This window comes from Biomphalaria glabrata, chromosome 10 (genome assembly GCF_947242115.1).
Source record: "Biomphalaria glabrata chromosome 10, xgBioGlab47.1, whole genome shotgun sequence".
In the NCBI taxonomy this organism is placed as follows: Eukaryota; Metazoa; Mollusca; class Gastropoda; family Planorbidae; genus Biomphalaria; species Biomphalaria glabrata.
Genome location: NC_074720.1, coordinates 42,871,255 through 42,943,343, shown reverse-complemented (window position 1 = coordinate 42,943,343; position 72,089 = coordinate 42,871,255). Strand labels below are relative to the sequence as shown.

The following is a 72,089-nucleotide window of genomic DNA, read 5'->3' as shown; positions in this document are numbered from 1 at the left end:
TACTAGCAATGGACTTGAGATGCCACAGAAAGATCTTAGGTATGACATACAAAGACCGCATCACAAACGAAGAGATTATAGACAGGATTAAGTGATTGGACCCCACGATGGCCTGCTAACTACTGTCAAAAAAAGGAAAACTAAAACTCTATGGCCATTGACCATATTACAAGGTTTTCAGGACTTGTCTACAGAGAACAGTACCATGAAAAAAAGAAGAAGAGGCAGACAGAAAAAGACATGGGAAGAAAACATATACGAATGCCCATTGAAAGAGGTTCTATCCAAGGCAAAAGAGAGAGACAAAGGGAGAAAGACGGTCAACAGATTTCTAGTGCCCCAATGGTCCAACAGATTTTTAGTGCCCCAATGGTCTAACAGATTTTTAGTGCCCCCAATGGTCCAACAGATTTTTAGTGCCCCAATGGTCCAACAGATTTTTAGTGCCCCAATGGTCCAACAGATTTTTATTGCCCCGATGGTCCAACAGATTTTTAGTGCCCCAATGATCCAACAGATTTTAAGTGCCCCAATGGTCCAACAGATTTTTATTGCCCCGATGGTCCAACAGATTTTTATTGCCCCGATGGTCAAACAGATTTTTATTGCCCCAATTGTCCAACAGATTTTTAGTGCTCCAATGGTCCAACAGATGTTTAGTGCCCCAATGGTCTAACAGATTTTTAGTGCCCCCAATGGTCCAACAGATTTTTATTGCCCCGATGGTCAAACAGATTTTTATTGCCCCAATTGTCCAACAGATTTTTATTCCCCGATGGTCCAACAGATTCTTAGTGCCCCAATGGTCCAACAGGTTCTTAGTGCCCCAATGGTCCAATAGATTTTTATTGTACCAATGGTCCAACAGATTCTTATTGCCCCAATGATCCAACAGATTTTTAGTGCCCCAATGGTCCAACAAACAAATTCTTATTGCCCCAATGATCCAACAGATTTTTAGTGCCCCAATGGTCCAACAGATTTTTATTGCCCCAATGGTCCAACAGATTTTTAGTGCCCCAATGGTCCAACAGATTTTTAGTGCCCCAATAGTCCAACAGATTTTTATTCCCCGATGGTCCAACAGATTTTTAGTGCCCCAATGGTCCAACAGATTTTTAGTGCCCCAATGGTCCAACAGATTTTTAGTGCCCCAATGGTCCAACAGATTTTTAGTGCCCCAATGGTCCAACAGATTTTTAGTGCCCCAATAGTCCAACAGATTTTTATTCCCCGATGGTCCAACAGATTTTTAGTGCCCCAATAGTCCAACAGATTTTTATTCCCCGATGGTCCAACAGATTTTTAGTGCCCCAATGGTCCAACAGATTTTTATTGCCCCAATGGTCCAACAGATTCTTAGTACCCCAATGATCCAACAGATTTTTAGTGCCCCAATGGTCGTACAGATTTTTAGTGCCCCAATGGTCCAACAGATTCTTATTGCCCCAATGATCCAACAGATTTTTAGTGCCCCAATGGTCCAACAGATTTTTAGTGCCCCAATGGTCCAACAGATTTTTAGTGTCCCAATGGTCCAACAGATTTTTAGTGCACCAATGGTCCAACAGATTTTTAGTGCCCCAATGGTCCAACAGATTTTTAGTGCCCCAATGGTCCAACAGATTTTTAGTGTCCCAATGGTCCAACAGATTTTTAGTGCACCAATGGTCCAACAGATTCTTATTGCCCCAATGATCCAACAGATTTTTAGTGCCCCAATGGTCCAACAGATTTTTAGTGCCCCAATGGTCCAACAGATTTTTAGTGCCCCAATGGTCCAACAGATTTTTAGTGTCCCAATGGTCCAACAGATTTTTAGTGCCCCAATGATCCAACAGATTTTTAGTGCCCCAATGGTCCAACAGATTTTTAGTGCCCCAATGGTCCAACAGATTTTTAGTGCCCCAATGGTCCAACAGATTAAGGGATAGAAGGTGAAAGGGACTATTTAAATTTCAATGTATATCTACGCCAATCTACGGTCTGCAGGCTTTTTCTGTTTGCAACTCACTCCCCATTGATCTCATCCAGACAACATGCTACACCACTTCCAAGAAGAACATTAAGACATAACCTGTTTAAAACTTTTTTAGATTAGTTTGTCATTTTAACTCTCGTGTTTTCAATTTAAGTGTCACTCCTACCTTATTATATAAGGCAGGGGCGACAAATCTCACCAAACTAAAACACTGCTCCTTCTTTCTATATGAAAATATTGTTGCAACAAATTTCAACCAAAAATAATAATAATAAGCCTATTTTGACCGACATAACTGTAGATTTTAATTACCCTGATCAGCTGTTCATTGATTTAAAAAAAAACGCTACTATTATTGACATCCCCGCACCACTGTCTCATAAAAAACTGAAATGGAAAAACAAAGAAAATATGGTAACCTAGGCTCGGAGATAAGGCGTTTATGGAAGTTATCTGAAACAACAACATGCCCCATTGTTATATCAACCGAGGGGTTAATAACAACTGACCTCACAGATACCTTCAAGGCCCTTAACATCCCTAAGAATATTCTCGTTGCCTGTCAGAGGGCGATAATGATACAGACCTGCCACATATTCGGAAAATTATACGGTGGAAACTGATAAAGGGACTACAATGAATTTTGTTTCTCTTTAACGAAACACGACCCTGGCAGTGCCCTAGAATGAATACTCGTTCGTTCTTAAAATAATAATAATAATATTTTTAATTAAAACGACGAACAATCCAGTCATGTTTTTTTCTAACTTAAAATTTTTATTGACCAGCGTTACATCAAGTGGCAAAGTTGTCGAACTTGTCCATGAGCTGGGGAGATAACTCGACTGAGTCAACAGACTTCAATAACACCTACCTGACATCACTGGCCCTCAACTTAGCGGTGACCTACAACACTGGCGACTTCCGGGTGGAGTATTGTTGTACTAACTACTCAATCACGTAGGTAGCACTCCCTTGTCTGGTCAAAGTGACCAATGACTGGCCAAACCAGCCAGCGAGTTTTTGTCTAGTTTATGTTTTTTTCACCCTTTTTATGACACATCACATTTAATAGCAAACTTCTTTATTATGGGCTTATAGTATAGACTAAGACTCGATAACAATATACAAAAGTTGGCCTATTACAACAAGATTCAGTTAGAAATAAAATAAAGCAGAAATATATTGAAAGATAATATAAGATATGTTTACTAGTCTAAGTCTCTACTACGGAAATAGCGATTTATGAATTTCAGTTATTTGTCGATATAGATAAACTCATTCTGCTGGCAGGTTTTTAATACATTTCGAAGTTTCCCTTTTTAAGTAAATTTCTTTTGGCGCCACCAAATTCACTTTGCTTAGGGCCTTCAATTATCCAAGGCCGGGCCTGTTCTTGAAAGCAAGTCATCGTTATACTTAGTTTGATCTGTATTCTTTTCTTAGGAATTACAGACGTTACTTCTGAAGGGAAGATTATTACGTCCTACGTATTTGTTAGCGGGTTGCCTCTCGGTGGTGGATGCCAGTGGGGAGGTGAGCGGGGCGACTGACCCAGGCCTGTGCCTCAGAGAGGCCCCTCGATAAAGAGAAACTTTTGTCGCCGTCAGCCCATCTTACAAATATTCGTGGCCCTGATTTGACACTCGCCCGTGACCAAGGCCGCCTCTGTGGCTGTCGAGGTCGGAACAGTACTGGCCTCGTTTGGTTCCTTATATACAGATTGGTCACGCTTCGTTTACTCTGCCCTCGTCTGCTAAAAGGAGGCGGAAACAGTTTTATATTTCTTTTTGACTGTCCTAGATTTGATGACTTCTGAATTCGACATGGCTGGATAGCCACGGGCCCTTTTATTACGTGGAGACGAGCACATTTTTAAAAATGAGGATTTGATCCTCTGCACCCTTAACTCAAATTTGATAATAATCATAATCTTTCTCGAAAACTAACTTTATAAAAAAAAAACTATTACACCGTAATAAATCTTATCTTATCTTATCTTATATGATACAGACGTTACTTCAAAAAAGAAGATGATTACGTCCTACGCGTCATGCATTTAGTCATGCATATTAACCAATGACTTAAATTCTTAAATTTGAACTTAGTCAAAGTAATTAAGACCTGTTATAAATACAAAACAAAAATACATTAAATAACACCCTAATAAACAAATAGTTCCATGCCTCTTTATTGCTAATCTCATTTAATTCATGGCCTATTGATAGGTCAGGAATGTTTACTGCAAATCCGTTTGATGAAAGTCCAGTAAGGTCAGCAGTTGTCAGACTTCGGCCAAGAGTGACGCTGTCCCCAATGAATATGAAAGATGCTAACAGATACAGAAGTAAGTTAAACTCTTGTGTTCGAATGTTGGATGTCTTGTGGTCGAATCCGAAGCTTGGAATAGATAGCAGACCTTTTAGGTACATTTTCAGCTTCTGTGTGTTCAAAGATGAGCAATATTTCAGCTTCTATGTGTTCAAAGATGAGCAATATTTCAGCTTCTATGTGTTCAAAGATGAGCAATATTTCAGCTTCTATGTGTTCAAAGATGAGCAATATTTCAGCTTCTATGTGTTCAAAGATGAGCAATATTTCAGCTTCTATGTGTTCAAAGATGAGCAATATTTCAGCTTCTATGTGTTCAAAGATGAGCAATATTTCAGCTTCTATGTGTTCAAAGATGAGCAATATTTCAGCTTCTATGTGTTCAAAGATGAGCAATATTTCAGCTTCTATGTGTTCAAAGATGAGCAATATTTCAGCTTCTATGTGTTCAAAGATGAGCAATATTTCAGCTTCTATGTGTTCAAAGATGAGCAATATTTCAGCTTCTATGTGTTCAAAGATGAGCAATATTTCAGCTTCTATGTGTTCAAAGATGAGCAATATTTCAGCTTCTATGTGTTCAAAGATGAGCAATATTTCAGCTTCTATGTGTTCAAAGATGAGCAATATTTCAGCTTCTATGTGTTCAAAGATGAGCAATATTTCAGCTTCTATGTGTTCAAAGATGAGCAATATTTCAGCTTCTATGTGTTCAAAGATGAGCAATATTTCAGCTTCTATGTGTTCAAAGATGAGCAATATTTCAGCTTCTATGTGTTCAAAGATGAGCAATATTTCAGCTTCTGTGTGTTCAAAGATGAGCAATATTTCAGCTTCTGTGTGTTCAAAGATGAGCAATATTTCAGCTTCTGTGTGTTCAAAGATGAGCAATATTTCAGCTTCTGTGTGTTCAAAGATGAGCAATATTTCAGCTTCTGTGTGTTCAAAGATGAGCAATATTTCAGCTTCTGTGTGTTCAAAGATGATCAATATTTCAGCTTCTGTGTGTTCAAAGATGAGCAATATTTCAGCTTCTGTGTGTTCAAAGATGATCAATATTTCAGCTTCTGTGTGTTCAAAGATGAGCAATATTTCAGCTTCTATGTGTTCAAAGATGATCAATATTTCAGCTTCTATGTGTTCAAAGATGAGCAATATTTTAGCTTCTGTGTGTTCAAAGAACAGTTGTAACCCACACAGAAGATACAGGAACAACCAACTGTTTGAAATTCTCAAATATTTGTATCATCAACAGCTTTCTTCAGTAAAGTTTTCCCTTTCAAACTTTGCGACCTATGAGCAGGGGCGTAGCTAGGCGTTTTCCATCGTTTGGGGGCCCGGGAGGGGGGGGCTTGACCTCTTTGGGGTCCCCTTAATTTTTAGTAATATTTAATTTTAAATGTAAAAAACACTCATTTGGGTCCCCCCTCAAGTGGGGTCCCGGGGGATTTTCAAAATTCCCCCCCGCCTCCCCCCACCCTAGCTACGCCACTGTCTTTGAGGTAGATGATGTTAAGTTATTTGTTTCTTTAGCTAACGGTTTAAGTGCAGGGTGTCATGTGTCCAGCACAGCAACCAACCGCCTTTACTTTCCCCAACCAAAGTCAGGTACCCATTAGAGTTGAATGGACTCAGGGGCACCCTAAAAACACCAGTCTTTACCGAGATTTGAACCCAGGATCTTAGGTTCGGAACCCAAGCGCTTAACCACTCAGCCACCGCCGCTCCTTCTTCTTCAGTAAAACTTAGAAGCTAAATGGCAGATCATCCTTTTGCGAAGCAAGGTGATGAGAAGTTAGAGCACTTCTGGTAACTTTCATCTCTAAGTCACAACCGTAACTTCTTTCACGTCTTTGTAAAAAAAAATTGAAATTGATCACTTCATGCAATCTTAGATTTTTAAAATATAATCTAGAAAATTCGAATGTATGACCTCTTCCGTATTTTTTGCTCTGCTTAACCGCCATGTTTGTTTGTTTCAAATAGGTCGAGTGTACACACTGTTCATGGTAGATGTTGCCCCAGCTGTGGAAGCTGGTCAGTCGAACGCGCGATACTTCACCCACTGGCTAGTTACGAACATCAGAAATGGAGATGTCAGTAGTGGCGATGAGCTGTCGGAGTATTTTGGACCTAATCCAATAATACCGTAAGTATTTCAGCATTTTGGACCTAATCCAATAATACCGTAAGTATAGTAATTCAGTATTTTGGACCTAATCAAATAATACCGTAAGTATAGTAATTCAGTATTTTGGACCTATTCAAATAATACCGTAAGTATAGTAATTCAGTATTTTGGACCTATTCAAATAATACCGTAAGTATAGTAATTCAGTATTTTGGACCTAATCCAATAATACCGTAAGTATAGTAATTCAGTATTTTGGACCTATTCAAATAATACCGTAAGTATAGTAATTCAGTATTTTGGATCTATTCAAATAATACCTTAAGTATTTCAGTTCTTTGGACCAAGCAATAAACGAATTGAGCTTTTGAAACCATAAACAAGATAAAAATATTTTATGACATGGCTTTTACCTTTTTACCTTTACCTATCACTTTGTCTGTTGGGCCGTTGGGGCACCAAGCAAGACTCGTCCGACCGTCTTTCTCCATTCCTCCCTCAGTCCTGTCTTTTGCCTTATTTAGAACCTCTTTCAATGACAGGCCTGTCCATTCCTTTATGTTGTCATCCCATCGCTTTCTCTGTCTTTCTCTGTCAGCCTCCTCTTCTTTTTCCTTGTACTGTTCCCTGAAGGAAGGTCTTTGCGAGCCCCGAAGACCTTGTAATATGGCCATAGATTTTGAGCTTGCGTTTTTTTCACTATAGTTAGCAGGTCATCATGGGGTCCGATCGCTGCAGAAACCCTGTCTCTAATCTCTTGGTTTGTGATGCGGTCTTTGAACGTGATACATAGGATCCTTCTTTAGCATCCCAATTCCATTCCTAGGATCCTCCTCTCTAGCTCTGCAGTCAGCGTCCAAGACTCACAACCATATAAAAATGTGGCCATGACCAGGGAGCGCATCAGTCAGATTTTGGTGCCGAGGGCTAAGCCTTTGTCTTGTCATATTATTTTTAAGTTTTGAAAGTGCTGCTGTAGACTGTGCTATTCGGGCCAATAGTTCGGGTTTCGTTCCCTCATCTGAGACAATAGCTCCGAGGTATTTGAAGCTGCTAACACTATTCAGCTTTTCAACTCCAATACTGATGCCTCTTTTAAAGCCCTGTTGGCTATTGGTCATATTTTGTTTTGTTTTTCGGCATTTATTTGAAATCTCAGGAGATACAGAAATACTAAATGTCCCGGCAGTATCCAACATAGACGACTATCCGATTCTTCGCTCGAAAGTAGCATCAGCAGTAAAAGCCCTGAAATAGGGAAAATCGACCGGAGTTGACAACATCCCTGGCGAACTTCTACAGGCGGGAGGAGAAACCATGATAAACGCACTCTATACGATTTGCAACAAGATCTGGCAATCCGGAGAATGGCCCAATCCCTGGACCCAATCACTCATCGTCACCCTTCCAAAGAAAGGCAACTTACAACTCTGTCAAAACTATCGCACCATCAGCCTCATAAGCCATGCCAGCATAGTACAGTTAAAAATCACATTAAACCTTCAAAACCGATAGCAGACAACATCATATCAGAAGAACAAGCGGGTTTTAGACAAGGTCGCAGCACAACAGAACAAATCCTAAGCCTCAGAATACTCTGTGAGAAATATCTCCAACACCAAGAGAATCTTTTCCATGTCTTTATTGATTTCAAGAAAGCTTTCGATCGAGTATGGCACGGAGCACTCTGGGCGACGATGGAAAAGTACAACATTAATAAAAACTTAAAAACGTAACTTAAGTTATCCGAAATTAAAGACATGGCTATATTTCCAACTAGTTATGACAAAAAGGAGTCTTATTCATCCAGATTTTCTTTGATTATCATAACATTTTCATTTCATGTGGGTCTTTATTTAAAAAAAATTTAAATTATAATTGTGAATATGTTTGAAGCCAAAATGTCATTTCAAAGTATCCAGAATCCAGAGAATTTTTACGACTCAAAAATACGAGATAGATAAACTTTTCTGATAGGATGAATCCAGATAAAAGTCACCTTTGACATCGCCTTCACATAGTGACACTTGAAACTGTTGTTATGTAGAAGTGAATGTTTTAGAAGCTACAGACATTTTGAGATCTCTGTAAACAATATTAACTTTATAGGCTATACGTATCTGCTCGAAAGGGAAGTAATCAATGGATTCCTCTAGGACTGCTCATTGTACGAAACTTCACTTACAGACTGGCACAAACCGCCTATATACAGGGGCTGCCCTGGGTAGTTGTGAAGGCCGTTGTCTAGGAGATCGATGGTGAGCAACTCCAAGCCCCAGTTCAGTCCAACACAAGCTCTCTATCTCCGATAGGAAACATTTTCCAACTCTAACAACTATCAACTAACTTTCACAATCTCCAGTCTCCGAGTCTGATCAACTCTCTCAAAGCCAAGGGCGACTACCTCAGTCTCCCGTCGCCAACTAACTTCAAATTTTCTACAACTGATATACGCCTACAAACATTCAAATGCTAGACATGGCCAAGCCGACACCCTACCAGTAATACAAACAAACATGGTTTGTAGTAGCCTACAAACAAGTAAAATATTAAAAAAACAAAGCTTACATTGAGTGAATCGCATCAATCATTTTGAATCAATCATGTAATTGATTTTAATTTTAATTAATTCCTCATTATGTGTGTGTAAATTCTTATGTTTCAGTAATGCTCCACGGACATACATGTTCCTCCTGTTTCATCAACCAGTCGAAAGGCTCAACAATTCAGTCATCGACCACTTTTGTCCGAACGGACGTTGGATGTAAGTTACAATTATTAATGGTTGATCTACGTTAATTCTTTGCACTATAAAATACCGTGACATCTACAAATTGCTTCAGTGCTATTTCAGCTTCTTTGCGCACTAAGATTATAGCAATTTCAGCTTCTATGTGCACAGTTAATACGGTGATCCCAAACGAAATAGAAAAAAATATATAAGCAATGAATAAAAAAAACAATATCTAAATACCTTGTTTTACATGTTTTCGGATGTTCCTTCAGAGTTGAAGATAATTACTTCCTAGTCCAAACCTCCCGCAGGACGACGGGGGATGGGAGCGGGCAGGGTTTGAACCCTGGACCATCGATAAATCTGAACGACAGTCCAGCGCGCAAACCGCACGACCAGGCAGCCAACCTAAATTAGGAGTTAAACTCATATAGCGCAATTTCCGTAGCTTTCGATTATTATTCCAAACATTTATAACGATATTCGCACAAATAGGTAAAGGCCCATTCCTCGTTTCATATACTAAGACAAATTTGTACAAATACTCCTTCTTCCCTAGTGCTATTAGAGCATGGAATGGGTTGCCTGAGCTAGCTAGGAAAAACCAGTGACTTGGCGGAATTAGGGTCATTGGTTAATGTGCATGACTAAATGCATGACGCGTAGGCACTGGCGGATCCAGAACTTTGGAGTGGGGGGGGGGGGCGATTTTTTTCCAAACCCTAACCCTAACGCCCAGTAAACCCTAACCCTATGCATATATATATTCGACAGATGAGAATAAAATAAGACTGTTTCTCAATCTTCGGCGAAAAAAACAGAAAAAAAGTCTTTCTCTTGCAAGCTTGGGGGTCAGGGAGAGCGCTGTAAGCTTCTTAAGTCCAAAAGCGTTTTCTTGCATTTTTCTCTGCAGAAACGCATTCTTCTGACATCTACAGCTCATTATTTATCAGTGGGGTTCGGGGCGAAGCCCTGACGCCAAAAGCGTTTGCTTGCATTTTTCACTGCTTAAACGCATTCTCCTGACATCTACAGCTCATAATTTATCAGTGGGGTTCGGGGCGAAGCCCTGTCGCCAAAAGCGTTTTCTTGCATTTTTCACGGCTGAAACGCATTCTCCTGACATCTGCAGCTCATTATTCATTCTATTATAAAAAGCCTTTTGAATAATGAGAAAAATATTCTAATATGAATTTATAGTCCCTTAATACATTGCAAATACAACTGATTTGTTCTTTGAAAAGATTAGATACCCCACATATTTAGATTAAGGTTTTGAAAATCGCCGCCGAAAAAAATAAAAATTCGATTAATAATATTCAATAAAATTCTAGTATACATTGTGAGTTATAGTCCTAAATTTATTTAACTAGAAAAATATGAGATAGAGTAAAGGTTGGAAAAAGTCGACTAGGAAAAGATTATCTGGCTTTTGAACTCATCTCAACCGTGACTGTTATATTGAAAAATTTCGTTTGAATTATAACTTTTCCAAAGCAAAGTCTTTCTTAAAATAGTTATGATAAATTCAGGTCAAATTACACAAACTCTGTCTGGAAAGGGCAAGGGCGGTAAAATGAAAACTATTAATTCTCGCTCCTTTTTATAATTTCTGCTATTGATTGCATTTTGCATTAAAGAATAGGGGTTGGGCGGGCGACTCGATATAAGAATTTACTTTATAGCATATATAAATTATATTAGTGACAGATTTTTGTAATTTTGTAATTTCTTACTATAATACAAAAAGAAAAAGTATTGATTTGTCCGATGGGGGGAAGGGGATTGCATGTATCGCACTTCCACCTGTTCATATTATATAGATATTCGACTAATTTTGTTCACATACTATGATTTCTCCATATAAGTTAGACCGCCCCCACACTCAAAGGGTTTAGATGGGAAGGGCGGTGGAGGTATTCGCTCTTCCCCTTCCAATCGGCCAACAGGTGAACGAAATTATATAAAGACCGGTTAAAATACCAATAACAAGTTTTAATCATATAGATATTTAATTGATTATGTTAGCAAGCTGTGATTTCTACAAATAAATTGGACCGCCCCCCCACTCGAGTTTATGGTGGTGGGGGGCGGATTGATGCCATCGCCCCCTCCACACCCTACCAAATCGGCCAAAATACTAGAAAGGGGGGGGGCGAAATAATCTAAAAATTGGTTGAAATATAAATAATTAGTATATATTATTAACATAAGTTATAAATTCGCATACAAATTGTGTGAATTCTATACTATAATTCGTCCGCCCCCCTCCTTCGGGGGGGGGGGGGGTCGGCCGAGTGGGGGGGGGGCGATCGCCCCTACCGCCCCCCCCCCTGGATCCGCCAGTGCGCGTAGGACGTAATCATCTTCTTTTTTGAAGTAACGTCTGTATTATATAAGATAAAATAAGATAAGATGTCTTAAACCAATTTGTATCTAAACATTCGTGGATAAATCATAGAAGAGTCTTGCTGTTAGGCAACTAGAGTTCTGCTATGTTTGAGATTTGATCCATGCTTCGCAATTTTTTTCTTTGAGTCCTGTGCGAGGCCCCAACCAATACGAGGCCAAAGGCGGCTGCCTAGTTTGCGTATTCCTAAGGCTGGCCCTGTTCAGATGTTCCTTAAGTTGAAGATAATCTACTTTCTAGTTCACAGGGATGGCAGCGGGCAGGGTGTGAACCTGGCAGATGACAGAACGACACTCCTGCGAGTAAACTGCAAGACCAGGCCGACGTTCTTTGATTGGGTTCACTATTCTCATGATACATTACGATTTTACCTTAACCTTTACCTATCCCTTAGTCTGTTGTGGCACCATGCAAGATTCGTCGACCGTCTTTCTCCATTCCTCTCTGTATTTTGCATTAGTTAGAACCTCTTTTAATGGCAGACCCGTCCATTCTTTTAGGTTGCCCTCCCATCGCTTTCTCTGTCTGCCTCTTCTTCTTTTTCCTGGTACTGTTCCCTGAAGGAAGGTCTCTGTGAGCCGAGAAGATCTTGTAATATGGCCATAGATTTTTATCTTGCATTTTTTTACGATAGTCATCATGGGGTCCGATCGCTGCAATAACTCTGTTACTAATCTCTTGGTTTGTGATGCGGTCTTTGAATGTGATACCTAGGATCCTTCATTAGCATCTCAATTTCCATTGCTAGGATCCTCCTCCCTAGCTCTGCAATCAGCGTCCAAGACTCGAAAGCATATACAAATGTGGCCATGATCAAGGAGCGCATCAGTCAGATCTTTGTGTTTCCATATTATTTTCAGTTTTGAAAGGGCTGCTGTGAACTGTGCAATTCGGGCCAGTAGTTCAGGTTTTGTTCCCTCATCTGAGACACTAGCTCCGAGATATTTGAAGTTGCCAACACTAGCTTTTCGTCTCCAAAGCCCTGCTGTCTATTGGTCATAATTTGTTGTTGTTTTGAGGCATTTATTTGAATACCATATGCTGCGGAAGTCTTGTCAATGCGCATCACCAAGTCAGCTAGTTCTTCTTCTGTCCCTGTTAGGCCGTCAATGTCATCTGCGAAGCGCAAGTTAGTAATTCTTCTTCCTCCAATGCTAACAGTACATTCTTAGCCCTCGAGAGCATCTTCCATTATCCTTTCAAGGAAGAAATTGAAAAAAAGTGTTGGTGAAAGTTGGCAGCCTTGTCTTACTCCAACCGTGGTTTTAAACCAGTCTCCAATATTATTGTTGAAGTACACCACACTGTTGGCATCCTTGTAGAGCAGCGGTTCTCAACCTTTTAAGCTCGGCGACCCCTTTTTACAATCCCTAACTCTGCCGCGACCCCCCCCCCCCCCACACACACACTCAGCAATAGAAGAACAGACAAAATACAATCCATTTTTTCGATGGTCTTTGGCGACCCCAGGCAAATCGTCAATCGACCCCCAAGGGGGTTGCGACCCACAGGTTGAGAACCCCTGTTGTAGAGGATCTGGATAACTTTGGATTACGATAGGAGCACTCAATGAACTCCAAATCATTATTTCTTCCGATCTGGTGTGCTGGTTTTTTTTGTTTTTTTTACGGGCGTCCTTTTGTCTTACTAATTAAGGAGGTAAAAGGGGGACGGTGCTTTGGTTATTAAACTTAAATCTGTGTTAATCTGTAAATGTATAATCCCTTAAACATTCTACATGTACTTGTAGATGTGAATGGAGTTTCTGTAGAGTGTAGCCTCCCTTTGTATTTCATCACTATGTGTTAAATTAATAACACAATAATAACGGCACCACTTTACTAAGCTCATTATCCTTGATGCAGATGCCAAATTCAACTGACGCCAGTGTTACAGGCCTGGAATCTGACTGAACTAGTTGGGGTCACTTGGTTCCGTGCAGTGAATGATGGATTCGCCAAGATGGTAAATGTTTCGAAATTGTATACTTTCTATTATCTGAAGTTGTTTCTATAAAAATTGAGCGCCTTTACATCATCTGCCCTATAGATCGCAAGGTCTGAAAGGGAAACCTTACCTTTTTTTTTCACTATTAGTAAAGTTTCTCTTTCGGGCCTTGCTATCCATGGGTCAGATGATGTTTAGGTCATCTGTTTCTATGGCCATCGGTTAATGAGCAGGCTGGGTGGACTCAGTTCATCGAGATTCGAACCCAAGACCACAGGTTTCGAAGCCAAGTACTTAACCACTCAGTCACTGCATTCCCTAGTTACACTATAGTGGTTTCTTCAAAAGAGGAGATTATTACGCCCTTGCCATATCCATGTGTCAATCTAGTCTCACATGTTAGAGACTTAAACTTAATTTTCCTGGCTGATTCAGGCAACCCCTTCTATGCTTTAATGGCACTAGGTAGAGGGAGCACTTATACGAATTTTTCCTAAGTTCCCTTCTCATACCTAGCTATGGGACAGATGATGTCAATGTCATTTGTCTTTTGTGACCCACAGTAAACAAGGGTGTCATGTGGCCAGCACAACAACAACCAACCGCCTATACTTTTTCAAAAATAATGTCAGGTACCTATTAGAGCTGGGCGGACTCAAAGGCGCCCTAAAGATTTCAAAATAAAAAATTCCCTTCTTCACCAGGATTTGTACCCAGGACCCCTTGGTTTAGAAGCCAAGTGCTTTATCACTCAGCCAACAGGCATCTGGCTTTGTCCTAGCAGTCCAAGCCTATTAGTTGTTTTTTTCTAATTGTGTATTGTGTGTTATGCTTCAATGTTGTATATCATTGCTACTTTAATTTGTATCTTCCATCTTGAAGTATTCATTTAAGTTTAAATTTGAGTTTTTCTAGGTTTTATTTTCCTCTAAGTTTAAACTTAAGTTAATTGTCCTCTAATGGAAATGTTTGCAGAGAACCTACACTGTACTAAAAATGATGTCGATGGAGGAAGTCTGTGCCAATGTCACTGGGTACCCGGGGTCATGTCGTACGAGCAGACCCACCGACCAGACCAGCACCATCAACAACAACAACAGCGCTAGTGCTAACATCAACAACAACGCCTGCACCATTCACACAGCACTCCAGATGATGACAGCAACACTTGCGATGGTCCTGTTGTTAGCTTTGTAGATGTTTGACATTGTTCCTAATGGTGCTGGTAGATCTTTATGTTCATATTGAATCTCAATAGTAATTTCAGTAACACGTCACCTTCACTATGCCTTAGTCTGTTGGGGCATCATGCAAGATCTGTTAACTGTCTTTCTCCATTCCTCTCTATCTTTTGCCTTGGATAGAATCTCTTTCAATGGCAGGCTTGCCCATTCATATAGGTTGTTTTCCTATCGCTTTCTCTATAATCTACTTCTTCCTTAGGACCTTGTAATATGGTCATAACACTAGACCAGGGGTTCTCAATCTGTGGGTCGCAACCCCCTTAAGGGTCGATTGACGATTTGCCAGGGGTCGCCTAAGACCATCGAACATATGGATTGTTTTTGTCTATTCTTCTATTGCTGTGTGGATGGGGGTCGCCAAAGAGTGAGATTGTAAAAAGGGGGTCGTTGAGTTTAAAAGGTTGAGAACCGCTGCACTAGACTGTTTAGAGCCAGGGGTACATTATTATAATTCAGCTTTGGGCAGGAAACACAAGAAGTGAATGGTAATAATGCAGTCCATTATTTTAACCAGAGGAATAATTAAAATTAAAATTGAGTCAAATCTAATTAGTTTCTTTACATTGTACATTATTTTTGTAATGTAATCACTTTTCCTAGAGCCTACATTTTGTTTGTTAACAGCGCTTTATAAATAAATAATTATTAATTTTAATTTTCAATTATTTTTTTTTTATTTATAAACATTTACACCCATTTTATTTCAATATAATTTTTTTTACTTCTTTACCCTCTGGGCACCACTCTGCAGAGACTGCCAATTAAATGTTCACCTTCACATTGCCTTTAGTTCCTTGGACCACCGGTGCGTCACATAAGATCTTTTGATAATTCTCCCTGTCTTTGTCTCCTTCATTTCATGATAGCGTCTTCCCATCATTTCTTCTGTCTTCCCATCTCTCCTTTCTGTTTCCTGTAGAAGCTCTTTACCCACCATGTAGATCTGGGAATATGAAATAACTTTTTAATTTAATTTTTTTTTTTACAATACCTCATGGAGAGTTGAGGAACTTGGACACTGATTCAAAAAATTGCTCTAACAATTTTTCTAGTAATTTAACAGTTGATGTCTATTGCTGAGAAAAAAATTACTAGCTCATTGGCCACATGAGGAAAACTCTAGTTTGACTGTTATCATTTTTCAAGTAGAAAAAAATGAAATAATTTTTTTTTTAATTTGACTATAACAGAGATCTAGATCCAACATCCGTTTTGAAAGGAATAGCGCGTTCTTGAAAGGACTATCACTTTTGTGAATTTTCAAAAGTCAAGCTTTATTGATTCAAGAGTATAATAAATTAATGTCCAGGACAATGTTGTGCATCCTCTTCTAGATCTAGATCTTAATGCTTATAAATTGGAATATATATAAAGTGTACTAGATCTATACATTGGCCTCTGTTTGGTCTATTTCATTGTTTTTTAAATCTAACATTCATGAAATTTCAAGAGAAAAACAAGTACTGTATAAGTTGCATAAAAGAAGTGTTGTCTATTTAAAAAAAAATTGTTCAAATTTGTTTTTCTTGTTACAAAAGAGACATCTTTCAACAGCACTCAGAAATAATGATGAAATTGTGTGCACACCTTTTCCCTTGGTAATGCTTTCATTTCACAAGATTACATTCGGGACTAAAGCTATTGTATGTGTATACTAGATTACATTAGGGACTAAAGCTATTGTAATATGTATACTAGATTACATTAGGGACTAAAGCTATTGGAATATGTACACTAGATTACATTAGGAACTAAAGCTGTTGTAATATGTATACTATACTATTTTACATTTAATGTTGTCCGCAGACTCTTTTTGTTGTCACTGTTCTTAATTTGAATTCAATGTTTTCTATCTCAGGATTTCATTATGTACATTTGACAATGGTGCTGTTTCTTTTGTCAAGTTATTTCTTTTTACTTGTAGATATTATTTATAACTGTAGAAAGTTTTATGCAAATTTAACAGAGTTAAACAAAAAACAATTTTTAAAAAGTCAAGAAAAAGAAATGTAAATTATTATGACTGCATTGCCCTCAATTTCACTACAGTAAGTGCAATTAAAAAAAAGATGTATACACCTCAACTCAAACTTTAAAAGAGATGGCTAATGGTGTGCAGTGTGCAGCTGCCTGTTTGGAAAAACAATGTCTATAGCATCCTTGTTCATTTATTGGCTCTGTTATTGAAGATGTTTACATTAGTGTAACTAATAGAAGCTTATTTTGGATTATATATATATCTTTATATGTACTTATTTTTTTAAGCATTTGATGTGTTCTAGTTGAAGACATAAGAATGTAAATCTCACAGATGTAGTAATGGCTGTACTGTTTAAGAATGAAGACCTACAGATAGATTTACTTTTATGTGGATCTACTGTTAAGGCTAACAGATAGATCTACTGTTAAGTGGATCTACTTTTTAGGCCAACAGATAGATCTACTGTTATGTGGATCTACTTTTTAGGCCAACAGATAGATCTGCTTTTATGTGGATCTATTTCATTAGGCTTTTTAGGCCTATACAGATAGATTTAAAGTTATGTACAGGTACCTACACTGAAGTTACTCATTTTCAATAATAGATGTCTTTCTTGTTCAATGTTCAAATATGAATCAAAAGTTCCAAAAAATTTAGATTTTTTTTTATTATTTTACATTATACTTATAGTAAAGTTTGACTATTGGAAGCCATAATGCTATTTTTATTCCATTAAATGTGATATGGTTGCTATGTTATCTTTTTACTTAATTATGAAATGTCCACAATTTTTTAAATTTAGTTTTGTCATAGCATTATTGTTTTGTTTTTTTTTGTTTTAACTATTATTTGAAAATATTTGTTTTGCATTTTTTTTATGGAATGAAATGGGGTTCATGTTTTTAATAGCACATGAAATATTAATGTGTTTGGTATTAAATAAGTAGTCAGAAGGTGATATTTTCTGAACTTTCACCTCTCCACTACATTCATGAGGTGACTTTTACCTGACCTTCACATCTCCTGAACAGTCATAAGATGATTTATTTTTTGACCATATTATATTGCTCTCTTTCCAGTAGTTAGATCCCACCCAGCTCTAATGGGTACCAGAAATTAGTTGGGGAAAAGGGCCTCGTTAACTGTAGGCCACAGAAACAGATGACCTTTACATCATCTGGTCTATAGACCACAAGGTCTGAAAGGGGAACTTTACTTTTTTTGTACTATTGTTTATCTAATAAAATATATGGAAATGGAAGTAAAGAAATCCCATAAACTTCAAGCCTCTATTCTGTATTTCCTTTCAGATTTTTGCAACTTTTTATTTTAAAAACATGTAAGAAATGTGATTTTGAAAACCAATCCCTGTTCGTTGTAGTCTAACAGGATTATGAACAAGAGGAAGGGAGACAACTTAAGGTCAATTCTCTTTTTTTTTTTTAATGTTTTTCCATCAATGTTTATTCCCCTTATGCAGATATTAAATAGATGTAAATGGAACATACCACTCTTCATAACTTGTATTATGCTTATTAGATGTTTGTATGCATTGATAATAAAACTCTTTAAATGTGCAATTGTTATGAATATATGTAAAGAGTGGTTGAGAGGCTAAGTACACCTACAGTGTATACGGCCTGGATACCTATGAAGGGGGCTCGAGTTTCAACTCCTGACTCTGGAAGAGTTGTCTTTACTGAGCGCCCAAAGGCAGCACGGAGAACCTTCTCATAGATAACCCCCCCCCCCTTACACACACACACTGGTCCACAAATGAGATTGGACCATAGCGGTCTGAGCATGCTACAAGCATGAAAGTAGCGCTATATAAAAGCTATAATAATTTAGGAAAAAAAAACTGGTTCTGATTGGTTTATATAAAATTAATTGTAACACTATTTTAATTTCCCATTTATTTGGTTCCTGGATGTTTCCTCGCTGGTCGTGAGGAATTGTATCCAGGGAAAGGTCTTTGGAACAGAGGATACCCTCAGGGTAGAAGTGACCACTCTGGAGGAGGAAAAAATAAGGGTGACCCTCCACTGGGTATCGCCTGCAATCTCTTAAAATAAAATAGAGGAAGTTTTTCTATTCTTTGCTGAGGAAAGTTCCTAATCGGAGGCCGTGAGATGGGGCAATACAGATAAGTGGGCGGCGTGGTTAAAACCACGAAAAGGTGCCAAGCTGCCTCATTATATCCAACCCAGGTACGAAAAGACCCAAGGACCTACAAGGTTCTGGTCACAACTCCTGGAAGAAGGTTTTAAATTCTCTGTTTAAAGGAAAATAAACTAAAAAATACTAGGTAACATATTAGGACATTTGTATATTATTGAAAAAAGTACTATAATGGTAGTAATTAATATCAAGAGGCCCGAACAAGACTCTGGCCCCAAAACCTTCCTATAGAACAAAAATTATACAGAAAACTGCCTGATCTGGAAACGCAGTTCATCTCAGATCTAGGATTACTGATCTGAGCCCTTCGACATGTAAAATGAGAACGAAGAAGAAGAAGAAAAAGGTAGTCATTATTTCTTTTTGTCAGTTTTGATATACTTTTAACAAATGCTCTGAATAATTAGGTAACACCCACGGCAAAAATATTATTACTATACATCATAGACATGAAGAATCAAGGGCTGATTCTTACAGATTAGATTGAGAGTTTTTGTAAGAGGGTTGCATTGAATCTGTTGGCCTAGCCCTAGTCTAAAATTGGTAGATCTAGTGATAGGCCTATTTGAAGTGTTGATCAAATAAAATTCTAATTGAGTGACCGTGGTGAAATAAATATTAGTGCTTGATATGGTTTATACTATCTTGTGAAATGTTTTTGCTTCATAGTTATGTTATTAGAAAGAATAATACAAGATACAACGATACCACAAAAAAATGTCAAACCATATTGCTGACTATATTTTATGAAGACCATATCTTATATAATACAGACGTTACTTCAAAAAAGAAGATGATTACGTCCTACGCGTCATGCATTTAGTCATGCATGTTAACCAATGACTTAAATTCTGCCAAGTCACTGGTTTTCCTGGCTACCTCAGGCAACCCATTCCATGCTCTAATAGCATTAGGGAAGAAGGAGTATTTGTACACATTTGTCCTAGCACATGGGACGAGGAATGTGCCTTTATCTTTGTGTTTTTCAGAGAATTTTATTAAATTTTGTTTTTGTATTTGAAGATTATGGTTCAGTGTTTTATGTATGGTTGCTATATCGAAAGACCTAGTGTCATTGGAGACATTTTCCTTTCAAACTACAACGACTAGATCAAGATTAATATCAAACCAATACATTAAAAAAAATTTTTTTAAAAAGAAAGAAAATACTTGACTATAATATCTAAAATAACAATGTTTATTGCAAATATGAAATATCGAATGTTAGAAGACATTTTCCATTTTCATAATAAAGTATAATGACTAGATCAAGATTTGTATCAAAACAAGACATTAAAAAAATAGTAGTAAATACGATGCTACACTATTTTATATTACATGACAATTTTATTGCAAATATCGAATCTTGTTTATATTTTTATTACACAAAAAATACATACAATTATATGATACAGGAGATATATGAAAAAAATGTTGAACTGTAAATTATAACATCATGCACATAAATTAGGTCACATGAATTAGGTCTGACCTAAATATAATATTTACAATGACAAAGTGAAATGAACTCTGGTGTAGAGTACAATCAAGACCTTTGTAGAGCTTGAGCTTGAATCCATTTAAAATAATGGTTTAGTTTTAATCATTTTCATATTGATTAGACTGTCTAGTTGTCCATGTCACAATGATTAAAGTTTGGCTGCAGTCTGTCACATTGTTTATACAGTCTTGTTGTAGTCTCTGTCACATTGATTGAACAGTCTAGTTGTGAATTTTATCGTGACAATGACTTAGATACGTTGATAAACCTTTTGTCACAATTGTTTAAAAATTGCACGTTGGGTTGGAGATTACAGATAATGGCCTCGTCTCCCTATATAACAACGTCTCATAAATTTAGCAACAGCAATCATTTTATATATAGTATCAATAATATAAATGCAGATAAACTCAAAAGGATGTAGACTGTACAAGATGGCAAGGAAATTCTTCAAACTTTTGACTGTTTTTTTTTTCAATAAAAGATTATAAGTTAAAATATCAGAGTATATGTTACAATCTTTTTTAATGGGATTCTTAGATAGCAGCATGGATCGCCTCCCTTAACACATTTCGTATGTTTAATTGGGCCTATAAGATATTACTTAAAACAGTGATGCCCAAATTACGGCCAGCGGGCCAGATCCGGCCCGCGACGTGGTTCTATCCGGCTCGCCATGATAATAATGATAATAATCCTAAATATTTTATTTGTAAAGAAAGTGCGGTTGTTTAAAAAAAGGTAAACCTATGAACGGCTATATAAACAAATATGACGACATTCTTGCTTTGAGCCGCGAATAAAAGATTGTTAAACTACGCCTAGAGATTGTAGGATCAATGGGAATATTTACCAAATGGAGACAAGAAAATGAGATGGTGGAAAATAGCTACAATGATAAGTGATATTCACATTTGAAGTAGAGACGTGAATTCATTTTCCGACACCTAAAAACAAAGATCAACTTCAAATATCCATTAAAGAGATCCAATAAAATTGTTTCAGGTCAATTTCGTTTCGTTGTTTTTTTTTTGTACCTTTTCGGTCATGTGGCCCGCGACACGAGTGTCGGAAACGAAAATGGCCCGCCGGTCGAATTAGGTTGGGCATCACTGACTTAAAACGTTAGCACATGAAAATGCCCCAACGTTAGAAAGTGTGATAAGTATTTAACGTCTAGGAACATATGTTGTACGTTGTACTTTACACAGAGCATTCACTCTTGCACTGTCACCTCCATCACATGGTGTTCCCCTCTTCGTATTAAATAGATGTTCGGATGATTTGCTTTCCAAAGGGAAGCAAGCTAACTATGTATATTCTATTTTCCTCCCTTGGACAATGTGACAATCGCACTCACTCTAACACACACACACTAACACACACTGGCACACTCTCAGTTTAGACTTTCATTCAGGAGTGAAAGTGATTTGTGTCCTAGCTCAAACTTTCTACAAGACAGCACGAAGGACTTGAAATCGGAACCATCGTAATAACAGCCCAAAGCCCCTACCACAAAACCAGACGGATAGCATACTATCATTGGAGGGAATATACAGAGGAAACAAAAGAAACACGGGCGCTGTGCGGATGAACTAAGAGAGACAGAGAACTTCATGACATGTAATAGCTTTGAACGTTTCCGATCCTATTCTGAAACGACTACCAATTTGAGAATTAATTAATTAGTATAGTTCCGTGATTACATGTAATAGCTTTGAACGTTTCCGATCCTATTCTGAAACGACTACCAATTTGAGAATTAATTAATTAGTATAGTTCCATGATTACATGTAATAGCTTTGAACGTTTCCGATCCTATTCTGAAACGACTACCAATTTGAGAATTAATTAATTAGTATAGTTCCATGATTACATGTAATAGCTTTGAACGTTTCCGATCCTATTCTGAAACGACTACCAATTTGAGAATTAATTATTTCATGAGTGGATGTGAAAAATCGTTCACCAAGCAGTGAGAAAAGGTTTACACCAGTGATGCCCAAACTAAGGTTTGCGGAAACACCTTCCCACAGTGCGTGAAGAGGCCAAAGAATCTCAGTATCCTTGGACACAAAGATTAATTTTTATGGTGATACGATCTATAACTCACGTGTTGGAAATGTATATGGCCTTAAGATAAAACAATGGATTGCCCCCCACTGGTTTAGTCATAAAAAAATCTATAGTACTTAATTTGAATCACTTTCAAACACAATCCCATAATGCGTTTTTTACATCCCTGTGCTGGAAGTAGATCGTTTTGTTGACGATCTTGTGCGATCTTCATTGCTTGAAGAGTGTGCATCTTTCTTGACCAGTCCGAACAGTCGTAGGAACTCCTTGCGGAACCTTCTACCAGACAGACAGTAGAAGACAAAGTTCAAGGACGAGTTGAATACGATCCCAGTCTTGGCAAAAGCAAAGGCCGATGAGACTTGCGCTCTGTCAGCCTGTGAATAGCAGCACATCATTCATTATTAGTCGAGTTTGAGCTAAAATGTCTGATTTCTAGAAATTAAAATGTTTAAAAAGTCTGTTTCCTTGTCTTGTTTTTCATTCAGACAAAAAAGTTTGTGCAACAGGGCACTTTTGATTAGTTCTTAATTTTGGAATCTTTCTGTAACATCTCAGATATGCTACAGAAAGATCTTAGGTATCAGTTACAAAGACCACATCACAAATGAAGAAGTTAGAGACATGATTAATAAGCGATTGGACCCCATGATGACCTGCTGTCAAAAAAAAAACACACAAACTAAAACTCTATGGTCCTTAGGGCTCGCAAAGACTTTACTTTGGGAAACACCTTGGAACTCTGACAAAGAAAACAGCCCAGCGAATCTTTTTTCTATACAAACTCAATAGCTTTAAACTAAACAAGAAGATCGTTGAGACTTTTTACGGAGCGACTATACAAGATCTGCTAACATACGGAATAACTTGTTGGTAAGACAACGCCTCATCTAAACTGTTGCAACGTCTAGAAAACATCATAAAAAAGCATCAAAAATTACACTCACAACATTACCACATTTAAAGGAACTTTTTGAACAAAAATGCCTAAGAAAAATCGAAAAAATCTTGGACTCTATCACCGCCACTCAGGAAACATGAAAAGGACCAAGATACCTGTGTGTTGTCGCTGAATGAACTCTTTATGTTGTCTGTTGTATTTATGTGTATTTTTCTGTTGTGTTGTCTTTATATGAGAAAAGAGTGCTTGTAATCACAACAAATTATCCGTAAGGATCAATAAAGCAGTCTTAGTCTTAGTCTTAGTACCAGGAAAAAAAGAAGAAAAGGCAGAAAAAGCGAAGGGAAGACAACAGAAAAGAATGGACGAGCTTGAGATTGAAAGAAATTCTGCCCAAAGCCAAAGACAGGAATGGAAAGACTGTCAACAGATCATGTGTGGTGCCTTAACAGATCAACAGACTAAGAGATAGGTAAAGGTGAATTATGAAAACAAGCCTGAAAATAATGTAGATTTGCATTTAAGGCGGATGGCGTGAACCCATAAATAGCTACTTTGTACTCATTGAGTTCATTGGCCTCCTTCAGTCGTGAAACGACTATGGTTCATCTCGAACACTTTTTCTTAAGGCTGTGGAGCCCTATTTTGGAGAGACACTCCGTGGACATATATTGCATGTCAAGGTGGCTTTCGCTTTGGTGGTAGAGGAGCTGGCCATTTCCCGTGTGGCACGCTTTTCTTCAAGAGTGGAGGCTATGTTTTCTCGCTGTCTATAGCTTTCTTGGTCACCGTCTCTCTCCAACTAGTGCGGTCTAGGGCTATGTCTTCCCAATGGTACTCCAGGAGTACAGAGTATATAAATTATTGATTTGCTATGTATTCTAAAAGGTATATGATACATTTGTGCACTTTTTAACACCGTAAACTCAAGTTCTTTTAGCACAAAGTAGTCTTTATTAGCATAAGTGATAGTTCAACAGACGTCCTTGACATTGTATATATTATCTATTTATTTCTAAGGCTCTCGTAATATTCTTTTATCATAACGTTGTTTTTCTTTAGATTACGTCATATCGCCACCCCATTTCTTCACATTGCTTTCTCTTATTTGTTTCTATTTTATTAATTACTTAACCCTTAAAGTGCTGAACCGTTTTACACAATTCTGATGTTTAGAGGCTAAACTGCCACACGCGCTTAAAGGGTTAAACATGGAAACTCGTTATTACGTAATTGTCTTCTTTTCTGACAGAAATTTATAAGGTAAAACAAATAATCTCAAACCCCATCTTAAGAAATCGAAAACTAAACTAAGAGAAGATTACTCTGATTTTCATTTCTCGAGAAACTCTCCAAAAGTTGTCTTACCCATTCTGGTTTCTGCATCTCAAAGCACTGAATGATGCACTGCAATCCAATGAACACGAGAAAGGCGAAGGTCACGGTCAGCAGCAGACGTGTTATCTGGTTCTCAGATTGTCGACATTTTTTCACCGAGTCCCTGGACTTCCTATCCGCAGTTTTCTTGTTGGACTGACCAATCTGAAAGCAATAAAGTTATGCAGTCTGGTTAAAAAATCTATATTAAAACGAACAAATGAGCATCTACAGCAGCGGTTCTCAACCTTTTATGCTCGGCGACCCCTTCTTACAATCCCCCACACTGCCGCGACCCTCCCCCAGACACACACATACATCAATACCAGAAAGGACAAAAACAATCCATATTTTTGATGGTCTTAGGCGACCCCTGGCTAATCGTCAATCGACCCCCAAGGAAGTCGCAGGTTGAGAACCACTGATCTACAGAAAAGAAGATTTGAAACGAAGAGTCCCAGAGCTCAATGATTTCTGTTACGTTTTCAATACAACGAACTGTGTTAGTCCGAAATGTTCATGTGATAATGGAGAGGTTAAAGGGAAACTCCGATGGTTTTTCAAATTTGATTTATTGACATAATTGAATTCTGCGTAAAAGTTGTAATAGTAAACATTTTACCATTTTTTATTTAAATGCTAAGAAACATTTATATTTAATAAATTAGACAGTAAATTCTTGACATCTCCAAAAAAACGGGGTTCTTTGAGATTTTGTTTTTAGGTTAGGCTTACGTCTATTCCATCAACAATACTGAAAAGGAAACTAGATTTAACCAATCGTATCGCTTCATTGTTACAGGCTATTGAGCTTAGTGACGGCCTATTCCAGAGCTATGGTACAGTTCTACATACATGCATAGGTAGATCTAAAGGCATTAGGATAAGCAACTCAAGAAAAAAAATAACATTTTCATCTAAGCCTCTCCCTTTCCCAAGAAGTAAATAGATCGTGTGTCTGACTAATTCGAACAAACTGGTCAGTGTAAGGCTAGTCGAGACTACGTGTAGTCGGTCATGACAAGACAACTAAGCGATAGTGTTTGTTGTGTGTTGAGTGGTCAGGCGAGAAGATACACACTGCCGTGGTTAGTCAAGCATGTTAATCTACTTTTAATACGCATTTTTTCTTTGCTTACAAGATCCTAGATCTAACTGCATAGACAAAGATATATTTCTTTTACGAGAATGTTAACTTTTCTGTATGGTCTCCTGTTATACAATAAGTCAATAGATTAAATTAGTAGGCTAGTGTGACGTCACATAGAAACCCGGTGAATGTCTGACCGTTTTGGATGCGCAGGAAAATTACGTCAGAAAAACATCAATTACTAAGTTATTATTGCAAATTAAAAAAAAAAAAGAATAATATATTCATTATCCGTAAATCAAAACACATATTATATCAAAAATTGTCAAAACCATAGGAGTTTCCCTTTAAATGAGTAATTAATTCCATTCCATTACATTAATCCACTTCTACACTACTCTACTGCTACACAATTACACTACCGCAATATTTCATTACTTTATTCCACTGCTAAATTACCAATCTGCAACATACTTCCATTGCTACATAGTATACCGCGACATTTATACACTGCTATACTGACGCACTATTATACTGCGTTCCTACGGGTTGCATTCGAGTTGAAAGGAGGAGTGCAGCTTTTGACATATTTACACAGACCTAGTCGTGACCTACATATTTTGCAAAAATCAACGCAAACAAAACCATTGTCTGCAAGAGGCCGATTTAAGTTCTCCTTTTGCATGTCTTTGACTATATCATTCATTCCGACGTTTGATGTATTCCGCGACCTTTGTTAGATCTTCTAAATATAGATCGACACCGAAAATCTATATATTTCTGGGAAACTAGAAATAACCTTAAAAAATAGAAAAATGGCTGCTGAATGAGTTTATCTACAAGGATTGTTGACAATGAAGAGTTGTCAAGCTACTTCTTCCGAACAATTCCGGAATGGTTCACTAACCTTTCGTATAATCATAATGTTCATGGTCAAGACTGAGACCCAGGGAATCAGAATCAAGATGATGCAGTGGATCCAAAACTCGTAAAACTGGCCCCCGGCGCCGCCTCCGAACTCTGTCATCCTGAAGGTCTGCTGGGGCTCGGTGCTGCTGTTCGTGGGCGTATCCTCTGGGGTGACGTGAACAAAGGAGGCAAAGTGGGGGAGGTTGATGATAAACGAGTTGATGGTAATAAGAGCCAGCCCGAGATACGCCCTCTTTTCATTACAGTATTTCTGAAACATAAAGTTTACCACCGTTTATAATAATTGATGAACTAGAGACTTAAGAAACAAACTAAAAAATATTAGGAGTTGAATAGTCTAAAGTAGGAAACCTCATAAAATTATGCAAAAATTAAAAAGCTCACAAAATCATTTTAAAAAAATAATAAATTTAGAATTTAAAAAATAGTTAGACGTAGGCATCATAACATCAAATGTAATAAGTGAAAGGTTATTATGTGTGTAGATGTAGCAGTGGAATAACATATCATATTGAATTATTTGTATGCTGTTAAAGGGTGACAGTGACACCTAGATGGTATGAGTTTCGATGCCAGGGACGAAATGACACTTGGAACCTACATAGTTGTTCCAGTTGTCCTTTTGTTTCAGATGCCATTTGAATCCAGATGTCATTTTGTTTCAGATGCCATATGACTCCAGTTGTCATTTTGTTCCAGATGTCATTTTGTTTAAGGTGTCAATGTTTGCCAGAAGTCATTTTGTTTAAGGTGTCAATGTTTGCCAGATGTCATTTTGTTTAAGGTGTCAATGTTTGCCAGATGTCATTTTGTTTAAGGTGTCAATGTTTGCCAGATGTCATTTTGTTTGAGCTTCGAGGTGTCATTTTGTTCAAAGGTTTTGTTTTGTTTCAGGAGTCATTCTGTTCGAGGTGTCATTTTAATCATAGTCAGTGTTTTCCAGATGTCATTTTGTGCCAGGTGTTGTTTTGTTCTAGGTGTCATTATCTTCAAGGTGTCATAGTTTCCTAGAAGTTATTTTGTTCCAGGTTTCAGTCAATTTGTTCCAGGTTTCAGTCATATTGTTTCATTTTGTTCCAGTTTTCAGTCAATTTGTTCCAGGTTTCAGTCATTTTGTTTCATTTTGTTCCAGTTTTCAGTCAATTTGTTTCAGGTTTCAGTCATTTTGTTCCAGTTTTCAGTCAATTTGTTCCAGGTTTCAGTCATTTTGTTTCAGTTTTCAGTCATTTTGTTTCAGTTTTCAGTCATTTTGTTTCAGTTTTCAGTCATTTTGTTCCAGTTTTCAGTCAATTTGTTCCAGGTTTCAGTCATTTTGTTTCATTTTGTTTCAGTTTTCAGTCAATTTGTTCCAGGTTTCAGTCATTTTGTTTCAGTTTTCAGTCAATTTGTTCCAGGTTTCAGTCATTTTGTTTCAGTTTTCAGTCAATTTGTTCCAGGTTTCAGTCATTTTGTTTCAGTTTTCAGTCAATTTGTTCCAGGTTTCAGTCATTTTGTTTCAGTTTTCAGTCATTTTGTTCCAGTTTTCAGTCATTTCGTTTCAGTTTTCAGTCATTTCGTTCCAGTTTTCAGTCATTTTGTTCCAGGTGTCATAATCTTCGAAGTGTCACTGTTTTGGATGACATATTGTTCTGTTTCATGTTTCCAGGTGTCATTGTGTTCCAGGCGTCAGGTCTCGTTACTAATACTAGGCGTCACAATGTACTCTCTGTACTTGTCATTACGATCCAGTAAAGTCCCCGTGAGGCAGCAATTCATTGTTTACTAAAGTAGTATAGAACCGCCATTCTATCATTGGTTTCTTTCACGCTATTTTCTTGATTTCTTTCCGGCTTCCATGATAGCGTCCGCCCACGCTAAGACATGTCAACAAATCAAATAACATGGCATCACGCATGTTTACCTTAGTTCAGTTTGGTCTTGTCTTTTCACTAATGTTGAAACACATGCAAGAACAAGTTGTCTTCCCTGTTTCTGCGTCATTGGTGGGACATTGCCAAACAGTTCACCAACGTTTGTCTTCTCTTTATTTCATAAGCACACTTTCTCTTCTTCTTTTTTTTTTCCCTTTCCACCAAAGCTAATCATTATTACCTCCCTGCTTTCTTGGTCCTTCAAAAATATTCTCGATTATCTCCCTTTATTCACTTCAGTTGACGAGTTGCTTTCCCTTTAGTCCACAACCTTGTGCCAGCCCATTTCCTCACGTGATCATCGTGACGTGTCTTTGATCTAAGTTCTCGGTGACTTTAGCGTACTCTTGACCTACCCTTCTCCTCAACATGCAGATCCAGTATCAACAATGTAAATGACACTTTTAAAAATAAGGATTGCTTCTTAAGTAGATCATTTTGTTAAATTCATTTTGAACTCATAGAAAATTAAAATAATGGAAAAAAAAAGGGGGGGGGGAGGATTTCCATGAATGGAGTTTAACCGGCGTACACTTTACGGATGTATTGATAAGCTATGTATTTTAACAAGATATATATATATATATTGATAAGCTATGTATTTTAACAAGATATATATATATATATTGATAAGCTATGTATTTTAACAAGATATATATATATATATTGATAAGCTATGTATTTTAACAAGATATATATATATATATTGATAAGCTATGTATTTTAACAAGATATATATATATATATTGATAAGCTATGTATTTTAACAAGGTATATATATATATATATATATATACATGCACACGAAAAGCTTATTATATAAGCGTAATGAACCGCTACATTACTGCCATATATTTCAATACCTCACAGTCTATCTTTCCTTATCTCATATCAAACAAAATTAATTATAGAACTGGTTAATTTTGTGATTGATTCATGTATTGTCTTCGACAATAAGTAATTGTGCAAAATTTCAACTTGATCCGAGAATGGGAAATGGGAGAAATATCGTGTATAAGATTCGTAACAGAAAGACAGACATACAAACAGACAGAGTTGGTAAAAGCTTTGTAAAAACTTTTATGTGAAATTTTTAGCATTGCCAAATCCCAAATTCTTAATCTAGTAGAAAAAAAAAAAGAACGGCTGCCTGGTTGTGTGGTAAGCGCTTTGGGCTGTCGCTAAGACGGTCTTGAGCTCGGTCACAGCTCTCTTCCAAGCTCGTGCCGTCTTGCAGCAGATTTGAACTGGGACGCTTCACGTCTGAAGGAACGTCTGGAGACGTTGGCACGGTTTGGAATCAGTTATTTGTTTCATAGAAAGTGAATGTTTTGACTTAGAGACAATGACGCGACTTGTAAAAACAACAACAGGATTTTAGGAAGAATAGCGAAACGTAAGCAGAATACTTCTGAAGGCTTTAGAGAGAGGCAGTTTTTTTTATTAACGTAGAGAGCTTGACGATATTCGACGCCTCCCTTCGTTATTAATAAACGTCTTGTTTGACATTCACTATCAGCGTCGTCTATCTTATATTGTTGACCTTTCGCCTGTGTTACTGGATTTCTTTTTTTTTGAGAGTTGCCTCCGTTTGGTCTATCTGCATAAGACACAGCGCGGAAGCACCTAACAAAGGAAGCATTGTATTCGACTTATCGTGATCTTTCAATATATAAGAGTCTAGTCCTTGACATTGTTGTTGACCCATTTATTTAAAAATCTCCCTCAAACTTCTTTTGTTCTCCTTTCATTACGTCATTCATTAAGTCCCATGAGTTCGCCTTCACATTACTCCATATCGATTGCTCTTCTTTTTTTCCCTTTCAAACTGGATTTTATCGCGAAAAGAATGTAAAGAGGATCTTGAGAATCAAAATGTAAACAAAAGGTCAGATTACTGTGATTACCTCAAGAATTAAAATGTCCTAGAGCTGAACGATTTATCTCCCTTAAGAAAACAAACTCCTTGCAGTGAAATAAAATATTGACTTAAAAAACTTAAACCAGGTCCACGACATGCATTGACTAGACTTCGTGGAAGGTTTAAAGACACACATACAGTGACACACACACAACACACATCGACGCACTGCACAGACTTTACAAATGGTAAGCTACAGAGAAACACATTTCATATTGCAGGGAACAAATAGTTATAGTTAATTTAATTATTCAAGTAAGGGCCTTCTTTGGATCACAAATGTTGTGTCCCGAGACTTTCTTTGGGAGCTCTCAAGCTGTCTCTTTTACGAGAAAATCTGCTGCCAACTTTCCAGTGATGGAAACATTGTGTCCGAGTTTATAACGCTTCCGGTGGCACGAAGACAGTAGCAGACGACAAAAATGAACACCCGCGTACAACGGCTTTGCCTGTATTTGAAGTGGCGAAATGTGCAGGTCGAAACTTAGTGTTCGAGGTCAAATGAAATACTGCACTCATCCTTAATCTTTGGAATCGAAGACAATGTCTTATTTACAGGGCCGATCCGGGAAAAGACAGGCGGGGCATCTGCAATTTATTTATTGATAGTAAAGTTTTGAAAGTCTCGATGGAAAAAGATGTTTCTTTTATTCGGAAAATAATCGTCGCCCCCTGGCCTCTAGACCTCAGAATCCGCCCCTGTTTATTTATTTATAATGAGAAGACATTGTTTATAACGTGAATACATCTTATTGTAGGACGTAATCATCTTCTTTTTTTAAGTAACGTCTGTATTATATAAGATAAGATATTGAACTGGCAGGGGAGATAAATTGTCTCACGAAAAGGGGGAGAGAAGAACACAATTTTAAAGAATGTAAACAGGCGATCGTTTCCCCTTGCAAGTAATTATCATTCCTACCCATTGTCATTGTGGGAGACAACTGGGGCGGTGGTTCAAGGCGCCACAAACACGGATGTAACTTATTTTTCACAGAAGATAAAAATTATAATCGTACACTGGAATGTTCCTATAGAAATTTCCCAAACTACGAGTCTATGAAATTATCATAAACAGATTCGTATCTATATATAGCTAGCCTTTGGGATGCATCTGCTATGAGGAATATGCAAGCATTTATTAGCTATGTATATGCATTTAGAAAGCGTATCAGAGGTCGCCTTTTGGGGGTGGCGAACAGGGGCGATTGACCAAGGCCCAAAGCCTGGTAGGGCCCCACGATATGCAGATTCTGTTCTCAACATTAACCAATCATACAAATAATAGTAGATTCTGTTGTCAACATTAACTAGTCATACAAATAAAGTACTAATGTACTGTACAAATACGCTATAGAGTGAAATAGAAATTTCTATTAAACTGTTGTTGTAAACACATATTTTCAAAATGCAAACTATTTATACTTTTAAGTATTTGTCACATAATAGCAAAACAAACGTATTCTTCAATATATGTGTCAATACGCTGCTTAGTTGGGGTAAAAACCAGTATACATAATAGCATTGTCCTCGATTCTGGAGATTAAGCTGGAGTGCAGTGTTTCACATAGTTACGCAAACCCATTTGCGACCTGCATATTTTTCCACAACATGATGTAGACAAAGCCGTTGTCTGCATTGGATCTACGTTTCAATTAGTCGACTGCTCTTGTTGCCCACCGCAAGGACTATAAAAATCAACTCAGGGGCCATTTTGCACTCACTAGCATAAAGATTGAGAATCATAATTCATTCTGTTTCACATTTACTGTATCATGCTTATTTTACTAATGGCAAGCTAAAAAGGCTAGTTGCGTAGTTGCATGAATTATCTTTTAAGAACAAGTATAGTGAGTTTCAATATAGAGTTAGAGTTCCTCTTTAAGACCATGCCGTCTATAGGCAGATGATGTAAAGGTCATCTGTTTCCGTGGCTTACGAGAGTGTCATGTGGCCAGTATAACCACCAACCACCTTTACTTTTCCTCAACTAATATATACCTATTAGAGCTGGTGGACTCGGAGGCGTCCTAAAGAGCCCAAAATTAGAAAATTCACAGTTGTCACCAGGATTTGAACTCAGAACTTTCTGGCTCGGAAGCCAAGCGCTTTACCACTCAGCCACCTCGTCTCTTGAGTTTGGATATACCGTTTTTTTTTAAATATAAAAACGAAATTATGTGACACATAGATAATTAATTGAACGAATCCATACCTTTGAACTGGTGATCCAGCATACCATGATGTATCTATCCACAGTGAGCCCCACCGTTATCCACACGCTGAGGACCACTGCGAAAAACAGCGTGGGGTACCCGATGTAGGAGAAAAAGATCCCATAGGAGAGGGAATAGATGATGTTTGGGCTCCAGGCCTGGGCAGAGTCACAGACTAGAAACATCAGCAACACAAGAATGTCTGCTAAAGCCTGGGGACGAACAAAAGCAACATCTTTGACGTTTCCATTTCTGACATCGAAAACATTCTGGCCAATGTTTAAATGCTTGATTGCTAACTCAAACAAAAATCTGGGTTCAATGCTGAGCTGGGCAGGGGGAATTTTTTAAATACTTGATTGCTAGCTCAAACAAAAATCTGGGTTCAATGCTGAGCTAGACAGATAGAATTTTTTAAATACTTGATTGCTAACTCAAACAAAAATCTGGGTTCAATGCTGAGCTAGACAGATAGAATATTTTAAATACTTGATTGCTAGCTCAAACAAAAATCTGGGTTCAATGCTGAGCTAGACAGATAGAATATTTTAAATACTTGATTGCTAGCTCAAACAAAAATCTGGGTTCAATGCTGAGCTAGACAGATAGAATATTTTAAATACTTGATTGCTAGCTCAAACAAAAATCTGGGTTCAATGCTGAGCTAGACATGGGGAATAGTTTAAATGCTTGATTGCTAGCTCAAACAAAAATCTGGGTTCAATGCTGAGCTAGACATGGGGAATAGTTTAAATGCTTGATTGCTAGCTCAAACAAAAATCTGGGTTCAATGCTGAGCTAGACAGGGGGAATAGTTTAAATCAGTGATGCTCAACCTAATTCGACCTGCGGGCCATTTTAACTTTCGAAACGCGTGTCGCGGGCCACATCAACAAAAAAGTACGAAAAATGAAATCAAAATTCACCTGAAACTATTTGAAATTATTATGTCTGGTATTTACATTTATTAATGGGATAGTTAAAGTCTATAATTGTTTAAGCGTTTCATTTCTCTACATAAAAATGAGCAACATTTTAACTACCTTTACCACCAACTTATTTTCTTGTCTCTTTTCGGAAAATATTCTCATCGGTCCTCCAATCTCTAGGCGTAGTTGAACCAATCTTTAAGACGCGGCTCAAACCAAGAAGGCCTTCATATTTGTTTACCAATGCCGCTGTACATGTTGTTGTTGTTTTTTGTTTGAAACAGCCAGACTGTTGTGACACGGTTACTATGCGTGGTCAACCGTGACACACGGTCAAGTGTTGGGTATCGGAGAGTTAGGGGACTATCGGGTAGTGACGAGTGTGTTGAAACTATTCAGAAGGAAGTCATCTAGTGGAGTTGGTTATCTGTAGATAATGTTCGCTTTGTCAATCTGTTAGGTTTGAATGCTGCACAACAAAAGACAGTTTATACTTCAAAAGGAACTTGTTTCTTCACAACTGGCGACTCCGACGAGATTTCTTTACAAAACAAATATGTTGGCTTATTATCATGTTACACAAAAAAAAAAGATCCATTCCCTTTTCCTGGTAGATTCTACATTCAGAATTCCATTTCATAAACTCATAATCGCACACTCGTTAAAGGTCATGTATTAATCCATCACAGAAAAGTGAGGGCCCTAACGAAGGTAAAAATACATATACAACTATTTTAAGGGGGGAAGATTATCTACTTTTTGTGCCGACGTTTCGGCGGGCCGAATAGAACCATATCGCGGGCCGGTTCTGGCCCGCGGGCCGTACTTTGGGCATCACTGGTTTAAATGCTTGATTGCTAGCTCAAACAAAAATCTGGGTTCAATGCTGAGCTGGGCAGGGTGGAATAGTTTAATCACAATTAAATAGCATTTAGTAGATATAATGATACAATTTCTTAAGTCTAGTCAACAGGACCTCATTATCAATCAATGAATATGGAAGTTTTATTTCCTTTTTAAATTTATTTCCTAGTTTTAATTCATTTAGTTCTGTTGTTTTTTTTTAGCAAGTGTACGATTAATCTCGTTTTTAACTAATTCCGAGCTTAAAGACGAATAAACTTCAACTAGAAGCTGAATTCTGAATTAAACTTTTGAAATAAAGGAACCTAAACTAGGGGCTGAATTGAACTTTTGAAATATGGGAACCGATCATAATGGCAAGAGACTAGAATTTCAAAACAAACAAACAAAAATCAGGTTCTTTATTTTTCTCATATAGATCAGGATCGAAACCCAGGACTCTAGGCTAAAACATCGCACTCTTATACTACTCATAAGTAGTTTACACACAATTCCTTTACTTTTTCTGTTTTTAAATTTGTAAGGAATCTCTTTTTGAAGTAGTTTAAAAAAGGAAAGAATATTTATTTATTTTTGAAAAACATTTTAAGTAAAAGATTTTTAAAACATTTGAAAAAAAAACCTTGTTTTTAGGCACGTCGCATTAAATTGAAAAATATTTTAACTCTTTCTCTCCGTTTTTTTTTTACACGATTTAAAGGAATTCTTCATTTTGCTCATGACTGTTTCACTCCCCTTTTATGATTAAGCTTCAATAGATTTGTTGTTTGTTATCAGAAAATGTTGTATTTGGTATAGAATTAAAGGGAAAGCAATCTCTTTTTATATAACACAAAGTCAAGTTTATAAAATTGAACATTATTTTAATTAAATGCGGTCAAATCAACGATTGTATCGTCGATTAGGAGAGAAAGAGTTAAAGAAAATAGACGTTAAACTCATGGAGGCTTGTCGGAAGGAGACCTAATTATCTTATCTTTTGAAGGGACGTCTCTAGTTTATAAGATAGGAAGATAATTAATTAATATAATTTAAAAAAAATCAAAACCTACTTTATGATCTTATAAAATAAGATCGTATCGGTTCTGTTCTGAGATCTTATTAGATCGAATCGAATCCGATTTGATTTAACTCTTTCTCTCCAAACTAACCATGTCAACGTTGATTTAGCCCACATTGAACTAAATTAATTTTTGGATTTATAAACTTTAATTTGTGCTGTGTAAAAAGAGCATGCATTCTCCTAGAATTCGATACCAAATAAAAACATTTTCTGTTATCAAACACAAAAGTTATTGAAGTTTAATCCTAACAGGATAGTGAAATACAAATGAGCAAAATGTATAATTCTATCGGAACGAGGACAATAATTACGGAGAGAAAGAGTTAATCGAAACGTCGTTGAAACAAAAATGGTCAGTATGGGAGTCGAACCAACATTTGCGTCATTAGCTTGGCCCTCCATCAACTTCGCTGCTAGTTTCGGGAATTTCCAGACTACCAACTTTTTTTTCCACCCACCCACCCACCCATGAACAGATTGTAAGCATAGACATAGATAAATATAGACTGGAAACAGGAAGTAACTTCATGTAACTTGAAAACATGTATATCTATTGTTGTCGGATTTCCGAATTCTGAAATGTTGCATGATCTTCAGTCTTAGAGATTAAATAAAACTACACTGCTGTATAATAAAGTACACAAACTTGCAAGACACAAATGTTCGTTTCGTAGAACTCTTTTATCGGCCAGTCTATATTTATTTATGTCTATGATTGTAAGCTAATAGTAGGAAGTAAAAAAGTGAAAATTGTGAATTAAGTTTGTACCATAGACATAAATAAATATAGACTGGCCGATTAAAGAGTTTTATGAAACGAAAATTTGTGACTTGCAATTTTGTGTACTTTATTATACAGCATTTATGAGCAGTATAAAAGTTAAGTATTCATATCTATTTCAGCCACACACCTATATATATTGTAAATAAGGAGGCAGTGTAGTTTTGTTTAATCTCTAAGAATGAAGATCATGCAATTTTTCAGAATTCGGAAATCCGAGTACAATAGATATACATGTTTTCAAGTTACATGAAGTTATTTCCTTCGGCCAGTCTATATTTAGTTATGTCTATGGTTTGTACAAATGAATAATAGATTTCCAATGGTAAAATTCGTTTATTAAAAATGAATAATAGATGTCCAATGGTAAATTTATTTATTACACAGACAAGACAATTTTTTTTCACATGTCAGCCAAATGCAGAGAGGGGGGGGGGAGAGAGGAAGCCCACACTGACCTGTCCAGTTAAGTAGCGGGCAGTTGAACTTTTCATGCTTGGGCGACACCAGACGGCGACGGAGAACAAGTTCCCAATAAATCCCAGGATGCAGAGGATGGGCCCCACGATGGCGCTCATGATGTAGTGTAGCTGGAGCGCCATAGTCATGTCCGGCCCGGCTACAGCCGTGGAGTTCATTAAGCCGGACGAGAGGTGGGAGGCAGTGTCAGGCCCACTGGTTGTCCACAGGAGCGAAGTCGTGTTCATTGTGTTGACCTTTCAACTCTTGACCTCGTGAACTTTGTTCTAGTTGAGGTGAATAAAGGCGTAAAAAGAGCAATGTCTATTAGATGGACAGTATAAAAAAAATATTTAAAAAAAAATTATTGACACTACCTAAAACCGCGGTTCTCAACCTTTTATGCTCGGCGGCCCCTTTTTACCCCCCCCCCACTCTGTTGCGACCCCTTCTACACACAAACATGCAGCAATAGAAGAATAGACAATAACAATCCATATTTTCGATGGTCTTAGGCCACCCCTGATAAATCGTCAAACGACCCCCAAGGGGGTCGCGACCCACAGGTTGAGAACCCCTGACCTAAAAAAAGAAGGACATTTTTCAATGAACCATATGAAATAACAAATTTAATAAAATATTATTTCTTTTTATAGTTTCAAACAAAGGGAAACAACCGAAAATTTCAGTCTATAAATAATTTTACTTATAATCTCATAGAGTCCAGGCAAGGTCTGGATTTTAACCCACAGAAAAAAACATTGTTTTTTTTTTCAAGTTCTTATACATGTGTTAAATAGTGTGTGTGTGTGTGTGTGTGTTTCTTTGTGTGTTTCTATGGTGACGGTGGGAAGAGGTTATCCATGCAGTGTGAATGATGCAAGATAAAAGGCTGTGTCGTCAGCTGTCTTAGGTAGAACAGACGACTTCAGATCGCTAGAGTGAAAAGACATGTTTTTGTAGTGAGTTAGATTTTGTTCAAAATACCATTTTTATATTATTGCTAAAGTCTATTACCACATTTATTTCATTTTATCTCTGTAATAAAATGTATAGCCAGTATCACTCATATAGGAGTCATCATCGGTTTTATAAGTTAAGATGCAATACACCTACCGCAGTTTAGCTGCACACCAATAGTTCGGTTCTACGAGTCAACGACCGCCAAGAACCGTACGTAAAACATTTAATACACAAATATATTAATTAAAGAGACACTCCTATGGACGTGTTGATTTAATTGTTTTGAATATAATTGTAAATAATTAAACTCATTCTTGATAAAAAGACAATATAATTGTAATGTAAAAGAATATACTTTTAAAATTATAATACATTTGTCAGTAAGAGTAATGAAAAAAAAGTAATTTAAAAAAAACGGTCAAAAAAGTGATTTAAAAAAAAAGTACATTTATAAAGTAATTTTAAAATTCTAATTTACAAAAAAAAAGTTCTAATGTATCCATTGCAGTAAAGAAGCTTAAGGGAAACATACGTCCAGATAACCATCCGCATCTCCACTACCTCAAAAAAAAAGATCCAACCAGGCACACTGAAAGAGGAAAGAGACCCCCCTCAACTCAAGAAAACATTAAGAAACTGGAACAGACACAAAATAGAGCAGTGAGATTCATAACAAACGAATATTCACATTTAACCAGAGTAACACCTTTAGCAAAATCACTAAATTTAGAAAGCCTTCAGGACAGAAGGCTCAAAAGTTAAGTAGCAATTATACATAAAACACTGAACCATAATCTTCAAATACAAAAACAAAATTTAATAAAATACTCCGAAAGACACAAAGATAAAGGCACATACCTCGTCCCATATGCTATGACAAATTTGTACAAATACTCCTTCTTTCCTAGTGCTATTAGAGCATGGAATGGGTTGCCTGAGCTAGACAGGAAAACCAGTGACTTGGCAGAACTTAAGTCATTGGTTAATATCCATGACTAAATGCATGACGCGTAGGACGTAATCATCTTCTTTTTTGAAGTAACGTCTGTATTATATAAGATAAGAAGAAAATTTCTTCCAGAAGATTCACTATTGTGAATAATCTAAGTTATTTTTGTTTTTAAATAATATTTTGGTTACTTACAGAATTTGTTTTTCACAAAGATGAACAAAAGGAAATACGCTGTAGATCTACAGAAAACAAACCACACCTTTTTTTTAGAATTGCTAGAAATTGGATAAGCTAATCCACTGTCACAAACTACAATTTCAAGTGTAGAGCGAGATTTTAAAGTTTTGTAGAAAGTTTGGTATGAATGAAATCTGCGTCATTCAAAACTGTAACCTGTTGAGTTTGATTGGTCACTTACGTAGGTCTATATTTAGCCAAAATCTAAACGGGAGCACTTGACCTATACTTCACGACTTGGGGTGCAGTTGTAAAACGAAGTTTTAGTCAATTTAAAACTTCAAATCTCCCAGTGTTGTAATAATAGGCCTAGTAATTAGGTCAGTTTAGTCGCAGAAGTGAGATTTTAATTTCAGCTTTCAACTCAAATATTTACTCAGAAATGTAACTTCCATAAAAGCATGTTCCATACACCAGGACATTATAAAGTTTTATATATAGAACATAGTTATGTAGTTAACATTAAAAGAACCATTTTTTTTTTGTTTTTTTCAAAACTATTGTATAGATATAAATAAATTGCTCTCTGATATTTATGAAAAATAACAGTGACAGGAAACTGAGCTAAATTGTGGTAATGTTTAGACCCCCCAAAAATATTAAACTGGTGTAAAGTAAAATCCCCCCTTGAGACTATGCGATCTATGGGTCAAATAATGTAAAGGTTCTGTTTCTGTGGCCAACAGTAAAAGAGGGTATCACGTGGCCAGCACAACGACCAGCCGTCTTTTCCTCAACTAAGGTTAATACGTACTAGAGCTCAGAGGCGCCCTAAAGATCCCGAAAGTAAAAAAAAATTCTAGTCTTCGTCAGGGTTCGAACCCGCGACCCCCGGTTCGGAAGCCGACGCTTTACCACTCAGCCACTTGAATGTGCAAGACATCAACTAAAAAAAAAAGTTCGTATGACAAATGCTTGGAAGATTGCAAGGATGCTGATATCGAAATACACAAATCTAGCTGGGAAATACCCAGGTACAAACTATTGAACTGGAAAGTACTTCTGCTAAGAGTGGGTTAGGTGGCAGATGTGGTTACACAACCGGAAGTGTTGAGAGAGGCTGATGGGAAAGAAGTGCATCCTGAAGTACAGGATACTATCACATGGTTACGTCATTACATCTCTCCCTCTCTTACCCCACCCCATTAATTCACACACTAAATCTTCAGGATAGTCAAAAGAAAATTGAACATTAATGGTTAAAATAGGCCAGGCTTTTTTCGGACAGGGGTCATGTAAAATTGTGTGAAATTGTGTAAAATTGTGTGAAATTGTGTAAAATTGTGTGAAATTGTGTAAAATTGTGTAAAATTATGTAAAATTGTTACACGCGTGAGAAGGATAGCATCAATAGAAACATTTCTCGATTCGAATGACACAAAAGTCTCTGAGGCTTCATTCTGGACTATTGGCAGAAGTTTGTAAAAGGCGGATAATTCCCGCGGGGCGTAGGTTGGGCATCACTGGCGTACAATGTTCCGAGGATTCCAGCTCCCGTACCCTCAACATGGTGCCTCTGTGGAAACGTCTAGTAGTGGAGATTGACGAATAACGGGTTTCCGTTGGGTTACTCTGGCTGAGATTTTTTTTTTTTTTGCAAAGCTTTTATCAACTCTCTCTGTCTGGCCAAAAGTTTGTACACGTTATTTCTCCCAAACCCAATCTCGGATCTAGCTACAATTGTGCGCAATTATTTCTTTTACCTGACAACACAAGAATCAAATTTAAAAAAACAACTATTATTGGTAATAAATTAATTTCTTTGTTATCTCAAGTAAGGGAAAGAAATAGTACTTGACTGAAGTGTTGATACAAGCTGAATTAGTCCCCTTTATAAATTGTCGTCTGAGGCTTATTGCGAATTTAATAACATGACTCATCCAAACTAATTGATACACTTAACCCTTAAAGCGCGTTTGGTAGTTTAGCCTCTAAACATCGGAATTGTGTATGCACTCATTGTAAAACAGTTCAGCACTTTAAGGGTTAATATAAGCTTTGTTTTTACAATCTCTTCCCGGGTATAGATGGCACAGAGACCTGACAACCCAGTCAAACTAGTCCGTCACACCGTTCCACAAGGGGGGTCATCATAGATAGAGCAATAGGAGTGACGGTCCTTGAACAGAATTTGGCAACTACAGTATATGACTGTCAAGAAATTCTCTGTGGTTAGCGATCCCTTCGGCCGCTTACAGTCAGTGGGTGTTAGTTAGATGAACTCAGAGAGTTAGATTTTGTATAAATATCATTTCATATTGTTATTACTAAATTTATATCTCGAGTTGAATCTGTGTATATTGTTAATAAAAATGTATTAAGTTTAAAAATAAGTTTATTCAAGTTATTTAAAGTTCTACATTTCAGATTGAATACGCCCTACATCGGTTTAGTAAGTTTAGTAGTACTAGCTTCCGGGAACTATATTTCAACGACAGACCATTAACACTAGAGGCTCCTGTGACGCCGTCCTACTTTAAGCTCGCATTCGGCGTGCGGTCGTCTCCAATGCGGGATAAGTGTCCGACCCAGCGCCGCTGTTGGGTTGTAAGTACTGTTTCTATACTGTCCACACCAGCCTCTAGCAGAACATGGCTAGGTGTAATGCAGTCCTGCCAGCTCATACCCACTAATCAAATCATAATACTACACCAATACTCTCCATCCTAAAACGATCACATGCAAAAGAGACTTCCGTTGCATAAGATAGCATCAAATCACACAAATACTCTCTGACCCAAAACGTGGACAGGACAAGTGGAGCCTAACATATACCCGTCACATTCAACAACACCGAAGCAAATTTTTAAAATTATTCTAGATCAGTGTTTCTCAAACTGAGTTCCGCTGAACCATAAGCTCCGCGAGGCCCGAATAGGCGTTCCATGAACTTTGGAATAATATCTAGTAGGCCACCACGTGAATTAATCTCTATAATAAAAATTAAGCAAAGTGTTTCGCCAAATTACTCAGAAAATGCGAAGTGTTCCGTTAAGAAAAAAAGTGCGGGAAACCCTGCTCTAGATCCTTGGTCACATACCAATGCATAATTTTCTTTGATTGTATTAGTGTTTCTGTACCTCTTTTTCCTGTTATGCCCTAATCGCGTGTATATAGATTAACCCATTGTTACTTAAACCTCATTAACTCTTTCACCGATAAAATGTATTATCCAAGGCGCGTAAGAACCGGGCGCCAGTTACCTAAACACGTACAGCCCCCAGCTCCCAAAGGGAAGGTGTCAATAGCACAGAGCGTGGTTGTTTAGATTAAATCATAATTTGATTTTGTTTACAATGTCTAAAACTTAAGTATTTTGTTGTTGTTGGTTTTTTTAGCATGTTGTTCCAGTAACGGGACTTCAATCAACCTTGACATATGTCACGGCATGTTACACATGGCATGATGGTAATGCACCACTTGAGTTTTAAGCACCACACTCCACTACGTTCAAATACGTGCTAATAGAGACACAAATAGTAGAGACTTGTAAACGTAATATATTGAAATCAATGTTAATGCACACCAATCAATGTTAATGCACACCAATCAATGTTAATGTACACCAATCAATGTTAATGTACACAGATCAATGTTAATGTACACAAATCAATGTTAATGTTCACACATCAATGTTAATGTACACCAATCAATGTTAATGTACACACATCAATGTTAATGTACACAAATCAATGTTTATGTACACAAATCAATGTTAATGTACACCAATCAATGTTAATGTACACAAATGAATGTTAATGTACACAAATCAATGTTAATGTACACACAAATCAATGTTAATGTACACACATCAATGTTAATGTACACCAATCAATGTTAATGTACACAAATGAATGTTAATGTACACAAATCAATGTTAATGTACACAAATCAATGTTAATGTACACCAATCAATGTTAATGTACACAAATCAATGTTAATGTTCGCAAATCAATGTTAATGTACACCAATCAATGTTAATGTACACAAATCAATGTTAATGTACACAAATCAATGTTAATGTACACAAATCAATGTTAATGCACACACATCAATGTTAATGCACACACATCAATGTTAATGTACACACATCAATGTTAATGCACACAAATCAATGTTAATGCACACAAATCAATTTTAATGCACACAAATCAATGTTAATGCACACAACTTTCATAGCATTTATTTTTGGGCAGTTATTAGATTAAATTGATTCGTGAAGTATTCGTTTTGGGTTAGTATTTTTTTTTTAAATGCAACAAAGCTGGGTATTTTTCTTCTTAGCTCCATGGTTGTTTTTTTTAATTGTAGCAGTTCATTTTTTTTTCCTAGGCATCAATTACCGCCATTACAAACTACCTGCATTTACAACCAATTGATTCTTATTAAGGAACGTCCGAGTGTTACGTAACGCCAAAAATCTTTTTAACCCCTACCCGCCTTGTCAAAGTCGTAACAAAACTCTATACCCCCCCCCCCTCGCCCGTAGAGTACAAGAAAATTCTAATTTTACAAAAGACTTATTTATTTAATTATCATTTTCCCAAATGACATTTTGTATCATATTGTTACGTATTCCTGAATCTTCTGGCTAAATGTACTAGTAGGCACACACTAAAAAAACACTGCAAAGAACTTGACAACTTTCAGCTTCATATAACTTTATTCACTATAAACTCTAACAATTCGACACTGTAACATGTAGCGTAGAAGACTGTACAATATCTGGTAGTTTATAGTTAGCTATACTTCGTTGCAATTCATCTCTTCTCAACTTGCATCGAGCCGTAGTCCACTCTACTCAGCTGTTCCGAGTCGTATTCAAGTCTACCGAATCAGAGCCGTACACGTCTTACATCGACTGTATCGACTAACGGCTCAAGTCCACTGTAGTTCGCTGTATAGACTTTAACGACAGTAGTCCACTCCAGTTAACTCTACCCTAATTAACTTGCATCGAGTCGTACACATCTCTCTTCTACTGTCTCGCACAGTAGACAACAGTAACGACGACTCTACCGACGAATGACTTTTGACATTAACTCTCTGGTTTATATAGAGTCCCTAATCGCTCCTCCAATATTGTAAAAACACTGCTAGTACCTTCTGGAACATCACGCGTAAATTCCAGCGAACACTCACTGCTGTGTCATCTCGCCGGGGTCACACGCAGTGACCTGTACCTGTCACTGTTCATTTCTAACAATATCTATACAAAATTTCAAAGACCGCATCACGAACCAAGAGTTTAGAGACAGTGTTACTGCAGCGATTGGACCCCATGATGACCTACTTACTGCAGCGATTGGACCCATGATGACCTGCTTACTGCAGCGATTGGACCCATGATGACCTGCTTACTGCAGCGATTGGACCCCCATGATGACCTACTTACTGCAACGATTGGACCCATGATGACCTACTTACTGCAACGATTGGACCCCATGATGACCTACTTACTGCAGCGATTGGACCACATGGTGACCTACTTACTGCAGCGATTGGACCCCATGATGACCTACTTACTGCAGCGATTGGACCCCATGATGAGCTACTTACTGCAGTGATTGGACCCCATGATGAGCTACTTTCTGCAGTGATTGGACCCCATGATGACCTGCTAACTATCGTAAAAAAAAAAACGCAAGCTAAAAATCTATGGCCATATTACAAGATCTTCGGGGCTCGCACAGACCTTCCTTCAGGCAAAAAGAAGAGGCAGACAGAGAAAGCGATAGGAAGACAACATAAAAGAATGGACGGGCCTGACATTGAAAGAGGCTCTTACTAGAGCGAAAGACACAGAGGAATGGAGAAAGACGGTGGACGAATCTTGCATGGTGCCCCAACGGTCCAACAGACTAAGGGAAAAGGTAAATGTAAATGAAAAAGTTATAGGAAAAAGTATCGACTTCTATCGGCGCTGTGTATTCAGTTTGTTTCCCACCAATACTGTACATATTCATTGGGCGGCCGCCGGACCCAGCCCGTGGGAAAACCTTTAATATATACACACACAACAACGGAGTGTGGAGTATAGTCATAGTGGTATAGCGGCAGTATAGACCTTCCACGCAAGTGGGACGACCACTGTTCCTGTTACTTCATTTGAATATTTTTGTTACGTAACAAATCTTCAGACCTCCCCCTCTACTAGTTACAAATCATATCCCCCTCTCCCTTAGTCTAAACTAATTGATACAATTAGACTTAATATAAGCTTTGTTTTGTTTCGTTTAATAGTATTTTTATGTTTTTCTTGTAATATCAGCATTTTAAAATTTCCACAAAACTTCACAAAACTGCAATTCGTTCGCGCATTATGTCGTCAAATCATAACGCATGTTAATTTGACCTTATGACGAGGTGGATACTAAACAAGCCTTAATTGCACCTGGTCTGACAAATCTTGGACTTTGCGTAATCAGCAGCATGCCGCTAATAAAGGCTGTCTGCTGTCTGGCTGACAAAGGGAGAGAACGCTTGTTATTTGATCGCTCGTTAGCTGATTGGGCCCCTTTCAATGGCGTAGCGGGAAGGGGCGGTAAGAGCGGGTCTATTTCCTGTGGTATTTTAAAGGGAGGGGGGGGGCACTACCTTGCGTTATTTATTTTAAAATGATTAACTAATTGGTAATGGAAGTAAAGTGGACAATATTGCAGGCTGATTCTCTTCTTATTTCCACCAGATTTAAATGTTTCTACTTTCATCTTCATCTACATTTACATTTAAAGCGAATAATTTCCCGAGATCTAGGTTGTGAGAGCGCCTTGACAGAGCACGCAACCAAGGTTCTCCACTCCGTTCAGTCACATGTCGAGATATATCTTTAGCTTTTCATGCTTTCTTCAGGCGCCCCTGTCTGCGTATTACCCTGGAATATCTGTCTGTGTATTTTCCTGACACCCCTATCTGTGTTTTTCCTACACTTCTATCTGTGTATTTTCCTGACATCCCTGTCTGCCTATTTTCCTGATATCCATGCTGTGTATTTTCCTGACATCCATGTCTGTGAATTATCCTGACACCCCAATCTGTGTATTTTCCTCACACCCGAATTTGTGTATTTTCCTGGCATCCCTGTCTGTGTATTTTCCTGACATCCCTGACTGTGTATTTTCCTGACACCTCTAACTGTGTATTTTCCTGACACACCTGTTTGTGTGTTTTCCTGATACTCCTTTTTGCTTGTTTCCATGACACCCATGTCTGCTGTTTCTATGACACCCCTGTCTGCTGTTTCCATGACAACCCAGTCTGTTTGTTTCCATGACACCTCTGTCTGCTGTTTCCATGATACCCCTGTCTGCTTGTTTCCATGACACCACTGTCTGCTGTTTCCATGACATCCCATTCTGCTTGTTGCCAGGACACCCCTATCAGCGCGTTTCCTTTACCGTATCTTAAATATTAACGCAGGCCACTAATTCGTCTCACTTGCCATTATATACATAAAAAATACACAGATATTTATACATTTACCCACACACACAAAAATTACCACCCATTCAATTGAATAGGCAAGGAAACTATAATAATACTTTCAGGATCATTCATATTCAAGTGGCTGGCAAGAATAGACTACAAAGTGATCACACTTTGTCATCAGTTTACAAAACTGAAATGATCTTGTTTCTTGTTGAACAGCACTCAGAGAACCCTGCACTCCATGGATTGATTCAACGCTTTGGTTTTGTCAAGTTTTTCCCTAAAAAATTACGGTTTGTGTTTTCTTTAGTACATGGACCACAAGTTTGGATTTCACTCCCCATTGAGTTCAGACATTGAGCTCAGACAAATAGTTGTGGGCTAATCTAATCTGACTTCGACCATGTATCAATTATTACTTAACATTAGCCACAGAACATTACAAATTGAATATAGTTGATAACAACATTCAGTTCTATAAAATGTTACTTTATTAACCACTGGGAAATCAGTCCAGTCTTCCTAAAACGTCGCTATATCTAATTACTATTCAACTACTATTCAAAACACAGCCTACTTCTAACGTAACGCCATGTTGGTCTCCCGTTCGCCTAAGTCTACTACGTCATTAGTCTTGTCTTACTACGTCATTACTTATACCGTCGCTAAAACTATACACAATATATTTATCTGACAAAACTAACCTACTCTCTAAACTAGTATATTGCAAAATCACATGCTTCACTACATTCAAGAAGAACACTAAGACTTATCCGTTCATCATCAGACTCAGGGGCGGACTGGGTGTCAAAATAAGTCAAGGCATGTCTATACTCTCCAGCCCACAAATTGTAAATCATATGTTGGACATTCAATTCAAGGCCTACCTGTCCTCTAAGTCTTTATGTCAAGTTTCATTATATATCGATAACTGTACATATGTATACAGTGAACTCTATATCTTTATAAGAAATATAGGCCTTATGTTGCTTTTTAATCGCTAAGTGTGTAGGCCCTAAAAGGATGAAGTCTATTAGTAGCGCTGTCTATGATGTAGGCTGTTACATTATCTCTGAAAATGCCTGTAAAAGATTTTTTTTAACACGACGCCCAAAGGGCCACTATATATGAGATTATTATGAAACCTTTAACACTACAATACGTGTCACAGTTGCTTCCAGGCGGCTCTTGCGGTGGCCCTAACGGCCCATTTTGATACCGACCCACCGGGCAATTGCCCGAATGCCCATATAGCCTGTCCGCCTCTGATCAGATCGTACGTCAAGGCCAGGTGCTGAAAGATTAGCTTCACCAACTAAATCAAAGTGATCGAAACAGGCAGATTCTGACAAAGCTTGTCATCCTGTCATCGTGTGCTCAATTGACTCACCGACGTTCAGGTTAAGTCATTAATAGTTTTAGTACTAGTGACTCGGACCTGTATTGTGGTGACAAAGCCTTCTGATTCATGGTATAGGTGTCCAGCCTTTAGCCACACTAAGGACGCAGCCTCGTCTCACCATGTAACAAAGTCACAAACTTTCCGTAATTTTTCTTCCCGTTTATTATTGTTATTAACTATTATTAGTAGTAATATGTTAGAAACGAACGAGTATCCATTCTCTGGCGCTGCCAGGGTCGAGTTTCGTTAAAGGGAAACAAAATTCATCGTAGACCTTTTATCAGTTTCCACTGAGGAATTTTCTGGTCATGTGTAAGGTCTGCAGCAGCTCCGCCCTATGACAGGCAACGAGAATGTTCCTAGGAATGTTAAGAGCCTTGAAGGTATCTGTGAGGTCAGTTGTCATTATCCCCTCGGTTGATATAACAATTGAGTATATTGTTATTTTAGATAACTTCCATGATACTCAATGCATATACATCGTCTTATAAAAGTCTGAAGAAACAGTTTGCGAATTTCATTTTAAAAAGAAAAAGATTTCGCTATCTGGAGATCAACATTAGTCATTACATCTAGTTAGAGCACATTGCAGACTTCGCTTTCTGGAGACCAACATCAGTTACTTCATCTAATTAGAGCACATTGCAGACTTCGCTTTCTGGAGACCAACATCAGTTACTACATCTAATTAGAGCACATTGCAGACTTCGCTTTCTGGAGACCAACATCAGTTACTACATCTAATTAGAGCACATTGCAGACTTCGCTTTCTGGAGACCAACATCAGTTACTACATCTAATTAGAGCACATTACATACTTCGCTTTCTGGAAACCAACAATTGTCGTCACATCTAGATAGAGCACATTGCAGACTTCGCTTTCTGGAGACCAACATCAGTTACTACATCTAATTAGAGCACATTGCGATCGCGAAATCTGAACATCATTAGTGCTTATAGGTTTTAGAATTCAAAACGAGATAGACGGACAGATAGCACAAAACTATTAGCGGCTTTTCACAACGGGGCCGCTAAAAATAAATGTGAAAACATCACCAACTATAAAGATATAATCGTGGAGTGGCCAGATTGTTTAGACAAAGAGGTTAAGTGCTAATTACATGGCAGGGTATCCTACTTGACCAGGTGCCAGGAAGGTCAGTAAATTTTAGTTCGCAATAAAAATTACCGGACTTAAATACAACTTCCTGGATGAAGTGTAATTAGATGTAATGGATAAACACCACTCCCGGACGTTGTGTAAATAATACAACCGGAAGCTAATCTAAAACCCTGACCTAAATATCAGTAAAGAGACAAGTCCTAACGTGAGTAGAAACCTTCACGTGACCAGTACGGGACTATTCGTCTAAATCTCTAAACGTTAAGAGAAATGTGAAGCTAATTACCGAAACAATTAACAATGAATACTCAGTGGCGTAGCAACTATGGGACGATTTGGGAGGGGGGGGGGGCTATTGCGCTCGCGTTCATTATCAAAAGGGGTCCACATGAAAAGAAAGAAAATATGTTGAATGTAAGAATTTAAATAACAGAAATTTAAATGTAATAACTTTTAAAAAAATGTTTGCAACCTATTGTGTATTAGTGTACGTACAGTTGTTCTTTCTGTTTAGCGCAGCGGTTCTCAACCTTTTAAGCTCGGCGACCCCTTTTTTACAATTCCCCACTCTGCCGCGACCGCCCCCCCCCCCCCGACACACACATACAGCAATAGAAGAGTAGACAATAACAATCCATATTTTTGATGGTCTTAAGCGACCCCTGGCAAATGGTCAATTGACCCCCAAGAAGGTCTCGACCCACAGGCTGAGAACCCCTGGTTTAGCGAGAGAGAAAAAAAAAGGCCCAATGCTTAGATGCGCATGTCTTTGACTTCGCACTCTGAAGCCATGAAATCACAGTTTTGATAACAATATCATATTGTTGTGACTCTACGGTACGCACTCAACGAAAAGGCAAGAGGTAACAATAAACTAGGTATTTATTTACTTATGGATGGTTTTGAGGTCATACGATGAGAATGTATGGGCATTGGCATCGTATTGGTTTCAAAATCAACCACCGCTGAAATCCGCTATCGGAATAATTTAAATAGGCACTCGCTGAACCTCCAAGAAAACATTTAAAATCTATATTTCATTTAGTATGGGGATCCAACCCAGGACTTGTGTGACAGGCTCGAGCTAAATTTGAGATGGCATAAACACGGCTTGGTGTTTTTAACCGAATTGATGTTGGAAATCAAGTGCCAGTGCTTCTTGTGACTGAATTAGAGACAGTATTATAAGCGCACATTCTTAGAAGAACGGGATAAAACGCTATTATTAATTAATATCTATTCGTTTTAAGACACATTAGGAAGTAATATGTAAGCATGTCGTTTAAATATTGGACTATTAGTGTTAAGTTAAATTTTAATTTAGGTGATGGCCAGAGACTGTAGATGTATACGACGTAACCACTGCATGCTACACAAGTAAATATCACTCCAGTACTGCGAGGACTATAGGACGTAACCACTGCCTGCACACTTCATAGATAGCACAAAAAACGTTCTCTCGAGTCAAGACAGCCTAGACCTCCATGACTTTAGCCGGATCCACAACAGTCCTTCTTCCTATTTAAACATGTCTTCTACTCCTAGTGTTTAGTAGTGCTCAGGTGCGCACCACCAGTGTGGCGCGGGAGCACAGTTACAACCATATCTATTGATAAAATAGAATATTGATGCCTACATATACATAAAGGCTGGACACAATGGCTGGGCATAAAATTATATTAAGGTTGCGGGGGCTGAGGGGGTTAAGTGCTTGGCTTTCGAACCAACATCCTCTGTTCAAATCTCGGTGAAGACTGAGATTTTGAATTTCGGGTTAGGGCGCACCTAAGTTCTAATGGGTACCTGACTTGAGTAGGGAAAAGCAAAGGCGTTTGGTCCTGGTGATGGCCACATGACACCCATTCTGCCCTATAGATCGCAAGGCCTTAAAAGGGGAACATTACTTTATAGAATTATAATGCAACCGTCTCAGATGGTGACATATATAGTGCAGCGTAATTTGATATTGAGAGCAAGGGGAGACAACTATTCATCTTTAAATAAGGGACACAAACTCTTTAAAGAATTTATCGCAGATGTTAAGTGGTAAATATCACAGGCTTAAAAGTAACAGTTTCATTTATTTTCTTTTTCTTTTTCGCTCCAAAGAATATGAAAATTTTATACACATTTCAAATATTGTATTTATATCATTTATTTCTCCTTAACATTTGTTAACCTTTTATGGCGTAGACTATAAAAAATTATAATAATATTGTTCTAGACATGACAATAGCAACTTCATATTATACGATTTATCGGTACCCACAAAGGTGTCGCATCTGGAAGAGAAAATCAGTGGTACCGTTGCAAGGGTGAGCGATTGGATGGTTGAGAATAAACTCAAGATGAACGAAGACAAGACAGAAATAATTAAGATTGACACTCGGAACAACGTCTCAAAAGTTGAAAACACAGATTCTTTCTTTATCACGAACTGCCATGTTCCTTATGTCCATGTAGTGCGGAATCTTGGAGTTTTCTTCGACTCAACACTATCTTTCGACCCACACATAAGTCAGCTCTGCAAGGGTCTTTATCTGCAGCTGCGTAGATTAGGCCAGATCCGACCATATTTAACAACGGAGTCAACACGCTAGCCGTGGCATTCATACTCTCCGCCTTGACTACTGCAACGCCGTGCTAGCAGGTATACCCGATGACAAAATAGCTAAGCTGCAAAGTATTTAGAGCAATGTCACACGAATAGTCCTTAGAAAAACAAGACAAGATTCTGCTACTACGCTCTTGCGCATGCTCTATTGGCTTCCCGTGAAAGCGAGAATCGATTACAAGGTCGCCAAAATTTGTCATCAGTGTATATATAACGAGATGCCCTTGTACCTTAGCGAACTGATTACTTCATATGTCCCCCAGAGAGTCTTGCGCTCAATGGACTCAACGCTTTTAGTGGTGCCACGTTTCTCCCTCAAAAGCTACGGTCTGCGGGCTTTTTCAGGGCACGGACCAAAGGTTTGGAACTCACTCCCCATTGATCTCAGACAGACAACATGCTACACCACATTTAAGAAGAACATTAAGACCTATCTGTTTAAAACATTTTTAGATTAATTGTAATTCCAGTTGTCGTGTTTGTGTTTGTAATGTTATTACAGCGCCTTGAGCCTACATTTTGTTTGTTAACAGCGCTTTATAAATAAAATTATTATTATTTATAAATGACTTTAAAATACAAAAAAAAAAACTTTATGCGTCTCAGCTGTAAGGGCCACCCACCGTTAAAAGGGCTAGCAGAAATATTTCAGTTCATTGACTTCACTTTACATTTATGTTACAAAAACTTAGATAAACTTTTTTTCACTGTTACACTGACAGTAAAAATTGTCATCCTTTAATTAAACCGACACGCAGCGTCTTTCGTGTGTGTGGAAGAGAGGCTTGGCGCATTAGTCTGTAGTAGAACTTCTTTCCCTTGTCACTGGTCGTCTGCACATTTATATCAGCACAAACCTTTTGCTACACACACGCTAACCGCCGACGATGATTGCAGCACACAGGGTGCTAAGACACAGTCATTAACATAAATTATGACGTGTTGGCTCTGCTTACACCTGCCACGTGACCTTTTTTTTTGTTCGCCTTGACACTACTACGTACTCTTCGTGAAAAATATCCGTTTGTCTAATCCCCGTGTTTTGTTTTTTCAAAGCTTATATCTTATCTTATCTTATCTTATATAATACAGACGTTACTTCAAAAAAGAAGACGATTACGTCCTACGCGTCATGCATTTAGTCATGCATATCAACCAATGACTTAAATTCTGCCAAGTCACTGGTTTTCCTGGCTAGCTCAGGCGACCCATTCCATGCTCTAATAGCACTAGGGAAGAAGGAGTATTTGTACAAATTTGTCCTAGCATATGGGACGAGGAATGTGCCTTTATCTTTGTGTCTTTCAGAGTATGTTATTAAATTTTGTTTTTGTATTTGAAGATTATGGTTCAGTGTTTTGTGTATAATTGCTACTTTACTTTTGAGTCTTCTGTCCTGAAAGCTTTCTAAATTTAGTGATTTTACTAAAGGTGTTACTCTAGTCAAATGTGAATATTCGTTTGTTATGAATCTCACTGCTCTATTTTGTGTCTGTTCCAGTTTCTTAATGTTTTCTGGAGTTGAGGGGTCCCAAACGGAGGATGCATATTCTATTATTGGCCTAACCAAGGTTAAATAACATTTTAGTTTTATGTTCTTAGTTGATTTATAGAAATTTCTTTTAATAAACTCTGATGATTTGTTTGATTTTTTTATAGTTTCATCAATATATTTACTCACTCTGTCTGTCATACCCCCCACCCCCCCCATTTGCCCAAACTGGTTCCAGATTAGCGATAGAATCTAGCGCATCGAGAAAGCTAAAAGCATGACATAGCGCTAAACAAAACAATTGGTAAAAATGTTTCTAATCTTGTTGTTGGTCTAGATTACTCTAGATCTATTACAAATTTAATTACTTGACTGGTCCAAACTACTTAATACAATGACACTTCTTTGAAGCTTTGTTTTATTTTTTTAAGTATTTTTATTGTTTATTTTATTTTCTATGTTTTTATTGGTTATGCTTTTATTGGTTATATTTTTATTGTTCTTGATTTTACACAGTGTAACAAAGCAGCTATTCAGATTTCCAGTGTCTGTATTGCAGTACTAATGATAATATGAAAAACTACTTATTAATTGTTGTTTTAAATTATGTCTGACTTAAATGCATACTAAATAGATTTTTTCTCCTCTTTAAAAAATAATAGTAAACATTTTTTGAGTGTACATATAGTACTTAGTATAACAAAACTTACATAACGTTACAATACAAATATATATAAAAAAAAATTGACAAAAAAATCTAAACATAGGATATCGGTTTGTTAAAGTATGTTACAATGTCGTCTCCCCTGATAAAGAGCCTCACTTGTTTGTTACTATTAATAGTGAATAGTTGTAAAAGTGATGTATTTTTATGAAAAAACTGCTTGCATAAGTGATTTTAAAAAAATTCGAACACTCATCTGGGGGGGGGGGGCACCCTCAAGTGGGGGGCCGGGGAAATTTTCAAATTCTTCCCCGCATCCCCTACCATAGCTACGCTACTTGTCTTGAGTGCTGTCACCAGTGAAAGAGAAAAATGGCGCGGATTGAAATTCTTTTAGTAACGGTATTTTGCAAAAAAGGTCATTGCCCAAAAGGTTTATTATGTCGTTTTGAACCTGTCATGCCTTGCATTCCGGGTCATTTTCAATATTCATATAAATTTTAAATAAAGCCTGGTGCGAGGCTTTTGTATAAATATAATGGTGCTAACTTTCTTTAAAAATGATTGTAAAATGTTTTACATGTTTCGGATGTTCCTTCAGAGTTGAAGATAGTTTACTTCCTAGTCCAAACCTCCCGCAGGACGACGGGGGATGGGAGCGGGCAGGATTTGAACCCTCGACCATCGATAAATCCGAACGACAGTCCAGCGAGCAAACCGCACGACCAGGCATCATTGGAACTATGCACCAAGTTTCAACTAAATACTAAGCATTGGTCAGAGTATGACACTATTCCATGGTCAATATAGTCATCTCTCTATCTTCTAGATCTTTGTTATAAGCCTACTCGCCTAATCAGTTTTATTTGTTTACTAGTTTGGTATTTTTAATTTATTCATTCTAGTTTTGTTAGGTACAATAAATAATTTGTTTTAAGTATCAAATTCATCAAAGAATGCGTTACGAAGAAATAGCGTTAACAATTTTTAAGAGTACCATATTATTTTAATATTGCATTATTGTTTCTTTTAATTAACTATTTCGTAAAGATTACATTGCACACACAAAAAAAAGTAGGAAAAAAAACGAATTGTATGGTCTCATAACAATCCGTTTTGTCATTATTTTCCTTACAGAATACAAACTAAGTAACTATAAAATACGAACTTTTCTTGTTTTTAATGAAGGAAAAAAAGAAACAGATTGAGCTTTGAGAAATTTGAATAATTAGCTGCAATGTCGACATTGCAAATCATCACAATCCTTATAGACGTGATAGTCCTAGTCGCCCCTTCTTTTTTTTTTTTTTGTTTATTTAACCAAATCTCTGTCTCTGTTTCCCAATTCCTGTAATGCTATCAATGGTTTATGAACATGCAGGGAAATAAAAAGGTGGGGGGGGGGGGGGGGGGGGAGGGGGGACGATCTGACAACAGTTGTCACAACAAACGCCAGTCACCATTACTATGAACCTGATCCTTGCATTAAAGCAGGGGTTCTCAACCTGTGGTTCGCGACCCCATTGGGGGTCGATTGGCGATTTGCCAGGGGTCGCCTAAGACCCTCGAAAAAATGGATTGTTATTATCTACTCTTCTATTGCTGTGTGTGTGCGGGGGGGGGGGGTCGTGCCAGATTGGGGAATTGTAAAAAGGGTTCGCCGAGACTAAAAGGTTGAGAACCGCTGCATTAAAGCAACCGAAGGCGCGGGACATATATAGCTTCTCCTTCGTGGTCGAAGATGAGCACATTTCTCATTTCCTATGGACTTGAAGATGGCTGTGAAGTCCAATCCTCGCTTTAAAAAGCCGGCCGCATGTGTGGCATGGGTGGGTTAGGTCAGTTGCAGATAGGCCTGCTTCTTTCTCTCAGCTTTTTGTTGGTTCGGCGCTCTTTCGCCCTGGCCACTCTTCTTGCTTCAAATCTTGAGACTCCGAGACTCACAGCATCACGCCATGAGGAGCGATCGAGAGCCACAAGGACATACACTCCAGATGAAAACAAGAGTTAATGTGTTGCAGTTAATGTGTTGAAGTTAATGTGTTGAAGTTAATGTCTTGAAGTTAATGTCTTGAAGTTAATGTGTTGAAGTTAATGTCTTGAAGTTAATGTCTTGAAGTTAATGTCTTGAAGTTAATGTGTTGAAGTTAATGTCTTGAAGTTAATGTCTTGAAGTTAATGTCTTGAAGTTAATGCAAAGTTTCGTGTTTCGTTTACAATATTTTGAGGGATCTTTTTAGATCCTAGTTTTTAATCGGTTTTTACAAAAGTGCAATTTTTTTAAACTCATCTCCACAAACCATATTACACATTCCTACCCCCCCCCCCCCCCAAAAAAAAAAATCCCACTCAGACACTCACTCTTTTAATAGTCCCTAAGTTATATTCACTATGACAATCATTGCCCAAAAAGGTTTATTATCTCGTTTTGAACCTGTCAGGCCTTGCATTCCTGTTAATTTTCAATATTCATATAAATTTTAAATAAAGCATGGTGCGAGGTTTTTTGTATAATTATAATGGTGCTAACTTTCTTTACGAACTATGCACCAAGTTTCAACCAAATACTAAGCATTGGTCAGAGTATGACACTATTCCATGATCAATATAGTTATCTCTCTATCTTCTAGATCTTTGTTATAAGCCTATTCGCATAATCAGTTTTTTTTTTAGCGGCCCCCGAAAGGGGAAAAGACGCTATTAGTTTTGTGCGAAATGTCTGTCCGTCTGTCCGTCCGTCCCGTTTAGATCTCGTAAACTAGAAGAAATATTGAAAATCCAAATTATACGTTTTTAATTTAGGCAAAATGTCTACTTGTAGGTGTTGTTCTAAAATTGCACTACTACACATTATCATTAATTAAGATCTTGCGATCTATAGGGCAGATGATGCTAAGGTCGTCTGCTTCTTTGCCTAGTGGTTAAACGAGCAGGGTGTCATGTGGCCAGCACAACGACCGACCGCCTTCACTTTCCCCCCAACTAAAGTCAGGCACCCATTAGAGTTGGTTGGCCCTAGGGGCACCCTAAAAATCACTAAATTCAAAATCCCAGGTCTTCATCAAGATTCGAACCCAGGACTCCAGGTTCGGAAGCCAAGCAATAACCACTTAGCTACCGTACCCCCCCCTCCCAATATTATTAACTATTTATATCTGAAACTGTATTAGTTATCTACCCCCCCCCACCCCCACGCGTTCAAAGGGATGTCCCTGTTCTGATAATCCCACTAATCTAAGGATTATCCCTAACTTTCATTCTGACAATTGTCTGGATCTGGAGGAGAATTTTAGATTTAGATCTAGATCTATGTAGAAATAAACATAGATTTATAAAAAAAAAAAAAAAAAAAAAAACTGGGACGAAAAAAAAAAGTTACGCACCATAAACGTATTTTTTTAAAGTCCTTAAAGAGGTAGGAAATGTAATGTTATAATTTAGACATTCAAATGTCGGCTTCAAAAAACATATTGAGTCGAAATTGTGAATTTAAAAACAAACAAAAATCGTTTTTGTTAAATTTAACGCTACGATTTTGATCGCGAAAATGGCCTAGTTGTTCTAGGTGCCATTTCTAGGTGCTATTTCTAGGTACCAGTTCTAGGTGCCAGTTAAGTAATAACAAGTTAAATATTCGTGATTTATCGTCGAAACAGCAAGTAGGAAAACTTGTGATAGTCAGTGAGTCATCAGGGCCAAGGATTTTATATTTTAGAAGATAGTGTAGAATAAACTATACATTTAAGTACTCTATAAAGATTTTGTCAAAACCTATTCTGTAAACATATTATGTCATATAACTGAAAAGTGAAATAATATTAAATTTTTACACGGCATATATAGAAAAAGCCTACCTGGCGACAGATTTTTTCCCCACTCACTGTCACTTGGAATGATGTGTAGTTTCTAATAAATGTATTACATTGTTACATAACTAAATGCCATCCCAAGTCATAAGTACTATACTTAGAGTGGTCCAAGTTAGTGAAGTGCTTGATCTACTTCCATAGAGACAAGAGTTAATGATCAGAACGCGAGGTAACATTTATTTTCATTAGTTCTACCTCCTGTGTTTTTATTTTTCCAACGGCCTGACACCTCTCTCTTTTTTACTCCCTCTCTGCTGACAAGTTCAGTCATGTGACCAAGACCGCTGTGACCCTTAATAAAAAGGATTGAGTTTTTTTTTTTTAATCTTTCGTAAACAAACGAAAGTAATCAGGTCAAAGGTCAGAAGAAGAATAGTATTTGTTTCTGAGGAGAAAAAAAAAAAAGGGGGGGGGGGTGTTAGATGCTTCACAATTTACGTTGACAAAAAAAAAAGGTCTTTGTGATAGGGCTTCTAGTGTTTTCCCAGAAAGTAGGTGGTTTAAGTCCTCAACTGAACTGGGACAATGCTGACCATTATTTTATTAAACTAGATAACGTAACTGAACTCAACTTCGATACAATATGGCTTTTCTTATTTATAAGATAAGCCAAGGAGGATATCATCATCATCATTCCTTTGGGTTCCTTGTGGAACATAGGGCCTCGACAAAAACATGTCACTCTCCACGGTTTTTTAAATGTCTTCCCAGCTCTTCCCGGTCCTCTCGGCTTCTTTTAGTACACTGCGTCGCCATGTTCTTTTTGGTCTTCCTCTGCGTCTTGTTCCCTGGAGGATATAGTTCATAATTAAATCTCTGGACACATCTACAATGGGACGCCGGAGATAGTGTCATATAATAATGATTTAAATTTTCCAAAGCTTATAAAAAAGTCACTCTGTCTCATGGTAGAAAGTTTGCACACGCTTTTTCACCCACACCCTATTTCATGTCAAGCTGAAATATTTTGCACAGTTATTTCTTTTACATGACACAGCAAGAATCAATTTTTAAAAATTAAACCAATTAGTCCATAAACTGTTGGTAAATTATTCTCTTATCTCATGAGACGCTACTTTAACTCTTTCTCTCCTAATTGACGATGCCAACGTTGATTTGACCCCCATTAAACTTTATGTATTTTTTGGATTTATAAACTTTAATTTGTATTGTGTAAAAAGAGCATGATTTCTCCTACAGTTTAATATCAAATACAATATTTTCTGATAGCAAACAAAAAAGTTATTGAAGTTTAATCTGAATAAGATAGTGAAAAACAAATGAGGAAAATGAATAATACTATCGAAACAAGAAAAATAATTACGGAGAGAAAGAGTTAAAACAAGATGATGATTACGTCCTGCTCGTGTTCCTAGGTCATGCCTGTTAATCAATGACTCTAAATTCCTGGCTGATCCAGGCAACCCATCCCATGCTCTAATAGCACTAGGGAAGAAGGAGCATTTGTACAAATGTATCCTAACAAACAAGGGAAAGAAATTGTACTCGACTGATATGGTGGCATAAGTTGAATTAGCCCCCTTTATACTTTGTAGATCGCGCTTTAAAGTTTGAAGCTAACAATAGATAACTATAAAACATTCTATGTTCATAAGCGATTTGCTGGCAGAGTGGTTAGTGAATTGGCTTGAGGAGGTTTTAGCCCTCGAGTTCCAATACAGTACATCCATTTTTTTTCAAATATACTTTTAAAAAGCGATCACACCCCCTTCTTTCTCCACATACCCCTTTCCAACTGGTCAAGACAAATGATTGGATCATAGCGCAACGAGAAAGCTAAAAGCATAAAATTACGCTAAACAAAAACAATTGGTAAAAATATTTCTCATCGCCCAGATTTATTCTTCTTAGTCTAGATTGACTCTAGACAGTGGCGTAGCAAGGTACCCGTGGGCCCGGGTTCAAGAACATCTTGGTGGGCCCCCTCTCCAGCCAATAAGACAAATTTAGTGTGTGACAAAAATGAGTAATCTAAATGCAAAGACATTCCAATGTAAAGATCGTACCTTTTATAAAAAAAAAATAAGCTATTCGAATGGATGGTTTTTAAGGTCATACTATGTGAATGAGTGGGCATTGCATCGTATTGGTTTCAAAATCAACCACCGCTAGAAAAGAAAAAAACAAAGAAACAAACAAACTTAGAATGGATGGTTTTGAGTTCATACGATGTGAATGTGCGGGCATTGCACCGTATTGGTTTCAAAATCAACCACCGCTAGAAAACAAAGAAACAATCAAACTTCGAATGGATGGTTTTGAGGTCATACGATGAGAATGTATGGGCATTGGCATCGTATTGGTTTCAAAATCAACCACCACAAGAAAACAAAGAAACAAACAAACTTCGAATGGATGGTTTTGAGTTCATACGATGTGAATGTGCGGGCATTGCACCGTATTGGTTTCAAAATCAACCACCGCTAGAAAACAAAGAAACAATCAAACTTCGAATGGATGGTTTTGAGGTCATACGATGAGAATGTATGGGCATTGGCATCGTATTGGTTTCAAAATCAACCACCGCTGGAATCCGCTATCGGAATAATTTAAATAGGCACTCGCTGAACCTCCAAGAAAACATTTAACATCTATATTTCATTTAGTATGGGGATCCAAACCAGGACTTGTGTGACAGGCTCGAGCTAAATGGGAGATGGCATAAACACGGCTTGGTGTTGGACCGAATTGATGTTTGAAATCAAGTGCCAGTGTTTCTTGTGACTGAATTAGAGACAGTATTATAAGCGCACATTCTTAGAAGAACGGGATAAAACGATATTATTAATTAATATCTATTCGTTTTAAGACACATTAGGAAGTAATGTGTAAGCATGTAGTTTACATATTGGACTATTAGTGTTAAGTTAAATTTTAATTTAGGTGATGGCCAGAGACTGTAGATGTATACGACGTAACCACTGCCTGCTACACAAGTAAATATCACACCATTACTGCGATGACTATAGGACGTAACCACTGCCTGCTACACAAGTAAATATCACACCATTACTGCCATGACTATAAGCGTAACCACTGCCTGCTACACAAGTAAATATCACTCCAGTATTGCGAGGACTATAGGACGTAGCCACTGCCTGCTACACAAGTAAATATCACTCCAGTGCTGCGATGACTATAGGACGTAACCACTGCCTGCTACACAAGTAAATATCACACCAGTACTGCGAGGACTATAGGACGTAACCACTGCCTGCTACACAAGTTAATATCACTCCAGTACTGCGAGGACTATAGGACGTAACCACTGCCTGCTACACAAGTAAATATCACACCAGTACTGCGAGGACTATAGGACGTAACCACTGTAAATATCACACTAGTACTCCGGGTTCAAGAACATCTTGATGGGCTCCTCTCCAGCCAATAAGACAAATTTAGTGTGTGACAAAAAAATGAGTAGACTAAATGTAAAGACATCCCAATGTAAAGATCGTTCCTTTTTCTTAAAAAAAGTAATTATGTCATAACGTTTGATTCAGTTAGGACTGCAAATAAGTAATAATGTCTTAAAAGTCAATGTTTTTACAACTTCTTAACAGAGTTAAACGACTTAAAAGTGTTTCAAATGAACAAACAAATGTTCTTCCTAAGTTCTAATGTGGGCTCCAACTGGCCTTGAGGCATGGGCCCAAGCGTAATGAGCTCCTTCGCGCCATGGCTGCTACGCCACAGCTGTGGGCCCCTATTGCTTGTGGGCCCTGGTTCATTGAACCCCTTCGCGCCATGGATGCTACGCCACTGACTCTAGATCTATTGCAAGACTAATGGTAGTTACATGCGGGCTAATTGATATACCAACGCTTAGTATAAGTTTGTTTTTTTTTTGTTTTTTTTTTTTGGTTTATCGTAACTTGCCTAACTTAAACATATTTTCATCAACTTTTAAGGAACTTCCTCTTTCATCGAGTGATATTTGTACTCGCTATCATTATAGAACTGCTTGTTGTTTATCTTTAATGATTTATTGTTTTTTTGGGTTCCAACATTAAGGGAGATAATGTTGTAAACTTGAGGGAGGCAACTCAAGCATTGATGTGGCAGAGGTGCAGTGATCTGCCCATTGCTGGGGAAAGGTTGGGCGGTAAAATTGGCGAGTGCTGGGCTGCCCAAAACTCTCGCCTCTGACAGGATCCAAAGGGAGGGAGCGTCATCGTTATTTGAGGTCATGAGGCCGTTTGTAGTTGATTCTAAATAAAACCAAAACTATGGCTGTCGGTCTTGAGTTCGGTTCCGCTAAATCGTTGACACATCAGCAGCACACCAGCACACGACACACCAACACACGACATACCAACGCACGCGAAGAGTCCAGCTGTATCTCTACCAGTACCCTCTACCAATTAGGGCCGGCCTTATGAATTGCGGGGCCCCATTTAATGTATCCTTTCGAGGCCCCTATAACAGCTAATGCTATTAATTAGATCATTATATCAACATCAAGCAACTCATATGCAACAGACGTCAGTGGGTTAATTAAAGTTACATCAATCGTACCATACACTAAATGTATTAACCCTTAATGTCCTACATCTTTACAGGCCTGTGACAAGAGCCATGACTGATAGTAATATGCTAAATGTAAATTGAGGGACCCTTGCCAGACGCGGGGCTTAATTCGGAGCACTCGGTCAAATCGGCCGGCCCTGTTGCTGATAACTCGCCGTACAGAGCCAACACCACAAACTCTAGTCAGGGCCGGTCGTAGGCCACTGCAACCAATGCGGCCGCAGTGGGCCCCGCACTTTCATAGGCCCCGCGCGATGCGAATTCTAGATGTAAATTATTAAATGAAACCATTTTAATATATTATTAAAGGGTTCCTGGAATTCTCCTGAAATTATAAAATATAAGAAAAAAGTCATTCAATATGGAAAACGCCAATCCTACTCGCGATTTAAAAAACCCGCATTGTCAGCTTTCATTTATTAAAAATGTAATAATAAGCCAAATTTGAACCAAAGCAATAACTTCAAATACTTAATTTACTTCAATAGTCACTGTCATACAAATCTAAATCTATCTCAAGCTCTTAGAAAGAAAAAAAAGCGATATTTTGCTAGTTGAAAGTAAATCTAAAAGACAGATCTGAATGTTTATCTGCTTTTTGTTGGAAAACTACCATCTACTGTAGATGACTCGTAAAGTTAATTTGACAGTGATTTTGTACCTAGTAAAGTATAAATAAAATACAAAGACGAATTTATTTTCTAATACAAAATCTTAATTTTCACTTATTATCCTTATCACAACCCAAACTAGGCCCCGCGCAATCCGTTTCGCATAGGGCCCCGCAACCTGTAGGACCGGCCCTGCCCACTAGCGGATCCAGAACTTTGGAGTGGGGGGGGCGATTTTTTTCCAAACCCTAACCCTAACGCCCAGTAAACCTTAACTCTACGCATAAACGTGCATACAGCGCGCGCGCGCACGCACGCACACACACACACGCACGCACACATACACACACACGCACGCACACACACACACATATATATATATATATATATAAATATGAGAATAAAAAAAGCAGCATTTCTCAACCTTCGGCGAAAAACAAAACAACTGGGGCAGCGCTATAAGGTTCTCTGGTGAAGTTCGGGGCGAAGCCCCGACGCCATAAGCGTTTTCTTGCTTTTTTTCACTGCAGAAACGCATTCTCCTGACAAGTACAGCTCATTATTCATCAATGGAGTTCGGGGCGAAGCCCCGACGCCATAAGCGTTTTCTTGCTTTTTTGACTGCAGATACGCATTCTCCTGACAAGTACAGCTCATTCTTCACAATGTAGTTCGGGGCGAAGCCCCGACGCCAAAAGCGTTTTCTTGCTTTTTTCAATGCAGAAACGCATTCTCCTGACAAGTACAGCTCATTATTCATCAATGGAGTTCGGGGCGAAGCCCCGACGCCAAAAGCGTTTTCTTGCATTCTTCATTGCAGAAACGCATTCTCCTGACATCTACAACTCATTACCCATAAACGAAGTTCGGGGCGAAGCCCCGACGCCAAAAGCGTTTTCTTGCATTCTTCTCTGCAGAAACGCATTCTCCTGACATCTACAACTCATTACCCATAAATGGAGTTCGGGGCGAAGCCCCGACGCCAAAAGCGTTTTCTTGCATTCTTCTCTGCAGAAACGGATTCTCCTGACATCTACAACTCATTACCCATAAATGGAGTTCGGGGCGAAGCCCCGACGCCAAAAGCGTTTTCTTGCATTCTTCTCTGCAGAAACGCATTCTCCTGACATCTACAACTCATTACTCATAAATGGAGTTCGGGACGAAGCCCCGACGCCAAAAGGGTTTTCTTGCATTCTTCACTGCAGAAACGCATTCTCCTGACCTGAAGCTCATTATTCATACTATTAAAAAACGACCTTTCGAATAATGTTGTACTTGAAAAATATTCTAATTTGAATTTATAGGCCCATAATACATTGCAAATAAAACCGATTTGTTCCTTGAAAAGATAGGATACCCCACGTATTTAGATTTTTGCTTTGAGGATCGCCGCCGAAAAAAAACTTATTCGATTAATAGTATTCAAGAAAACTCTAGTATAAATTGTGAGTAATAGTCCCAAATTTATTTAGCTAGAAAAATATCAGATTGAGTAAAGGTTGGGAAAAGGTGACTATGAAAACGTTGTTTGAGTTTAGAACTCATCTCAATCATGACTCTTATACTGAAAAATTTCGTTTGAATTCTAACTTTTCCAATGCAAAGTCTTTCTTAAAATACTTATGATAACTTCATGTGAAATTACAAAAACTCTGTCTGGAAATGGGAGGGGCGGTAGAGTGAAAATGATTAATCCTCGCTCCTTTACTCATTTCTGCTAAAGATTGCATTTGGCATTAAAGAATAGGTATGGGGCGACTCGATATAAGAATTTAATTTATAGTATATATAAATTATATTAGTGACAAATTTTTTTAATTTTGTAATTTCTTAACTATAATACAAAAAGAAAAAGTATTGATTTGTCCGATGGGGGAAATGCGATTGCATGTATCGCCCCTCCCATCTGGTACAACCCTTTTTCATTTAAATTTACTAATGATACAATTTGAGATTAGAGTATGGTACGACATATTTACAATGGGTCACATATCAATACGTAGTTTATATTATATAGATATTCAACTAATTTTATTCACAAACTATGATTCCCCACAAAAATAGGACCGCCCCCCCAGCACTCAGAGGGCTAGAGTGGGGAGGGCAGTACATGCAATCGCCCCCCCTCACCCCACCGAATCGGCCAAAATACCAGAAAGGGAGCGACATAATATAAAATGTATATATTAATTCAACTAATTTTGTTCACAAACTATGATTTCTCCATAAAAACGGACCGCCCCCCCACTCAAAGGGTTTAGGTGGGAAGGACAGAAGAGGTATTCGTCCCCCCCCCCCCCACCAATCGGCAAACAGGGAACGACATAATATAAAGATCGGTTAAAATATCAATAACAAGTTACGAGCATTTAGATATTTAATTGATTTTGTTAGCAGGCTGTGATTTCTACCAATAAATTGGACCGCCCCCCCCACTCGAAAGTGTAGTGGGGGGGGGGCGGGATTGATACCATCGCCCCCTCCCGACCCCACCAAATCGGCCAACATACTAGAGGGAGGGGGGCGAAATAATCTAAAAATAGGTTGAAATATAAATAATTAGTATATATTTTTAACATAAGTAATAAATTCGTATACAAATTGTGTGAATCCTGTACTAAAGTTCGTCCGCCCCCCCCCTTCGGGGGGGGGGGGGGGTCGGCCGAGTGGGGGGGGGCGATCGCCCCTACCGCCCCCCCCCTGGATCCGCCAGTGGCCCTGCCTCTAGTGTTCCTCCAGGTTCACGGCGACAGCAAACATCCCAGTTATGACGGAGGATGCCTCTTTCTTGTTCCAGAACGCGAGACTTCTTGTCACTGGTGCGGAATGGAATATCTCTCGTTTTCATCTCATTGAGTTCCGTTCCTGTTTTAAACGCCTCTCTGGTGCGTACCAAAAGTGCCCGTGCAGGGGCGGAGTAACAACAACAGGCAGAATTGTATGTTGCCAGGAACCCTGGCTGTGACCTACGTATTTTGCGTAAGTAACCCAGATAAATGCGATATGTCAGTGAGTCAAATCTTAAAAAAAAAAAGTGCTAAATGTTTCGGATGTGCCTTCATATTTAAAGATTAAATCCTAGCTCAAAACCCTCGTCAGGACAGCGGTGAAAGGCAGCGGCTAGGGTTCGAACCCGGGACCGTTAAGACCATCGATTGGTAGTCCAAAGCGCATACCACACGACCATGCAGCCTTCTTTTCATCATAGCCTTTCTTAGGCGATTTTAGTTTTTATCTGAAGCTCAAAATGTCTACATACTATCATTTTGGTTATATTGAACTAAATAAAAAAACAAGGTTACAAAGACAGTTTGTGTGAAAACACAAACTCAAAATCGGCCCACGAAGTGGTCCACCTAGGTAAAAAAGCAGGTTTCAATATTTTCAGAAAGAACATCCGAATGAAATTCTAGCCAATGCAAATGACAGAAAAAAATGGAGAAAGAAGGTTGACAGATCTTGTGTGGTGACCCATTGGTCCAGCAGACCAAGGGATAGGTGAAAGTGAAGGAGAAGTTGAATGTGAACCTGGCCTAACTAATGTCATATAATGTTTATCTTATTGTTCTGTAAAGGGTAAATCTATTATTCGAAGTCTCAAGGAAAACAATCAACATTTTCATTATACTGTTATGACATGATTAGGAATTAGTTATTTGTTTCGGGAATAAGGAGAAAGTTTTACTTAGCAACAAGTGACGTGACAGATCTTTAAAAAACAAGAACGCTCTAAGTGACGCTAAAAGAAGACGCTTCGTATAGAGCAGTAGAATAGATATACGGATTTACGGACATAGCTGACATCGGACGATCCCTTCTTGATTATTAAATATATTTGTAGAACAACATCAGCGTCGACTACATATTTGATTGTTTCGGCCTTTCGCCGGTGTTACTGAAGTAGTTTGAGTTCAGTGTTACTTCCAGTCAGACGTAGATCTACACTAGATATATTTCCAAGAATCAACACCGCGCGGAAGCCTTAACAATACAAATAATTTCTCCTCTTCCTTTCTTATTATTGTCCATTGCCCCATTAGGACGCAGATCATGCGATAATATGAAAAACTACTTATTGCTGTTTTAAATCATGTTATACTTATATGCATACTAAATGAATCTTTTCTCTTTAAAAATTAAAGTAGGCCTAAGCATTTGCTTTGTAATGAAGTAAATAGTATGACAGAACTTACTTAACTTAGAAATACAAAATTCTAAAACCGTTTGCATAAATGGGTTAAAAATATGGTAAATGGTCAATCTCCTAAATAGCCTTCCACGTTTGTTACTATTAATAGTGAATAGTTGTAAATATGGTGTTGGTTTTTTTTTTTTTTGGAAAAAACTACTTGTATAGTTGATTGTAACTAAGAATTAAATTTTTCGCTTTCAGATTTCGGATTTTCAATATCTTTTCTAGTTTACGAGATCTAAACGTGACGGACGGACAGGCAGACCACACAAAACTAATAGCGTCTATTCCCCTTTCGGGGTCCGCTAAAAAGTAGATGATCACTTTATTGCCTTAATACCTATGAATAACTACGAATCGAGTCAGACGCTGTTAAAATCTGAACATGATATATTTGCTCTCAGATCATCGATAACGGAAAAAGGGGGGGGGGGGTCTGTGAACAAATGAATACCCTACATGCACTGATCGTATAACAATACGGCTAATCATACCGAAAGCCCAAGGTCTAGCTCCATTAACACCAACCGATGTTTTAATGAACACTGCTACCTTGTTAAACAGGCATTCATCAATGTATATTGTGCCTATATTGTGCGTATGGCATTCTTTACCCTGAAAGATATTTCAAGATACCATAGTCGTAATCTAGTGCATTAATAATTTAATATGGATGTTAGCGTCTATCTGTAGTCAATCCTTTAGGTCTGTATTTAAATGTCTATGTGTCACAGCCTCGTTTGTGACATGTTATGACTTAAGAGTCATCTATCAAAATCGTGCTTTAAGCACAAGGGAAATATCTCGCTGAGAGAAAGCGCAACATTAAAGAGACTTGTATTTTAGTCATAAGAAGCGAAGGGCGTATATTTCTAGTAGATTTATTTTGTTATCAGTACTGTTGTCAGACGCGGTGGCTCAGTGGTTAAACGCTTAGCTTCCGAACCTGAGTTCTGGGTTCGAATCTCAATGAAGATTGCGATTTCGAATTTAAGGCATCCTGAGTCCAGCCAATTCTAATGGGTACCTAACTTAAGCTGGGGAAAGTAAAGGCGGTTGGTCGTTGTGCTGGCCACATGACGCCCTTCTTGTTGACGGTTGGCCAAAGAAAGATGACCTTAACATCATCTGCCCTATAGCACGCATGGTCTGAAAGGGGAAATTTATTGTTCACACTATGAAAATGGAGTACTATTCTTGATGCCAAGTTTATGTACTTTGTATTTCTTCTAGCGTGTGACTGGAATAAATTATCAAGTCATTTGTTAACAAGTAATAGTCTGAACAATAATCTTCAAATACAAAAACAAAATCTATTAAAATACTCAGAAAGACACAATGATAAAAGCACATTCCTCGTTCCATATGCTAGGACAAATGTGTACAAATGCTCTTTCCTCCCTAGCGCTATTAGAGCATGGAATGGGTTGCCTGAGCCAGCCAGGAAAACCAGTGACTTGGCAGAATTTAAGTCATTGGTTAATATGCATGACTGAATGCATGACGCGTAGGACGTAATCATCTTCTTTTTTGAAGTAACGTCTGTATTATATACGCCTACGTATACGCATTGCGTATTCTATATTCCGGATAGACCAAAAAGCAGGACTATAACAATATATATATATATATATAGATTGGCCTCCTTCAGTCGTAGAACGACTATGGTTCATCTCGAACACTTTTTCATATGTCTGTGGAGCCCTATTTTGGAGAGACACTCCCGTCCACATATATTGCAGGTCAAGGTGTCTTTCGCGTTGGTATTTTCAACAATGTCAAGGACGCCAATTATAATATATACAAAAAAAAAAACGAATTGAGCTACAATCTCAACAGCAGCAGTTGATCTACGTATAAACTCTCCATTATTGATAGTTAGTGGCCCATTCATTTTTATAACAATTTTAAAATCATCCAGTGAAATGCTTCCTTTAGATTGAAATTACTTTGTGCTACAAACGAAATAGCTTTACAAATGTGATTATACCTTTACCTTTACCTATTCCTTAGTCTGTTGGACCGTTGGGGCACCATGCAAGATTTGTCGACCGTCTTTCTCCATTCCTCCCCTTTTTTTTTTCCTTGTTTAGAACCTCTCTCAATGGCAGGCCCGTCCATTCTTTAATGTTGTCCTCCCATCGCTTTTTCTGTCTGCCTCTTCTTCTTTTTCCTGGCACTGTTCCCTGAAGGAAGGTCTTTGCGAGCCCCGTAGATCTTGTAATGTGGCCATAGGTTTTAAGCTTTCGTCTTTTTTCACAATAGTTAGCAGGTCGTCATGGGCTCCGATCGCTACAGTAACCCTGTCTCTGATCTCTTGGTTTGTGATGCGGTCTTTGAATGTGATGCCAAGGATCCTTCTGTAGCATGTGATTATGCTGGGCTGATAAACTACTATATATAGGCCTAGCTTAAAAAAAAAAGTAGGTTATTCTATTTTTTGCATACCGGATATACCCAAAAGAAGCTAGCTATTTATAGGTCTAGTTTTCCGCGATAAATGAAAATCTAATAATAATTTAAGTGCACTTGTTAGCATTGTTAAATTAAATAAAAAATCAAAAGGTTATCTTTAGCATGAAAATCTGGAGTCAAAATGAGCTCAATGTTTATGCATGTGGTCTTGATCGCGTTCACGGAATGCCACAAGGTCGACTTCCACAAGACATGCTGTATGGTGGTCAAATAGAAGGCAGGAGAGCCGCTGGTCGTCCACGTTATAGGCTATTGGTGTATGCAAACGCGACATGAAGCTCTTCAAAATCGACTTTTAACAGTTGGGGAAGGGGCAAGAGGCATTGGGGATAGATCCACATGGCGAGCATCCACAATAAAAAAAGGAAGAGATTGCAGATGCCACGTAGACCAGAAGTAGAAAGAAGGAAGAAATTGCAACGGAGCTGTCAGGACTGAGTTCTGGTCAGCCTGGGTCTCCTGTTTACTGTAGAGGAGAAGGGGGGCAATTCAGGTGGTTGACTTCAAAACTGTTTTTGCTTTTGGATTGTTTTACTTGGTGAGATGTTTTTGTTTAATATAATGTAACTCATAATAAGGCAGTGTGGTTTTGTTCCTAGTCCAGGACAGTTGGACTTTTGGATATAGATGGAGTCGAAGTGTAGACTCTAATTATTTTTCTGTGTTGTCATTATTCAGTCTATGGAATATTAAGCTGTTATATTTTTAATTGATACTGGATATTTCAAATGTCTGAACTGATTCTGTATTATAGTACAGATAATGTAATAAACATGTTATATGTCTGTGAATTGGCATTCTGAATCTTTGTTCTGTCGTTGTATGTGTCGTTATGGTATTGCCCAGGACTTGGGTACATTTAGTAATCAGCATTGGTGTACACATACGTATATTGAAGAGGAAAGGAGTCTTGACAGGCGCCTGGTGATTACATATGCCCAACCTGTGACCGCAGCTGTGTATCAAGGATTGGCCTCTTTAGTCACACAAGAAGTTTGCAAAGGGGAAAAAAAATCGTCTCTCGAGACGTGAAATGCCAGATTGATCTTGTCCTTTATCTAGATCGTTTATATTGAACGCTAGGTGTAAAAATAATCTACATCACAAGAATAAAAAAAAAGTATGTACTATTCATATTTTATGATCAATTCACGCATCTATCCAGACCAGACCTATCAATGGGCATTGAAGCTGTAGGCTATTAACAGAACAAATATTGTTTGTAGAGGTGAGTAGATTAATCACTAATTATGTAAGTGTTTTATCCTAGAGGTATCAGCAACAAGTATTGGCTGAAAGTATATGTCTACAACATTGACTTATATATATTATATCTAGACTGGAAATCGGAAACAAGTTCTTATCAGCGATTGATCGATTCACAGACCTATATATATATAGATTTTTATGTACGTAACTCGTTTTCAAGCTGGAAGTTGCCTCTATCAATCTTTTCTGTCTTAGAAAAGTAATGATCTTTAGTTTTCAAAGTTTAGAAATAGTGTAAAATCATTTCTCGAATTCTCTTTAGAATGGGGCATGGGCTATTAATCACAGAACTATATATTCACGCAAATATATGAAACAAAGACATTTCCTGTTAGTTTCCATTGAGATGATGTTTCAAAAATCCTAGATCGAAATAATTCATGTCTGTTGATTTTAATCATCTTATGTACATTTAAATAGATTGATTACCTAGATCTTTCTAGATTATGTATCAAACAATTTCAAGTAATGAAATCAACACTCCATGATTGTTCAGCAAGTAATGAAATCAATACTACGCCATGATTGTTCAGTTAGTCATGAAACCAATATCAGAGGAAGCTGATCACCCACAATATACGATAAAGCCACACTGTGGCTTGGCTCAAACAGACAACTATTTTGTTAGTTGAGATGTAATGTGACAAACATGTCAGAAATTTAGATGGCGCGAAGGGCAAAGAAAAAAAGGTTACCCTCCCCTATTTGGGGGGTTTTCAGGTAAAAATTAATCCCTTTGCAGTGATGAAATTATATTATAGTAATCTTATTATATAACGGAAATCATATCATAATGAATCTTACCACATCCGCTTTCCTACCTTGCGAACTATAGGGCAGATGATGTAAATGTCATCTGTTTCTGAGTAACGAGGGTGGCATGTGGCCAGCACAACGACCAACCACCTTTACATTTCCCCAAATAATTTCCGGTACCCCATTAGAGGTGGGTGGATTCAAATGCGCCCAAAGATACCGAAATTACAAATATAAAAAAAAATCACCAGGATTCGAACCCGGGACCCCAGTTCGGAAGCTAAGCGCTTTGCCGCTCAGCCACCGCACCTCCTATATAACAGTAATCTTATCATATTATAGTAATCTTATCATATTACAGTAATCTTATCATATTACAGTAATCTTATCATATTACAGTAATCTTAACAATTTTCAGCTTGATCCGAGAATAGGAATGTGGGGGGGGGGGGGGGGGGGGAGCGTAAAAAACGTATTTAGGTGGCTAATTCCATTATACAGCCTCATCTCTCTAGCATTTATTTTCCCTT

The 72,089-nt window shown here is 37.9% G+C and overlaps 3 protein-coding genes across 4 annotated transcripts in view; 2 read left to right on the top strand and 1 right to left on the bottom strand.

Annotated features, from left to right (window-relative positions):
- The window catches only part of LOC106056806 (uncharacterized), a 25,599-nt gene extending 19,103 nt beyond the window's left edge, over positions 1–6,496 (top strand). Inside the window, exons 7-9 of the mRNA XM_056045180.1 lie at positions 2,770–2,941; positions 4,210–4,328; positions 6,299–6,496. Of these exons, the coding sequence (XP_055901155.1) occupies positions 2,770–2,941; positions 4,210–4,328; positions 6,299–6,465 (458 nt within the window). The 3' untranslated portion in view covers positions 6,466–6,496. The remainder of the gene's footprint in view (positions 1–2,769; positions 2,942–4,209; positions 4,329–6,298) is intronic.
- A 159-nt stretch (positions 6,497–6,655) lies between these two features.
- Positions 6,656–15,480, top strand: LOC129928837 (uncharacterized). Its single transcript, XM_056045196.1, has 4 exons — positions 6,656–6,676; positions 9,109–9,207; positions 13,453–13,552; positions 14,510–15,480. Exons 2-4 carry the CDS (start codon positions 9,128–9,130, stop codon positions 14,729–14,731), a joined length of 402 nt encoding a protein of 133 aa, XP_055901171.1. The 5' UTR covers positions 6,656–6,676; positions 9,109–9,127; the 3' UTR covers positions 14,732–15,480.
- A 4,637-nt stretch (positions 15,481–20,117) lies between these two features.
- On the bottom strand, positions 20,118–57,959 carry LOC106056811 (G-protein coupled receptor daf-37-like). Of its 2 annotated transcripts, none has more exons than XM_056045181.1 (6): positions 57,688–57,959; positions 36,958–37,245; positions 32,862–33,074; positions 26,793–27,065; positions 24,787–24,960; positions 20,118–22,894 (listed from the first exon to the last, which is right to left on the bottom strand). In XM_056045181.1, the coding sequence occupies exons 2-6, from the start codon at positions 37,204–37,206 to the stop codon at positions 22,676–22,678; spliced, it is 1,128 nt and encodes a 375-aa protein (XP_055901156.1). In that variant the 5' UTR covers positions 37,207–37,245; positions 57,688–57,959; the 3' UTR covers positions 20,118–22,675. The 2 variants fall into 2 exon arrangements, with proteins under 2 accessions (XP_055901156.1, XP_055901157.1); XM_056045182.1 differs by lacking the exon at positions 57,688–57,959 and adding an exon at positions 39,066–39,151.
- Between the last annotated feature and the right edge of the window lie 14,130 nt (positions 57,960–72,089).

Coding starts and splice junctions, on each gene's coding strand:
- LOC129928837 (XM_056045196.1), top strand. CDS start 9,128: ATGTTCCTCCTGTTTCATCAACCAGTCGAAAGGCTCAACAATTCAGTC. Junction 9,208..13,452: donor TGTCCGAACGGACGTTGGAT/GTAAGTTACAAT, acceptor TCCTTGATGCAG/ATGCCAAATTCAACTGACGC. Junction 13,553..14,509: donor ATGATGGATTCGCCAAGATG/GTAAATGTTTCG, acceptor AAATGTTTGCAG/AGAACCTACACTGTACTAAA.
- LOC106056811 (XM_056045181.1), bottom strand. CDS start 37,206: ATGAACACGACTTCGCTCCTGTGGACAACCAGTGGGCCTGACACTGCC. Junction 33,075..36,957: donor CCCGCTACTTAACTGGACAG/GTCAGTGTGGGC, acceptor GTTCGTCCCCAG/GCTTTAGCAGACATTCTTGT. Junction 24,961..26,792: donor ACATTATGATTATACGAAAG/GTTAGTGAACCA, acceptor TATTGCTTTCAG/ATTGGTCAGTCCAACAAGAA.